At 49.1% G+C, this 70,369-nt stretch overlaps 2 protein-coding genes and 2 long non-coding RNA genes across 18 annotated transcripts in view; 1 reads left to right on the forward strand and 3 right to left on the reverse strand.

Annotated features, from left to right (window-relative positions):
• Positions 1 to 14,929: 14,929 nt before the first annotated feature.
• Positions 14,930 to 19,034, reverse strand: LOC146759941 (uncharacterized). The gene is made up of 4 exons (XR_014948500.1): positions 18,851 to 19,034; positions 18,052 to 18,220; positions 16,471 to 17,178; positions 14,930 to 15,560 (listed from the first exon to the last, which is right to left on the reverse strand). It is a non-coding gene; the product is annotated as an uncharacterized LOC146759941 (long non-coding RNA).
• A 2,514-nt stretch (positions 19,035 to 21,548) lies between these two features.
• Positions 21,549 to 38,990, reverse strand: LOC107315687 (protein FAM13A-like). 6 transcript variants are annotated; one of them, XM_032445486.2, is made up of 6 exons: positions 38,817 to 38,990; positions 30,553 to 30,727; positions 30,141 to 30,350; positions 28,620 to 28,803; positions 23,470 to 23,605; positions 21,549 to 22,588 (listed from the first exon to the last, which is right to left on the reverse strand). In XM_032445486.2, exons 1-6 carry the CDS (start codon positions 38,853 to 38,855, stop codon positions 22,553 to 22,555), a joined length of 780 nt encoding a protein of 259 aa, XP_032301377.2. In that variant the 5' UTR covers positions 38,856 to 38,990; the 3' UTR covers positions 21,549 to 22,552. The 6 variants fall into 6 exon arrangements, with proteins under 6 accessions (XP_032301377.2, XP_032301378.2, XP_032301380.2 ...); XM_032445487.2 differs by lacking the exon at positions 38,817 to 38,990 and adding an exon at positions 35,121 to 35,230; XM_032445489.2 differs by lacking the exon at positions 38,817 to 38,990 and adding an exon at positions 34,854 to 34,979.
• Positions 38,991 to 44,636: 5,646 nt separating this feature from the next.
• On the reverse strand, positions 44,637 to 64,928 carry SLC16A9 (solute carrier family 16 member 9). 10 transcript variants are annotated; one of them, XM_015866242.3, is made up of 8 exons: positions 64,820 to 64,928; positions 58,550 to 58,609; positions 58,023 to 58,140; positions 57,120 to 57,348; positions 49,312 to 49,455; positions 48,354 to 48,449; positions 45,837 to 46,745; positions 44,637 to 45,538 (listed from the first exon to the last, which is right to left on the reverse strand). In XM_015866242.3, the coding sequence occupies exons 4-8, from the start codon at positions 57,313 to 57,315 to the stop codon at positions 45,360 to 45,362; spliced, it is 1,524 nt and encodes a 507-aa protein (XP_015721728.1). In that variant the 5' UTR covers positions 57,316 to 57,348; positions 58,023 to 58,140; positions 58,550 to 58,609; positions 64,820 to 64,928; the 3' UTR covers positions 44,637 to 45,359. The 10 variants fall into 10 exon arrangements, with proteins under 10 accessions (XP_015721728.1, XP_015721726.1, XP_085410109.1 ...); XM_015866240.2 differs by lacking the exon at positions 64,820 to 64,928 and adding an exon at positions 62,706 to 62,788; XM_085553983.1 differs by lacking the exon at positions 64,820 to 64,928 and adding an exon at positions 62,636 to 62,788.
• A 3,470-nt stretch (positions 64,929 to 68,398) lies between these two features.
• LOC107315674 (uncharacterized) overlaps positions 68,399 to 70,369 on the forward strand; it is a 3,609-nt gene continuing 1,638 nt past the window's right edge. The window contains exon 1 of the long non-coding RNA XR_001556010.3: positions 68,399 to 68,488. This is a non-coding gene — a long non-coding RNA (uncharacterized LOC107315674). The remainder of the gene's footprint in view (positions 68,489 to 70,369) is intronic.

Genomic DNA, 70,369 nt, shown 5'->3' on the forward strand with positions numbered 1-70,369 from the left:
AGGGGGGAGAGGGGGCTGCCCGACGCACGCTGGGGGGGGGCGGCGGCGGCGGGGGCTCTCCCCGGGGTACCCCCTTCGCTCGTCCGACGAGGGGAGAGGGGGCTGCCCCGCGCACGCTGGGGGGGGGCGGCGGCGGCGGGGCTCTCCCCGGGGTACCCCCCTCTCGCTCGTCCGACGAGGGGGGGAGAGGGGGCTGCCCGACGCACGCTGGGGGGGGCGGCGGCGGCGGGGCTCTCCCCGGGGTACCCCCCTCTCGCTCGTCCGACGAGGGGGAGAGGGGGCTGCCCCGACGCACGCTGGGGGGGGGGGCGGCGGCGGCGGGGCTCTCCCCGGGGTACCCCCTCTCGCTCGTCCGACGAGGGGGGAGAGGGGGCTGCCCCGACGCACGCTGGGGGGGGCGGCGGCGGCGGGGCTCTCCCCGGGGTACCCCCCTCTCGCTCGTCCGACGAGGGGGGAGAGGGGGCTGCCCGACGCACGCTGGGGGGGGGCGGCGGCGGCGGGGCTCTCCCCGGGGTACCCCCCTCTCGCTCGTCGACGAGGGGGGAGAGGGGGCTGCCCCGACGCACGCTGGGGGGGGGCGGCGGCGGCGGGGCTCTCCCCGGGGTACCCCCCTCTCGCTCGTCCGACGAGGGGGAGAGGGGGCTGCCCCGACGCACGCTGGGGGGGGGCGGCGGCGGCGGGGCTCTCCCCGGGGTACCCCCCTCTCGCTCGTCCGACGAGGGGGGAGAGGGGGCTGCCCCGACGCACGCTGGGGGGGGGCGGCGGCGGCGGGGCTCTCCCCGGGGTACCCCCCTCTCGCTCGTCCGACGAGGGGGGAGAGGGGGCTGCCCCGACGCACGCTGGGGGGGGCGGCGGCGGCGGGGGCTCTCCCCGGGGTACCCCCCTCTCGCTCGTCCGACGAGGGGGGAGAGGGGGCTGCCCCGACGCACGCTGGGGGGGGGCGGCGGCGGCGGGGCTCTCCCCGGGGTACCCCCCTCTCGCTCGTCCGACGAGGGGGAGAGGGGGCTGCCCCGACGCACGCTGGGGGGGGGCGGCGGCGGCGGGGCTCTCCCCGGGGTACCCCCCTCTCGCTCGTCCGACGAGGGGGGAGAGGGGGCTGCCCCGACGCACGCTGGGGGGGGGCGGCGGCGGCGGGGCTCTCCCCGGGGTACCCCCCTCTCGCTCGTCCGACGAGGGGGGAGAGGGGGCTGCCCCGACGCACGCTGGGGGGGGCGGCGGCGGCGGGGCTCTCCCCGGGGTACCCCCCTCTCGCTCGTCCGACGAGGGGGGAGAGGGGGCTGCCCCGACGCACGCTGGGGGGGGGCGGCGGCGGCGGGGCTCTCCCCGGGGTACCCCCCTCTCGCTCGTCCGACGAGGGGGGAGAGGGGGCTGCCCCGACGCACGCTGGGGGGGGCGGCGGCGGCGGGGCTCTCCCCGGGGTACCCCCCTCTCGCTCGTCCGACGAGGGGGGAGAGGGGGCTGCCCCGACGCACGCTGGGGGGGGGCGGCGGCGGCGGGGCTCTCCCCGGGGTAGCGCGGGCTGGGGCTCTCCCCGGGGTACCCCCTCTCGCTCGTCCGACGAGGGGGGAGAGGGGGCTGCCCCGACGCACGCTGGGGGGGGCGGCGGCGGCGGCGGGCTCTCCCCGGGGTACCCCCCTCTCGCTCGTCCGACGAGGGGGGAGAGGGGGCTGCCCCGACGCACGCTTGGGGGGGGCGGCGGCGGCGGGGCTCTCCCCGGGGTACCCCCCTCTCGCTCGTCCGACGAGGGGGGAGAGGGGGCTGCCCCGACGCACGCTGGGGGGGGCGGCGGCGGCGGGCTCTCCCCGGGGTACCCCCCTCTCGCTCGTCCGACGAGGGGGAGAGGGGGCTGCCCCGACGCACGCTGGGGGGGGCGGCGGCGGCGGGGCTCTCCCCGGGGTACCCCCCTCTCGCTCGTCCGACGAGGGGGGAGAGGGGGCTGCCCCGACGCACGCTGGGGGGGGGGCGGCGGCGGCGGGGCTCTCCCCGGGGTACCCCCCTCTCGCTCGTCCGACGAGGGGGGAGAGGGGGCTGCCCCGACGCACGCTGGGGGGGGGCGGCGGCGGCGGGGCTCTCCCCGGGGTACCCCCCTCTCGCTCGTCCGACGAGGGGGGAGAGGGGGCTGCCCCGACGCACGCTGGGGGGGGGCGGCGGCGGCGGGGCTCTCCCCGGGGTACCCCCTCTCGCTCGTCCGACGAGGGGGGAGAGGGGGCTGCCCCGACGCACGCTGGGGGGGGGCGGCGGCGGCGGGGCTCTCCCCGGGGTACCCCCCTCTCGCTCGTCCGACGAGGGGGGAGAGGGGGCTGCCCCGACGCACGCTGGGGGGGGGCGGCGGCGGCGGGGCTCTCCCCGGGGTACCCCCCTCTCGCTCGTCCGACGAGGGGGGAGAGGGGGCTGCCCCGACGCACGCTGGGGGGGGGCGGCGGCGGCGGGGCTCTCCCCGGGGTACCCCCCTCTCGCTCGTCCGACGAGGGGGGAGAGGGGGCTGCCCCGACGCACGCTGGGGGGGGCGGCGGCGGCGGGGCTCTCCCCGGGTACCCCCCTCTCGCTCGTCCGACGAGGGGGGAGAGGGGGCTGCCCCGACGCACGCTGGGGGGGGGCGGCGGCGGCGGGGCTCTCCCCGGGGTACCCCCCTCTCGCTCGTCCGACGAGGGGGGAGAGGGGGCTGCCCCGACGCACGCTGGGGGGGGGCGGCGGCGGCGGGGCTCTCCCCGGGGTACCCCCTCTCGCTCGTCCGACGAGGGGGGAGAGGGGGCTGCCCCGACGCACGCTGGGGGGGGGCGGCGGCGGCGGGGCTCTCCCCGGGGTACCCCCCTCTCGCTCGTCCGACGAGGGGGGAGAGGGGGCTGCCCCGACGCACGCTGGGGGGGGGCGGCGGCGGCGGGGCTCTCCCCGGGGTACCCCCCTCTCGCTCGTCCGACGAGGGGGGAGAGGGGGCTGCCCCGACGCACGCTGGGGGGGGGCGGCGGCGGCGGGGCTCTCCCCGGGGTACCCCCCTCTCGCTCGTCCGACGAGGGGGGAGAGGGGGCTGCCCCGACGCACGCTGGGGGGGGGCGGCGGCGGCGGGGCTCTCCCCGGGGTACCCCCCTCTCGCTCGTCCGACGAGGGGGGAGAGGGGGCTGCCCCGACGCACGCTGGGGGGGGGCGGCGGCGGCGGGGCTCTCCCCGGGGTACCCCCCTCTCGCTCGTCCGACGAGGGGGGAGAGGGGGCTGCCCCGACGCACGCTGGGGGGGGGCGGCGGCGGCGGGGCTCTCCCCGGGGTACCCCCCTCTCGCTCGTCCGACGAGGGGGGAGAGGGGGCTGCCCCGACGCACGCTGGGGGGGGGCGGCGGCGGCGGGGCTCTCCCCGGGGTACCCCCCTCTCGCTCGTCCGACGAGGGGGGAGAGGGGGCTGCCCCGACGCACGCTGGGGGGGGGCGGCGGCGGCGGGGCTCTCCCCGGGGTACCCCCCTCTCGCTCGTCCGACGAGGGGGGAGAGGGGGCTGCCCCGACGCACGCTGGGGGGGGGCGGCGGCGGCGGGGCTCTCCCCGGGGTACCCCCCTCTCGCTCGTCCGACGAGGGGGGAGAGGGGGCTGCCCCGACGCACGCTGGGGGGGGCGGCGGCGGCGGGGCTCTCCCCGGGGTACCCCCCTCTCGCTCGTCCGACGAGGGGGAGAGGGGGCTGCCCCGACGCACGCTGGGGGGGGCGGCGGCGGCGGGGCTCTCCCCGGGGTACCCCCCTCTCGCTCGTCCGACGAGGGGGGAGAGGGGGCTGCCCCGACGCACGCTGGGGGGGGCGGCGGCGGCGGGGCTCTCCCCGGGGTACCCCCCTCTCGCTCGTCCGACGAGGGGGGAGAGGGGGCTGCCCCGACGCACGCTGGGGGGGGGCGGCGGCGGCGGGGCTCTCCCCGGGGTACCCCCCTCTCGCTCGTCCGACGAGGGGGGAGAGGGGGCTGCCCCGACGCACGCTGGGGGGGGGCGGCGGCGGCGGGGCTCTCCCCGGGGTACCCCCCTCTCGCTCGTCCGACGAGGGGGGAGAGGGGGCTGCCCCGACGCACGCTGGGGGGGGGGCGGCGGCGGCGGGGCTCTCCCCGGGGTACCCCCCTCTCGCTCGTCCGACGAGGGGGGAGAGGGGGCTGCCCCGACGCACGCTGGGGGGGGGGCGGCGGCGGCGGGGCTCTCCCCGGGGTACCCCCCTCTCGCTCGTCCGACGAGGGGGGAGAGGGGGCTGCCCCGACGCACGCTGGGGGGGGCGGCGGCGGCGGGGCTCTCCCCGGGGTACCCCCCTCTCGCTCGTCCGACGAGGGGGGAGAGGGGGCTGCCCCGACGCACGCTGGGGGGGGGCGGCGGCGGCGGGGCTCTCCCCGGGGTACCCCCCTCTCGCTCGTCCGACGAGGGGGGAGAGGGGGCTGCCCCGACGCACGCTGGGGGGGGCGGCGGCGGCGGGGCTCTCCCCGGGGTACCCCCCTCTCGCTCGTCCGACGAGGGGGGAGAGGGGGCTGCCCCGACGCACGCTGGGGGGGGGCGGCGGCGGCGGGGCTCTCCCCGGGGTACCCCCCTCTCGCTCGTCCGACGAGGGGGGAGAGGGGCTGCCCCGACGCACGCTGGGGGGGGCGGCGGCGGCGGGGCTCTCCCCGGGGTACCCCCCTCTCGCTCGTCCGACGAGGGGGGAGAGGGGGCTGCCCCGACGCACGCTGGGGGGGGGCGGCGGCGGCGGGGCTCTCCCCGGGGTACCCCCCTCTCGCTCGTCCGACGAGGGGGGAGAGGGGGCTGCCCCGACGCACGCTGGGGGGGGGCGGCGGCGGCGGGGCTCTCCCCGGGGTACCCCCCTCTCGCTCGTCCGACGAGGGGGAGAGGGGGCTGCCCCGACGCACGCTGGGGGGGGGCGGCGGCGGCGGGGCTCTCCCCGGGGTACCCCCCTCTCGCTCGTCCGACGAGGGGGGAGAGGGGGCTGCCCCGACGCACGCTGGGGGGGGGCGGCGGCGGCGGGGCTCTCCCCGGGGTACCCCCCTCTCGCTCGTCCGACGAGGGGGGAGAGGGGGCTGCCCCGACGCACGCTGGGGGGGGGCGGCGGCGGCGGGGCTCTCCCCGGGGTACCCCCCTCTCGCTCGTCCGACGAGGGGGGAGAGGGGGCTGCCCCGACGCACGCTGGGGGGGGGCGGCGGCGGCGGGGCTCTCCCCGGGGTACCCCCCTCTCGCTCGTCCGACGAGGGGGGAGAGGGGGCTGCCCCGACGCACGCTGGGGGGGGGCGGCGGCGGCGGGGCTCTCCCCGGGGTACCCCCTCTCGCTCGTCCGACGAGGGGGGAGAGGGGGCTGCCCCGACGCACGCTGGGGGGGGGCGGCGGCGGCGGGGCTCTCCCCGGGGTACCCCCCTCTCGCTCGTCCGACGAGGGGGGAGAGGGGGCTGCCCCGACGCACGCTGGGGGGGGGCGGCGGCGGCGGGGCTCTCCCCGGGGTACCCCCCTCTCGCTCGTCCGACGAGGGGGGAGAGGGGGCTGCCCCGACGCACGCTGGGGGGGGGCGGCGGCGGCGGGGCTCTCCCCGGGGTACCCCCCTCTCGCTCGTCCGACGAGGGGGGAGAGGGGGCTGCCCCGACGCACGCTGGGGGGGGGCGGCGGCGGCGGGGCTCTCCCCGGGGTACCCCCCTCTCGCTCGTCCGACGAGGGGGGAGAGGGGGCTGCCCCGACGCACGCTGGGGGGGGGCGGCGGCGGCGGGGCTCTCCCCGGGGTACCCCCCTCTCGCTCGTCCGACGAGGGGGGAGAGGGGGCTGCCCCGACGCACGCTGGGGGGGGGCGGCGGCGGCGGGGCTCTCCCCGGGGTACCCCCCTCTCGCTCGTCCGACGAGGGGGGAGAGGGGGCTGCCCCGACGCACGCTGGGGGGGGGCGGCGGCGGCGGGGCTCTCCCCGGGGTACCCCCTCTCGCTCGTCCGACGAGGGGGGAGAGGGGGCTGCCCCGACGCACGCTGGGGGGGGGCGGCGGCGGCGGGGCTCTCCCCGGGGTACCCCCCTCTCGCTCGTCCGACGAGGGGGGAGAGGGGGCTGCCCCGACGCACGCTGGGGGGGGCGGCGGCGGCGGGGCTCTCCCCGGGGTACCCCCCTCTCGCTCGTCCGACGAGGGGGGAGAGGGGGCTGCCCCGACGCACGCTGGGGGGGGGCGGCGGCGGCGGGGCTCTCCCCGGGGTACCCCCCTCTCGCTCGTCCGACGAGGGGGGAGAGGGGGCTGCCCCGACGCACGCTGGGGGGGGGCGGCGGCGGCGGGGCTCTCCCCGGGGTACCCCCCTCTCGCTCGTCCGACGAGGGGGGAGAGGGGGCTGCCCCGACGCACGCTGGGGGGGGGCGGCGGCGGCGGGGCTCTCCCCGGGGTACCCCCCTCTCGCTCGTCCGACGAGGGGGGAGAGGGGGCTGCCCCGACGCACGCTGGGGGGGGGCGGCGGCGGCGGGGCTCTCCCCGGGGTACCCCCCTCTCGCTCGTCCGACGAGGGGGGAGAGGGGGCTGCCCCCGACGCACGCTGGGGGGGGGCGGCGGCGGCGGGGCTCTCCCCGGGGTACCCCCTCTCGCTCGTCCGACGAGGGGGGAGAGGGGGCTGCCCCGACGCACGCTGGGGGGGGCGGCGGCGCGGGGCTCTCCCCGGGGTACCCCCCTCTCGCTCGTCCGACGAGGGGGGAGAGGGGGCTGCCCCGACGCACGCTGGGGGGGGCGGCGGCGGCGGGGCTCTCCCCGGGGTACCCCCCTCTCGCTCGTCCGACGAGGGGGGAGAGGGGGGCTGCCCCGACGCACGCTGGGGGGGGGCGGCGGCGGCGGGGCTCTCCCCGGGGTACCCCCTCTCGCTCGTCCGACGAGGGGGGAGAGGGGGCTGCCCCGACGCACGCTGGGGGGGGGGGCGGCGGCGGCGGGGCTCTCCCCGGGGTCACCCCCCTCTCGCTCGTCCGACGAGGGGGAGAGGGGGCTGCCCCGACGCACGCTGGGGGGGGGCGGCGGCGGCGGGGCTCTCCCCGGGGTCACCCCCCTCTCGCTCGTCCGAGGAGGGGGGAGAGGGGGGTGCCCCCGACGCACGGCTGGGGGGGGGCGGCGGCGGCGGGGCTCTCCCCGGGGTACCCCCCTCTCGCTCGTCCGACGAGGGGGGAGAGGGGGCTGCCCCGACGCACGCTGGGGGGGGGCGGCGGCGGCGAGGGCTCTCCCCGGGGTACCCCCCTCTCGCTCGTCCGACGAGGGGGGAGAGGGGGCTGCCCCGACGCACGCTGGGGGGGGGCGGCGGCGGCGGGGCTCTCCCCGGGGTACCCCCCTCTCGCTCGTCCGACGAGGGGGGAGAGGGGGCTGCCCCGACGCACGCTGGGGGGGGGCGGCGGCGGCGGGGCTCTCCCCGGGGTACCCCCCTCTCGCTCGTCCGACGAGGGGGGAGAGGGGGCTGCCCCGACGCACGCTGGGGGGGGGCGGCGGCGGCGGGGCTCTCCCCGGGGCACCCCCCTCTCGCTCGTCCGAGGAGGGGGAGAGGGGGTGCCCCCACGCACGGCGGGGGGGCGGCGGCGGCGGGGCTTCCCCGGGGCACCCCCCTCTCGCTCGTCCGAGAGGGGGGAGAGGGGGGTGCCCCCACGCACGCGGGGGGGGGCGGCGGCGGGGGGGCTCTCCCCGGGGCACCCCCCTCTCGCTCGTCCGAGGAGGGGGGAGAGGGGGGTGCCCCCACGCACGGGGGGGGGGGGCGGCGGCGGCGGGGGCTCTCCCCGGGGCACCCCCCTCTCGCTCGTCCGAGGAGGGGGGAGAGGGGGGTGCCCCCACGCACGGCGGGGGGGGGCGGCGGCGGAGGGGCTCTCCCCGGGGCACCCCCCTCTCGCTCGTCCGAGGAGGGGGGAGAGGGGGTGCCCCCACGCACGGCGGGGGGGGGCGGCGGCGGCGGGGGCTCTCCCCGGGGCACCCCCCTCTCGCTCGTCCGAGGAGGGGGAGAGGGGGGTGCCCCACGCACGGCGGGGGGGGGCGGCGGCGGAGGGGCTCTCCCCGGGGCACCCCCCTCTCGCTCGTCCGAGGAGGGGGGAGAGGGGGGTGCCCCCACGCACGGCGGGGGGGGGCGGCGGCGGAGGGGCCTCTCCCCGGGGCACCCCCCTCTCGCTCGTCCGAGGAGGGGGGAGAGGGGGGTGCCCCCACGCACGGCGGGGGGGGGCGGCGGCGGAGGGGCTCTCCCCGGGGCACCCCCCTCTCGCTCGTCCGAGGAGGGGGGAGAGGGGGGTGCCCCCACGCACGGCGGGGGGGGCGGCGGCGGAGGGGCTCTCCCCGGGGCACCCCCTCTCGCTCGTCCGAGGAGGGGGGAGAGGGGGGTGCCCCCACGCACGGCGGGGGGGGGCGGCGGCGGAGGGGCTCTCCCCGGGGCACCCCCCTCTCGCTCGTCCGAGGAGGGGGGAGAGGGGGGTGCCCCCACGCACGGCGGGGGGGGCGGCGGCGGAGGGGCTCTCCCCGGGGCACCCCCCTCTCGCTCGTCCGAGGAGGGGGGAGAGGGGGGTGCCCCCACGCACGGCGGGGGGGGGCGGCGGCGGAGGGGCTCTCCCCGGGGCACCCCCCTCTCGCTCGTCCGAGGAGGGGGGAGAGGGGGGTGCCCCCACGCACGGCGGGGGGGGGCGGCGGCGGAGGGGCTCTCCCCGGGGCACCCCCCTCTCGCTCGTCCGAGGAGGGGGGAGAGGGGGGTGCCCCCACGCACGGCGGGGGGGGGCGGCGGCGGAGGGGCTCTCCCCGGGGCACCCCCCTCTCGCTCGTCCGAGGAGGGGGGAGAGGGGGGTGCCCCCACGCACGGCGGGGGGGGGCGGCGGCGGAGGGGCTCTCCCCGGGGCACCCCCTCTCGCTCGTCCGAGGAGGGGGGAGAGGGGGGTGCCCCCACGCACGGCGGGGGGGGGCGGCGGCGGAGGGGCTCTCCCCGGGGCACCCCCCTCTCGCTCGTCCGAGGAGGGGGGAGAGGGGGGTGCCCCCACGCACGGCGGGGGGGGGCGGCGGCGGAGGGGCTCTCCCCGGGGCACCCCCCTCTCGCTCGTCCGAGGAGGGGGGAGAGGGGGGTGCCCCCACGCACGGCGGGGGGGGCGGCGGCGGAGGGGCTCTCCCCGGGGCACCCCCCTCTCGCTCGTCCGAGGAGGGGGGAGAGGGGGGTGCCCCCACGCACGGCGGGGGGGGGCGGCGGCGGAGGGGCTCTCCCCGGGGCACCCCCCTCTCGCTCGTCCGAGGGAGGGGGGAGAGGGGGGTGCCCCCACGCACGGCGGGGGGGGGCGGCGGCGGAGGGGGCTCTCCCGGGGCACCCCCCTCTCGCTCGTCCGAGGAGGGGGGAGAGGGGGGTGCCCCCACGCACGGCGGGGGGGGGCGGCGGCGGAGGGGCTCTCCCCGGGGCACCCCCCTCTCGCTCGTCCGAGGAGGGGGGGAGAGGGGGGTGCCCCCACGCACGGCGGGGGGGGGCGGCGGCGGAGGGGCTCTCCCCGGGGCACCCCCCTCTCGCTCGTCCGAGGAGGGGGGAGAGGGGGGTGCCCCCACGCACGGCGGGGGGGGGCGGCGGCGGAGGGGCTCTCCCCGGGGCACCCCCCTCTCGCTCGTCCGAGGAGGGGGGAGAGGGGGGTGCCCCCACGCACGGCGGGGGGGGGCGGCGGCGGAGGGGCTCTCCCCGGGGCACCCCCCTCTCGCTCGTCCGAGGAGGGGGGAGAGGGGGGTGCCCCCACGCACGGCGGGGGGGGGGCGGCGGCGGAGGGGCTCTCCCCGGGGCACCCCCTCTCGCTCGTCCGAGGAGGGGGGAGAGGGGGGTGCCCCCACGCACGGCGGGGGGGGCGGCGGCGGAGGGGCTCTCCCCGGGGCACCCCCCTCTCGCTCGTCCGAGGAGGGGGGAGAGGGGGGTGCCCCCACGCACGGCGGGGGGGGCGGCGGCGGAGGGGCTCTCCCCGGGGCACCCCCCTCTCGCTCGTCCGAGGAGGGGGGAGAGGGGGGTGCCCCCACGCACGGCGGGGGGGGGCGGCGGCGGAGGGGCTCTGCCGCGGGAGGGCAGATCCCCCTCTCGCTGTCGAGGAGGGGGAGAGGGGGGTGCCCCACGCACGGCGGGGGGGGGCGGCGGCGGAGGGGCTCTCCCCGGGGCACCCCCCTCTCGGCTGTCCGAGGAGGGGGAGAGGGTGGGTGCCCCCACGCACGGCGGGGGGGGGCGGCGGCGGAGGGGCCTCCCCGGGCACCCCCCTCTCGCTCGTCCGAGGAGGGGGGAGAGGGGGGTGCCCCCACGCACGGCGGGGGGGGGGCGGCGGCGGAGGGGCTCTCCCTGGCACCCCTCTCGCTCGTCCGAGGAGGGGGGAGAGGGGGGTGCCCCACGCACGGCGGGGGGGGCGGCGGCGGCGGAGGGGCTCTCCCCGGGGCACCCCCCTCTCGCTCGTCCGAGGAGGGGGGAGAGGGGGTGCCCCACGCACGGCGGGGGGGGGGCGGCGGCGGAGGGGCTCTCCCCGGGGCACCCCCCTCTCGCTCGTCCGAGGAGGGGGAGAGGGGGGTGCCCCCACGCACGGCGGGGGGGGCGGCGGCGGAGGGGCTCTCCCCGGGGCACCCCCCTCTCGCTCGTCCGAGGAGGGGGGAGAGGGGGTGCCCCACGCACGGCGGGGGGGGCGGCGGCGGAGGGCTCTCCCCGGGGCACCCCCTCTCGCTCGTCCGAGGAGGGGGGAGAGGGGGGTGCCCCCACGCACGGCGGGGGGGGGCGGCGGCGGAGGGGCTCTCCCCGGGGCACCCCCCTCTCGCTCGTCCGAGGAGGGGGGAGAGGGGGGTGCCCCCACGCACGGCGGGGGGGGGCGGCGGCGGAGGGGCTCTCCCCGGGGCACCCCCCTCTCGCTCGTCCGAGGAGGGGGGAGAGGGGGGTGCCCCCACGCACGGCGGGGGGGGCGGCGGCGGAGGGGCTCTCCCCGGGGCACCCCCCTCTCGCTCGTCCGAGGAGGGGGGAGAGGGGGGTGCCCCCACGCACGGCGGGGGGGGGCGGCGGCGGAGGGGCTCTCCCCGGGGCACCCCCCTCTCGCTCGTCCGAGGAGGGGGGAGAGGGGGGTGCCCCCACGCACGGCGGGGGGGGGCGGCGGCGGAGGGGCTCTCCCCGGGGCACCCCCCTCTCGCTCGTCCGAGGAGGGGGGAGAGGGGGGTGCCCCCACGCACGGCGGGGGGGGGCGGCGGCGGAGGGGCTCTCCCCGGGGCACCCCCCTCTCGCTCGTCCGAGGAGGGGGGAGAGGGGGGTGCCCCCACGCACGGCGGGGGGGGGCGGCGGCGGAGGGGCTCTCCCCGGGGCACCCCCCTCTCGCTCGTCCGAGGAGGGGGGAGAGGGGGGTGCCCCCACGCACGGCGGGGGGGGGCGGCGGCGGAGGGGCTCTCCCCGGGGCACCCCCCTCTCGCTCGTCCGAGGAGGGGGGAGAGGGGGGTGCCCCCACGCACGGCGGGGGGGGGCGGCGGCGGAGGGGCTCTCCCCGGGGCACCCCCCTCTCGCTCGTCCGAGGAGGGGGGAGAGGGGGGTGCCCCCACGCACGGCGGGGGGGGGCGGCGGCGGAGGGGCTCTCCCCGGGGCACCCCCCTCTCGCTCGTCCGAGGAGGGGGGAGAGGGGGGTGCCCCCACGCACGGCGGGGGGGGGCGGCGGCGGAGGGGCTCTCCCCGGGGCACCCCCCTCTCGCTCGTCCGAGGAGGGGGGAGAGGGGGGTGCCCCCACGCACGGCGGGGGGGGGCGGCGGCGGAGGGGCTCTCCCCGGGGCACCCCCCTCTCGCTCGTCCGAGGAGGGGGGAGAGGGGGGTGCCCCCACGCACGGCGGGGGGGGGCGGCGGCGGAGGGGCTCTCCCCGGGGCACCCCCCTCTCGCTCGTCCGAGGAGGGGGGAGAGGGGGGTGCCCCCACGCACGGCGGGGGGGGGCGGCGGCGGAGGGGCTCTCCCCGGGGCACCCCCCTCTCGCTCGTCCGAGGAGGGGGGAGAGGGGGGTGCCCCCACGCACGGCGGGGGGGGGCGGCGGCGGAGGGGCTCTCCCCGGGGCACCCCCCTCTCGCTCGTCCGAGGAGGGGGGAGAGGGGGGTGCCCCCACGCACGGCGGGGGGGGGCGGCGGCGGAGGGGCTCTCCCCGGGGCACCCCCCTCTCGCTCGTCCGAGGAGGGGGGAGAGGGGGGTGCCCCCACGCACGGCGGGGGGGGGCGGCGGCGGAGGGGCTCTCCCCGGGGCACCCCCCTCTCGCTCGTCCGAGGAGGGGGGAGAGGGGGGTGCCCCCACGCACGGCGGGGGGGGGCGGCGGCGGAGGGGCTCTCCCCGGGGCACCCCCCTCTCGCTCGTCCGAGGAGGGGGGAGAGGGGGGTGCCCCGTTCAAATTCAGTGCTGTGTACATTGGAATTCTCTCCTCTTATCACACACTTCCAATTGCAGGAGCATTACGGAGTTTTAGAAGAAGGCCATACATATTCGTCAAATTTCCAATAAAACATTCACATATTCTTTGTTTTTTCCTGGAACTCATTTACATACTGTCCCTCCTACTGATGCGTGCACAGTCCGTTGTTGGGGTCTCACTCTGGTGGTCGTTGGGATGAAGTTAGAAGTCTTCCTCAGGTTGCTTTGACCCAGCTCCTCCAATCATTCATTCCAAGCCAGTTTCTTTGGCTACCTTTACCTTATGTATACCTAGCTGTATTGTCTTAACTCTAGACTCAGCTTCATTGTAATTCTAGCAGTGTCTATATGTCCCAGTCAAAATTGGGAAGCCAATCAATTAACTTTCCAGCAACTCTGTTAAACCACGGGAAGCATCGTCTACAGAAACCTGATGGAGCACTTTAGTACGTTCCCACGTAGCCTGCAAATCAATCTCTACTCTTTGCATCTCACCTATATAAGCACAGCAGGTCAGATTTATGATTACACAGACTCCCCCTTCCTTTGCTGTTATTAAGTCCAGCACCATCCTATTCTGCTATACTACCTTACTTAATGTTGAAACTTCTATTTGTAGTACTCAAATTGCACCTATTGCCCAGAGTTGTAACTCAGACTTGGGTCCCTTTATTTCTGAAGTTACATTCTCATTCATATACTTACGTCTACCTCCTGCTGCTTTCCACAATGTCCAATTGGTGGATGGAATCCCATATTGAGGAAGTTTCATTCCTCCAACCCTTGGCAAGGCCATTCATACCCAGAAATCTGAAATTCTCAACATTGAGAACATTCTCAAGTCAGCTAGGAATACCAAGCAAATTGGAAAAGAACCCCCAGTTCTTATCCTTCATTAAGCGGAACGTTGAGTCGGCTATGTTCTTCATTTCCCAGTGGATTTTGTCTATGGCCAAAGCTGCATTCACACTGAAGTCAAGACAGCAGAATCCTTTTAGGCCTAGCTGTTACTCCCTCTCAGCGCAACCTAGGACAGGCCCACTCCCAGCAGCAGGAACAGAAGTAGAGGCAGCAGCAGCTGGCAACCACAGCCAGACCAGACAGGCAAGAATTCAGCGGGTTCTGGCTCTTGTGGAAATACAAGCATACCCTCGACCCCATCCGAGAAGATCCGTGGTCGTCATTTAGAAGATCTAAGCATCCAACACCAGACCCCAGGAAGTTACACAAAAGCTGCTGGCTAGTTAAGCACTGCCAGCACCTAATGCAATATCGTAGTCACATCACCCTTGTCTCCCCCTCCTTTAACCACGTTAGCTGTAATTTCAGTGTCTGATTAGTGTGGTCAATGATCACTTGGTCGGTACTGTTGTGCAGGATACCAAGCATAGACCAAGCATATGGTGTACCCCTTAACTCCTATAATAGCAGAATTAGGGTTTAATAACGGTAACACCATTTCTGGTATCCACTAGGCCTAATAACTGTCAACCATCTACTAAGCATGGTAATAATGTTTTTTTGTTGTTGTTGGTAGGGTTTTTTTTTGTCATGTCCTAAATCCACCAAATTGGTCCTTGATGCCAGTCAAAGAATGAAATGGAATTAATCATTTGCCCTGTAGAAATAAAGCAGAGGGTGAGGGTATCCATGCCATTATGTTAAGCACCCCAGCACGGTCAGCATCTGCAAGTCCTGGAAAAAACAAAATTTTTATCCGTGTAACAGAAGAATATCCTAATAAGAAAGCGCTATGCCTGTCCCCAGGGGGGCCCATGATACCTGTTGGAATAAGAGTCAGTGTTGTCAGTCTGCAGCACTGATTGGATGGTGGCCAGATCCACTCCTGCACTGCCGACAGTGGCTGCTCTGAGTGAGCTGGCCAGGCAGTGGCCGACCGATTCTGGACTTACTTGCTGTCATAGCGTGCGGTCACACACTTCTGTTCTCATTTCCTGGCAGATCACAGGGCTGTGCAGCACCAAAGAGTTTGGATCAGCATTCTCTCGCCCCGTGCAACCTCCTCCTGCATTGTGACAGGGTCAATGTGGAATAGTACGAGCAGTTTTATTTGCTTGCTCAGGCTTTTTCCAGTCCCTCTGTACATGACAAGGCTCCGCACAGTTGTAGCATTTCATTCTTTGAGCTGTTCCTGCATCGAGTCAAGAAATGGCCAAGAAATTTAACGTAGGGCTTGGCAGCCTGGAAATAAATCTCTAAGGGGGCCAGCTGTACTGTAACTATAGCAATGTCAACACGTCCCACTAGTCCTTTTCTTCTGACATTCCCCAAAGCCTAAGATACTTAATCATCATGAAAGGCCCCTATTTACCTGTTTCCTACTATCAGGGGGAGCCCCCATGAGGTGGCAGGAGGGGCTCTCCCCTTCACTCCCCCCTCTCAGGCCCTCCCAGAGCCACACTCCAGGGCAAAAAATTCACTACAGATGTGGGGGGGGGGGAAACAACAACAAAACTAATCTGCACCGCAGTGACTTTCAGAAGCTGGCCTACTCACGCAGAACCTTCAGACTGCTTAACATGTCCCAGTAGTTCTGAACTATGTGATTTCACTGGCCTTAGGGGAACTATACTGTAAAAGAAATAGTATAATTAGCACATAATGAAATCATAGTATACATTGTATATAACAACTGCATTATAGCATGTAGTATTTCCATTGGTACTTTGTTCTCCAGAACTATTCAAGCAATAGCATTCTCAAGCAATACGTTATTAATACAAACATAATACAAAAACCTTATATGCTACCAATGGAAGAAAAACAGAATGAAAATAAACACAGCACTTACAGCTTCTAAGAACAAACAAAAAAACCTCAATGTAAATAGTTTAGCAAATCACAGAAACATAATCCACCAAAAACTAGAAACCACTAAATGGATGTGGTTTTGTGATTTCAGAGAAACAGAATTGTTACAGTACAAGAGGCTTTGAATAGATTCTAGAGCACATCACTTAAGTCCAGCTCCTTTTCAAGCTTGCAGTCGGTACTCAGTGTTATCAGAACTGAAGCAAGATAGGCCCGTAGTGAAGAAGGAGCTTAAGTATTAGTGCTCTTCAGCAACGGCATTTCTGAAGACCAGGCAGCGGATGTGAGCACAGAGAGGCGGTGGGTGCTGCGTTTCAGCAGTGGCGGCAGTGGGTCACATCCACTGGTGCAGATTTGTAGGCGTATGGCATGCAGGCTCTTGTTCGTAGCTGGTGGAAATGCATAGCTTCTGATTGAGCTGAAAAAGAGTGTTTTGCAGTTGACAATCTTCTGTCTCAAACAACGTTAATGTGCTCTTTGTATCTGTTGTAATTTCCACTGAGATAAATAGGAGGTGCAACTTTCAGAGTAACCTGTGTTTATATAAGGATCATGTAGCAGTTTCCAGAACTATTATTTTGCTATGAATGGAAGAGCTGCAGAAGGGTGAGCTGAGGACACAACTCCCGACTTCATTTAAATGATTAATGAGTTGATACCAAAGAAGGAAGTAATTCTTCTCTTTCCCACTACAGTTTTTTTTCTTCCTCTCAACTAATATAAGAGCCATACTGAGGACCACACAGGGACAGCAGCAGCCCTTCAACTCCAAAGTTAACTTTGAATAAAAATAGAAATCCCGTGCTATGTAAGGATTTCAAAGAGGGGATGATACATATTGTACAATCTGTCAAGTAGGAAGAAGTTGAACTGAAGAGAACCATAATTTCCCCTCGGTATTTTTAAGAGCTGACCTGTCTGTTCATCGAAATTACCATATCCCATTTGGAAGAGTTTCTTTCCTTTTCCAGAGTGCCTGTAGAAATGCCAAGCTTCCCAAAAGAGACAGCTTCATAACAATACAAAAAATAATCTAGACTTAGATTTCATCTGCTTATGCCCTCCCTGGTTAGAAGTCACAGTGACATTGCTACCAAATCCGTATAAGGAATAAGCAACAAGGGAAAAAAGAAGTCAGCAGTGCTGCTGCCGGTTACTCACTGCACACATATCCAGACAGAAATTTTCTTTAAGCCTGCAAACCCTGCAACCGCAAATTTGCATTTTTATTCTACACCTTACAAGAATAGAAGACTGTTTTCTCTGTAACACCCAAATTACTCAGGGCAGACAAAAAGAAAGGAACACAGAGCTCACCAATTACATACCAGCTTGTTGTTCCATCAGCAGCAGCTTTCACGAGTTGCTCAACTTCTTACACAGTCTGTGCCTATTGATTGCAAAAGATAATGATGCACATACAGCTTGTCTGCATTGTTCTATAGCCCATTTAATATTAATCCCAAACACAGTTTTATCTTTCTCTTCCCCTCTTGTCCACCCCAGACACCATTCTGTTTAAGCATAGAAAGAGTTATGGAATATGGTTAGTAAAATAGCTAAGAATTTGCTTAGATGAAACTTCAAAGACATGAAAGGAAGAGCTGAAAGAAAAGTAAAGCAGCCAAGAAAATGCTTTGTTCATCCATCCATAATACCTTACAATTAAGTGGTAGATTGCTTGCTATACTCTCTTAGTGAAAATATGCAGAAGGCAAACATTTTTAGAAGCATATCTAGGATATCGTTTGTTCTCCTCTACTTGTACCCCCAGTACTTAACTTGCATAGCTCAGCTCTGTCACAGTTCATCCTGGCTTGGCCTGGTTCCATGACGAAGGAGCAAAACCATGACAAGCTCCCAGAAGGTGGATGCTGGCAGAGGGCTCTCCAAAAGCAATTGAAATCTGAGCTGCTAACTCTGCTTCTGTGTACAGCCAGCCACAGCAGCAACTCCCAGGTGAAGCTCCAGTCACGTACAGGAAGCAATGCTGCCTTGTGCTGCAGCAGCCCCTCATCAAGTATTTCCTTGGTCTCCTACAGTTTACCAAAAACATGCATTACTGAGCAGCACCCTTTAACACAGTCATCCCACAGCACAGTCTTGCCACTTGTGAGAACAGCGTAAGGCATACAGTATTAAGGACTCTATCCAGTAAGGAAAGGTATGCTTAACTGAAGCCCCATAGGAACAGAGCTACATCAAATTTAAGGGGATGGAAGGTGAAAATTCACAGGTCAGAAAAAAGCTTGTTGACAGAACCTTGGTTTCAAGTATCTAAACTGCCATTGCCATGCAAGCCAACTCACATGGGCAAAGGCAAACTGCAGTAATGTTTGTTTAAATTTAAAAAGGCCTCAGAAATGACTAGAAATTCATCTAACAAAATAGCATGTAAGGAGGTAATGTGTTTGTTCTTACCATAACTTTCTGAAACGTTCATTTTTATCTAACATTCGTACAGCTAGTCCCCACCTTTTTTTCTTTTCCTTTCACCTTTTTCCATACATCTTTTCCATTTTTTCTCCAAGAAAATGAAGATCTATCAGTGAATCCAGTCAACTCAAACTGAATTTTTCTAGCCTCAACCCCTGAGAAACAGCACATATCTGAGCCAAACATTTCACCTGTGTTTTTATATTTTAAGCTCAGCTGCATTTGTGTCTTCTTTATAAGCACATTTCACCATTTCACCCCTTTTCTTTTTCATAGCAAAATAAAAAGGTCCCCAGTATTCGGTTTGATAGCTCTGGAAACTATTTAACAGCAATGCTGACTCATGAATACACATTTCCTTTTTCACTTGATGCAAAGAAATTAAATACCGCAGAGACTGCTCTACAGCAAAAATCCAAATAAGCCCGGAGAGAGTGAAACTGCACCAGGCTATAATACACTAATATACTTGCAAGATTCAGCCAAGCTTTTCTTCTTGCAACCGTGATAAGTGCTGGCATATTTTTCTGGCAAACTGATGTGAAGTACTACAGCATGTCTGCATACTTGCTGGGGTAGACGAAGAACTCATTACAGAAGAAAACAGTGGTCTAAAAATTCAGGGCGGATGGGAGGGAGCCACTGCAATCAGAAAACACTTATTAAATTCACTGCTGCATAGCAGAAAGCCCAATTTCCCTATGAAAACTACAGAAAAATGAAAAACAGGACCTTTTTCCTTCTTTCCTAACAGCGAATATTTTAAGGTTTTTATTCTATATTTCTTGCCTGCTTTTCTGAAACCCTAAACTAATATACACTGAAAAGCCATGAAGAGTATTAAAGAAATGTCAGTGGCTATAATAATAGAAGAAAAAAAAGAAAGACAAGTAAAAGAGTGAAATGTTTTGATGCTTGCATATCACAAGTCTTTCAATAAGAATACTTTTAATTTCCCAAGGGAGGAGTTTCCTATCAAAGACTTCACTCTGGATGTTTTCCCAAAGCACCCCAATCATCAGCCTATATGGAACAAATCAAGTTGCTCGTGTTCACCAAAGAAAATGATCACAAAAGCAATAACAGACTTAACGGTGGTATTGCTGAGTTAAAGAAGGCGATGTGAACATAAAATGAAAAAGGGTTGTGTTTCACAGTGGTTTGGAGGTGAGTTCATACCCTTCCTTCATGCTTCTCTAACATTGGTAATTATCTGAGGAAAGAACAGGATGGTCTGCTGATATGTTCTAAAAATAGAAATTTAATACTTACTTTTAAGATAGGTGCTCAGAACATGTTAGAGGGTTATGTTCAAATCAAATACAGCTCAGGAGCCAGGGAGAACAATGCTGACACCAAGTGGAAGAGAATGTTGCTGCAAACTTGAGACGGATCTCAGAGCCACGAGTCTTCCACTTAGGTGTAAAAAACGTCAGAAGAAAGCCACGTAGATCCTCTGAAGGTAGAACTTGGTGTTATCCTAACATGCACACTAGATTAATTATGTCTCTCTCCCCTCTGTTGTAGCTGGCCTTAATAAGCAACACAACCACCTGCCACTCTATACACATCAGATATTTCTCCCCTTTGTGAATTGCAAATAACACTCCTCAATCTGTAATCAACATAAGGCCTGTGAGTCTGGCTGTGGTAGGAGCTTTCAAGCTGCTCTATTCACAGCAAAACTGAAAACAGGCATTCACAGACTGAGAAGTAACAAAGGTGAGTCTCCATTACTGCTTAGTTTGTTTCTGTACAGAGTATCACCTCACAGTGCTTTTCCAATCTGGTAAAGGCATCCATCAGCAATCAGTTTTAGAAAGATTTTCCCCACTCACATTTTTTATGCCATCACTGAATGGCTGATGTTGATCAGCATCGTCAGCTTGTGCAATCACTTAAGCACTATTTCTGAATTATTCATCACATTAAAGAATCGTAGGACATCAATTTAACCAGGTTCCCTCTTCATGTTCAAGTCACTTTGTGAAGTAAAACACAGCTGAGAGCGTGCTTCAAAACTTACAGAACACTCTTCCTGCCGCCCCTATTCTCTCCAAGCACAACTTTCACCAGCCAAAGGAAAATAAAAGTAACATTGTCTAGATGTCACAGGGAGCAAGGAGGTAGTGGCAAAATCCACAGAGTCATAGAAAGGATTTAAGTGTGACAGCACTCATAGAGTAAGACAGGAGAAAATCCTAACAGTGCTGGAGCAAACATTAAATGTATCACATTCACTGGATCAGTGGATCTTGTCATTTGCTAAAAACAGAGACTGGGCACAATTGTCATTTCAGAGTTACAGACCTCCAGCATAAAGGCAGGCCTGCTGAAGACCTCAGGTACAGCTCAGAAACAACATTACACATCACCACACCATATCCCCTCTGCTCTTCACCCATCAATGGAAAGGCTTTGCTTTTGAAGACCTAGAATGAGTAACAAATATTCTAGCCACCTCCAGTTTATTAGGCTTTTTAAGTCACAACTGCCTAATACTGTGCTCTTTATCAAATCCTTATGCCTGCAATCAGTAAAATATTCTTCTCTGTTTATCCAGAAGAAGAAGAAAAAAAATACATTTTCACAATACATTACCCATAATCTTTGTGGAGGTCCAAGTCCAGCTCTGATTCTCAATGTGCAGCATTTTTAATCCAATCTTCTGGTTTGGATGGCTCCCAAACACAAACTTAGAACTTACTGTTTAATGAGCCCATGCTTTTACAGAATTTACAAAGGTCAGGAAAAAATAGGGGTTTTTTTTGTTTTTTTGTTGTTTTTTTTTGTGTGTGTGTGTGTGTGTGTGTGTGTGTAATGGGAAGTAATACAAAGAAACAAAGAAACCTTTCCATAACATAACAGCAAAGCCTACAGAAGCACCGACAAATCCCTTGGCAGTTCAAATGCTACACGCAGGACTCACTATGCTCACATCTAAACTCAACTAAAATTTATCTTTGCAAAGCAAAGGTATGTGAAAGAAAATAATCAGGGTCTGTACCAATCTAAAGTTAGGAAAAAATGCTAAACCCACAAATATGAATCAGAACTATGAGAGTCTATCCATGAAACATTACACTGACTGGACCCTTTAGTCTAACCTGGAAGCCTGAGTTTACTGTATCATAAGATCACGTTTGCTTCTTTTTTGAAAGGTTTCAACTAATTTCAAAAGCATTATCATGAGATTAGCAAAGGAAAACATCATTTACATCAGCTGTCCATGAAATTGAGAACAGTCCATTCATCAGACTGCAAATCCTTTTTTATGGCAACTTCAAATGAAAATGAAGCACCAGTTATTTCTTTCTTTCTTTTTTAAACAAATCGGTTGATGTGAAAACATTCACTCCCCTCTTTGAAGAATGCTGAAATTCTGATACTAACAAAACTCCCTAAGCTACAAAGAGCCATCTCAATAAAACCATAATTCAAATAGATGAAGTCTCCATAAAATATTTAGGTGCAGTAGGCCAACCAACTCAAACCACACTGTACAGTTTCAGAAATCCATTCTGAGGTGTCTGTGGTCTTTCTGAAGGGCTGGAATAGTGTTTAGCTCCCCTCTCCCAGCCACTGGCTCTGCAGTCCCTTTCCCTTTTCAGTAGGGCTTCACTATTGCAGAGAATAACTACAGAGTCTCTGCAGCCTTGCTGATAAAAAGAGAAGCATATGTAAAGGGCATGGGAAGAAGAGAAAACAAGAAATGAGAGTTATTTCCTCAGGGCGTTAGATTTTCTTCTAACTGACTGAAGGAAAGGATGCACTGGTATGCACACACCCCAAAAGTTGTGCTTCTGTTTGCTTAGTTCAGGAAGGATTTATCTATCATGCTTCAGTACAGAGATATGAAAAAGCACTCTAGAACTTGATGAAAAATAAAATAAAAGTCCAGTCATTTCTTAATCCAGAACATAAGATTTGGAAACGATGACGACAAAGAGCATGACAAATCACTACTAGCAAGGTTTGATTTATAATTTAATTAGCTTCTATGGTGTAATCTTCTACAAAAAGCACACTCCAGCAACAATAAAAAGATCCCTCACATCAAATAGCTGAAAATGCAAACACCAGTGTAATTCCTTCAAGTTACTTCAAGAGAAACAGCCAATAAAAGCAAGTTTCATTTCCAGGAAGCAACAAGGGATCTGAGCCACATTTGCCATTTCACTTTTTGCTTGCTTTGCTGGAACTGGTTCATGCACGTTGAATATGTTTACTTTGTAAACCTAACTTTGATGTTTCTCGTTTAGTGGACTTTCAGCAATTGTTATATTATGAAAGATGGAGGGTACCTATCCAATATGCTGGATTTCCTGCCAGAAATTACAAAAACAAGATCAACCACAGAATTCTGAATTCCCTCCTCACCACAGATGGGATTTCTTTCATAAGCTTACCTCAGAGCAGGAGTACCTCACGGCTATGCTTCATCTGGCCTTTTATTAAAGAACTTGAAAGGATTTTTCCAGAAAAATTCTTTCCCACATCACCACAAGCCCAGACAGACTGTGACATTTTGCAGAAATACAGGGAGTGAAGTTCCTTCTAAAACAAAGTCACTGAAATAGAATGCCAAGTCTCTTGGCTTTTCCAATACCTTTCCAATTTCCTCTTGCTACTGTAAGAATACATAGTTACTGTGAGCAGAAGCAGATACAGTTGGATGGTCTTGCACACTCATCTGAGTACGTGTTTCAGGGATTCTCAAAGGAGAGTTCACATAGGAGAGTACAATGAAAAGTAGAAGTGTGTGCTTTGATGCTGTCTGCGTGAATTGACTGGAGTTTTAGATTTGGAATCATTTCATAAACATCCTTACATTGGTGTCTTCTGTTCTCTGTACTTATGATTATACAGAATTTTTCAGGGTTTTTTTTTGTTTTTAAATATGGAGAGGTTTTCCATGAAGAACAACAGTCCCAGTATTCTCCTTGCAGATATAGAACATGCTCTGCATATGAATCATGACTTAGCATTATAGAAGTCTGCCGATTTTTCCTTAACACAATTAAGAAAGAAGCCAAAAAGAAAGGAGTCAAAAACATGAGAGTCATGAGCTTCAATTACATACAATTTAAATCTATTCAGTAATGCTCAACACGATCTGTTATCCTGCTAATCATCTAGGCGTGACCTGCAAGGATGAGTGGTAACTTCATGATGTAGTCTGAGACTGCGGGCCTTACTACCACATGCCCCTCAAGTCATTTCCTAATAAAAAACAATTTCTAATTAAGCAGCAATGATACATGACATCACAAACTGAAAACAAAACTTATATTGACCTTCCCCCTAAAGCAACATTAGTCTATCAAGGTTCTTCGACCAGGAGATTTTTGATCAATGAAGCTAACAAGAAATCCAAGTGCATTCTTTTAAAGAAGAACATGTCACCCAAAGAGAATCTGAGACAAATTCAGCAACATATGGAAAGATGAAAGGGCTTTCACCCTTCTGTATTTGCTCCCCTGAATCACCAACATACAGCAACACAATATAAAGTGTTTCAGTAAAGAAAAAAAATCAGTGGCTTTGATCTAATGAAGTTCTGCATTGAGATATTTAACATGGAAAAAGTTAGAACTCTATTCTTGACTCTGTTCTTATACTATTACAACTGCATTTTTGTTCAAAAATCAGAATTTTAACTTCTATTTCCCCTCTATCGTATGCATATGCTGAACACTTATAGTACCGGCAAGTAGCTGTGGTCAGTACTTAAACTACATATAAATAATATGTATATATTTTTGTATATATATGTATATATATATAATATGTATATATAATATAATAAAGTAATTTATTTCCACTTGTAGCTTACAACTCAGTGAAGCACTTCTGATTCCTTGCTGAATCAGTTCATGTAACTTTCTTACCTGGAGGCCATCTGCTTGTCTTGCTGAGAAACAAGGGTTTCCATCGACAAAAAGCATCTCATAGTGCTGAAGCAAATACAGCAGGAGGCCATTGTAAAGCCTTTGTTCTTCACAAGCCAACGGACTGACAGGAATCCTAAGGGAAGAACAGATAGATAAAGTTTCAGAGCTCTGAGATCAGGGTCTAATGATAAGTCACGCAGGGAGCACCCCTAATACCCCGAACAATTCAGAACGCAGCCTGTTTGATAACTGGATAAAACAAGTGTTCCAGACCCCTCCCTAATAGCATGATTGTTGGGACAGGAGTCATCTTCATCTGGTGGGGGTCACAAAGTTCACAGTGATGGAGTCTCAGTGTGCTACAGCTACTCACATCACATCAAATCTTTGACGCAGCACAGTGAGATAGCTAGAGCCTGACAGTTTCTCAGCTGTGAAGTTCATAAAATCAAGGATGAAGAGGACAAAAAAAGAAGCCACAAAAATCTGCCACTACTCAAAGGCACAAGGGCTGAAAGAGCTGTTTTGCTGTTTCAGCTTCTGAAGGTGAATTTTAATGGCTGAAATATTAAAAGAACAGCCTGTGTGTGGGGGAGGGAGGGGAGGGAAATAATAAAAATTCTAACATAGTGTTTCGATAGAATAAATTGTAATTTCATAGACTTTGGTCACATGTAGCAGAATTTCCAGGTGCTCCCAATAACAGATTGTCCATACAGATTTTTAGTTATTATTAAATAAGCAGTAGTTTAACTTGTTCTATCCATGAAAGTAAACTAAACTGGAATCATTTAATTTAAATCTGGGGATTCATTATGTGGCACTGTAATCTCATTCCCTTAAGGGGCTGCGTATTCCCATAGTGAGCTATCTGGAGGCCTGGGGGACATTTACATATAAATTTGTTGCCCAATCCAACTTCCCTATTTATGCTGCATCAACTCAGTTCTACACATCATGATATTAATACTTAAACAAGATATGCATAAACTATGGAGACTAAAGAAGAGAAATACACACACCAGTCTTCCCAGATTAGTACCTTTGTTATTCATTCGCAATTTTGAAGTACAAATATACGCACAGGGTCCAGTTCAAGCATTTTCATTCACGTTTTCTTTTTGTAAACCTACAGTTGTTTCTGTAAGAGCTTGGGCTCCTTTTAAAGGAAAATGTATTAAGCAGAGTTACAGGCAGGTATAACTTAGATGTACTGGACAAACTGCCTCATCATCACTTCTTTCTTCAGGACTGGCTAACAATTCTCCCTCTTGAATTCCTCTTTTTCTCAAAACTTGTCCATTTCTCACATGACAAAGCAAAACAAAAAGAAAAGTCTTTTTAAGACTGGTTAGCAGAGCACACAGGAGCCCCAGCCAAACTCTTTTCTCCATTAGCATGGAATACACAAGCCATCCAAAGACAAACAGCTCTCTCCATATTTAGTGGGGCTCACGTTCACATAGTACTTCTGAGTGCTCCATTCTCAAGTCAGCATCAGACAAACCAAAGCTATACTCAGAATGTGACACTACAGCTGACTCCAAATATCAGACATCTGCAGATATTCACAGGTGGCAACACACGAGGATTCCAAATATAGAAAGAACATTTTTAGTTTTCTCTGCAGCCACATTCCACATTCAGTTTCAATTAGTTCTGCAAAACAAGCACTTCCTGCCTCTTCAGACACTTCTGCTTCTAGCAGAAACCAATCATCAGGCTGACAATAAAGAAGCTGCATTCACACCACACTGGCCAGGAATATGCTCCTAGGAAGGGCATAGCTACTGAAGTACATTCTGCACTTCGCCTCAAAAACTCTTTTGTAGTACAGATCAAACACACAAAAAAACCACTAAAAATAAGAAATAGAACTTGATCGTCAGGAATCAACTAATGTTTTCCTTGAGAAAACCTAAGCCTTTCAAAGTTGCTTTGCCACAAAGCACAAGCTAGAAAATACATACACGCTTTGCCTTGGTTTTGTTCAGGAGACCTGCCAAGGTTCCTTGCTGGCAGAAGCTTATATGTAAGACCTGCTGTAAATTTACAGAAAGAATGAGTCAAAGTGAGTAGATGCAAACAGATAGTTGGCTAGCACCCTTACACATGCATCCAAGGACTGCTAACTGCAGTTAGCAGAAATCTCTTTACCAAGACAAGGCATAGCAAAGTGCACACAAAAATCTAAGCAACATAGGTCAAATCTCTGATAAAAGAAAAGCAGTGTTCTCTCAGCACTTGTGCAGGCAAACAGGGTGTGAAACAGCTCACAACAAGCATGAATAGCAATAGAAATGAATAGTTCAGAGTATGAGCAATAAGAATTCTCCAGTGGGTCCCAGCAAAGAAAATATACGTGCCACTAATATAGTAACAGAATAATTCCAGTATGAAGATATTTTCAGTCAAATATTCAAAATAAGCAGGTTTAAGGTAAAGGGTTGCAACAGATTAAAAACAGAGAAGTGACATTTAATACCCGTTTTTCATATGGTGATTTTTTTTAGCATTTAAAATTGAAGGTAATAAGTTCTCTGCGATCCTGTAACTAGTCTTCTGATGTAACGCCTGTGCTAAGGCATATAATTTCTATGTCGAGATTAACATACTTAATAACTGTTCAGTATACACAGTTTAGGTTAGTAAGGCATAATTAGCAACAAGGTTTATGTTCTAATTTTGTGTCCCAACGTCCACAACTGCTCCATGGTCCAACTACTGAAATACCAAACTCTGTCACCTTAGCGAAGCATATTATATCTGTTGAGTCCTGGCCTGAAACACTGATTGAGTACTTAGGGAAAGGAGTCAGTCTACCCTGAGAGCACAGGTAAAGGTAATTCAGTTGCATTACTGGAATGGGAGGAGCCTGGCTGCACCTCTCTTAGACTTCATATAAGGTCTGACTGTCAGTGGGGAAGGGTTTGCTCCTGAAGATCCCTCCTCGGTGAGCTTTCCCCTGCAGATCTGGACTCTTCTGATAGGGGTAAACAATTGTTTTCCCTTTCCTTATAGCACTTTTCTATCATACTAGTCCCCCTATCATACCGATCTGTCCAATTGCTACAGTGATCAATGGATGCGACAGGTCTCCACAATAAAATTGTCAACATATTGAGACCAATAATAATCATAGATTGAATTTATGTTTGAATATCAACAGAATAAAAATTAAAGCAGAATGGTTTAATAAACAATCCAAAGTAAAAGCAGGAAGACGTAATTGTACCAGAAATGCAGAGTACCAATATGTGTGAAGAACAGTTAACACATGAAACGAATTAATGTCAAAACTGTAGTTAACATTCATGCAGAAAGTTATTTCCAACAATAGCATGGGGTATACATTTCTGTAGATTAGATTTAAAATTGTATTTTCTATGACCCGTTATGTTCTGAAGCAAAACTATATTCAGACTATGGCAAGGAGTACCCAATGTGTCTTGCTTTCCTGTTAATCCTGGGTGCCAAATGTTTAAAGATGTTGCAGCTAATTGTGCAAAGTCTTGCTCTGAGAGACATAATGGAAATGTATGGCTTTATTCCCTGTACCACGCTTGACTACCTAGAAATTCATCTTGTACAGGGAAACACAGCAGTTTATTCTGAATCTTGGAGGCCTCGGGCCACTCAGTGGGAAGCAGTACAGCAATCTTACTGAAGGAAAATGCCAGTTGCAAGACTCTCCTCCCCACCCAATTACCAGAAAGGTAATTTTTCATAATTCTAGAAGGCAGTTTTCAAGGACAGCACCAGTTACACACTTCACAAAAAAGAAAATGACCTACTGGTTTCCCTCTCCCAGAGCTGGTGAGATCAGAATGACTATAAAAAGCATTAACATTCACATCCATTCGGCAGATATACTTCTATTTACAGTAGCTGTGCTGTCTTGACAAATCACCCTGGCAGGAAAGCTAGAAGCTGATCATTTCTAAGGCTTCTCACACAGATCACTGCCACAAACATTTAGTTTAGCACTAAGTGAACTTTAAAAAAACCAAACATACTTGGAACCAGCTTGAGGAACTCCCAGAACAGACTAGGATGCTTAGAAACTGGATGAGCTCATCAGTTAAAAAGAGAACCTGCTTGCTTCTTCTGCAGAGATACAGAAATCTGTGGGCATACATCCAAAGAATTTGGGAAAAGAGTAATAAGCCATTATTGTGTGTACATGCACATAAGCTCAATGGGATGGTAAAGATGCCTTAAAACACAAGTGTGACAGTCAGTCACTCCCTTGCTGAGTTAGCATGGGAGTGAGGTCTGGATTTTTGATGAAGGTTTTTTAGCATCAACCTTGTTTTACCTATTATAAGTGTCATGCAACTAACCCAGACACTGGGAGCAAATCTCATTTGCCTACGCTTATTAACTATTTTCAGTACACAGGTCTTAAGGGGTTTTGTTGTACAGCTGCTTTGTTCCACAGTTGAATATCCTCCATGGTGAAGCCTACTCTCATAAGAGTGAATACTATAAGCCCTGTCAAAGTGCACTCTACTAGCTAAATCTCTCCACCTGTTTTTTAAAAGTTCCTTTTATTAATGTCACCTTCAAGGGCTATAAACTGTTACACAGTTCATAAGCTCACAGAGCAGAGAAACAGACACTGATCCACTGAAACAAAGGTGTACAAACTTTGAGACAAGTATAAACACTTCATCACTTTTCTTCATCAACGTGAAGGATGGGATGAAGTGCTGAGATTTCCATTTCTCTGGAAAACCCAGCACTGCCAGACCATTCCAGGCTGCTGCTTCTCACCACCTTGACTGGCCTGACATATGCTCTCCTACCCTTCTTTTTTAGCATCCAATTAAGTGTCTGGCCTCTACCATTCCAAACGCAGCTTCAGCGCCTACTGCTTGCAAGCAGAGCTGCCTGCTGTTCAGGTATCAAGGTGAATTTTAGTGGCACCAATATATCCCTCTCCACAAAGGATACAACGAATGACTGTTGCATCTTGGAGAGGCTCCCTTTGCTGATGTTACGCTAGCCCATAATATTCTGCATAGATGTTTAACTTTCAAAGTGCTACACTTACTATTAGAGATAAGATTAATACAAAAAGCTTCATTTTCTAGTGTGATCACGTAGCACTGTTTAAAATGGGTGAATAGACACAGAGTACTCACTTGAAAAGAGCAGGTCCAAACACAATGGCCAAATTTTCCAGAGTCATGCAATTCACTGCGCTGTACGTTGCTACCTTTAACAGGAAGGCAGACAGGAACTGGAGAAGGTTTTGATGTGCTTTGGGAAGGCAGCTAATTAACTGTCTCAGATTCTTTATGCATTCTGTTGTGTCAATTCTGTGCTCTGTATTAAAAAAAGAAATTATTACAGAGATATTCCTGGTAACAACAACCTCATCGGAGACACTGAAATATATATTTGCTGGTAACAGGCAGTAATCACATATGTGAACCCTTAAGGCTACCTTTAAGGACAGTATAAGATTATTGGCCGTGATTTTTCCTCAGAGATCTTACACATCTGCCTCTCATTAAGAGGTGTAAGAAACTGTACCCCCTCAGCCCCAAATCAGCTGAGTTTCCTGACTAATTTGTAGCTCTCCATCTCAAAACATTTTTGCTCTATAAAAACACAACTGCAGTTACACAAGAGATGCTAAAAAAACTAAGTTGTGGATGCTTAGCGTTTCTTTGATTCTCATTCTTCAAAGCAGTGTTACAAGGCAAAATCATCTCTGTTTGATCAGCAGTTCAGAATTAGTGTGATAAAGTCTCCTGGTTATTAGAACTGAAATGGTGATGCTGCTCAGTAACTTGTAGCTGATGCTCAAATTTGCCACAGATCTCCAGGATGCATCTGTGTAGCTTTAATATTGTGAACAGCAAATCACATTCTTTAGGGAAACTCTAACCCTAGAAAACACGTTCCATAAAGATTAAGACCAATGTTGCCCAGCACATTAATGAAAAGAGGTTGGAATGGAGGAGGAGCAAAGAAAGAACAGCAAGATTATTCACGCTAGTCAAAGCAAGGTGACTGCAAGAATTTGTAGAAATCAAAGGTCTTTCAGCACAGCCTTTTAGAGTCGATGAAAGTGATTTTCTGTGTTCTTTTTTTTGTCATCATTGTTAGTTGGGTTCTTGTTTGTTTTCTTTTCTATAAGCATTTACATAACTTGGAATTCAGCAGATGAAGTTTGAACAAGAGCAACCTGCAGTAAAACCCACAAAACCCACTTATTTATATGCAAACACTTGAATTAGTTGTCACTGGGAAGCACTTGCTGTAATTGCCTGAAAGCATTAGCTACCATCCATGGTGGAGTTGTATTTGATTGTACACTATTAAGAACTATCAATGTGAAAAGGGAACTAGATAGCACTGCTGTAAGCAACTCCTTCTGGCTTTGCAATTGAAATACTTCACACCATTCTGTGCCACTCGCTGCTGCTAGGAAGACAGTAAGAAAACTGGTAAAAAATACTAAATCAGAATGTGGAATAAAAGGCTGCTGCTCAAGGAAACGTGAAATAAAGAAGATTTGGCTTTGGAAAGAGAGATGCAAGGCAGTAGAAATATAAATGTAATGTTATGGTGATTAGATTTAAAAATGGCATCTCATCAAGTAGTAATGCACTGAGCTTTTCAGAGAAGGAAGTTTAGAAGTGACTGCTCTGTACCTTGGAAAGTTTTTAGCATGCCAGTACAGATGTTGTCTGGAAGAACAGCCACTGGCAGCTCATTTAGAAACAGTTTCAGAAGGCTGGCCACAGAATCAACATCTCCATGATTAATGAGGTCTACTTTTTCTCCCTGATTGTACTTCTGCTTCAGCTCCTTGATTTTATTCACTGAGCCACTGATTCGAAATATACCAACACGCTGCAGACCTGCTCAAGAAGAAATATGAAGCAGTATGCAATAGTTGTATATCATACCTGTGTGGTGTGTTCTGCACCTTAAAAAGTTCTTCTAAAAAAGCACAATAATAAAAACAGATGGCAAAAATGCTGAGCATTTACAGCTTAAATGTACAGTTTATAGAAAAAACAACAGTTTTCAGAGAGCAGAGAAAGCAAAATGTGAACTTACCAAATACTTCCAGATACTCCACCATCTGTGTGACAAGAAAGGGGACTCCACACTGTGTTGCATTCTTTGTGAGAACTTCTAGAGGAACACCAAATGTTCTTCTTTCTCTGCTGAACTGTGGATCTGGTGAGACTTTACTTGTCATGTGCCTGACTTGAATAGAAGATAATGATCTCTGGGGAATAAAAACAGGCAAGATAGAAGTAGTAGTTGATTTTCACCAATTTAAGGTTGAAGAGTCTAACATTTTAGTTACATTCATTTTGCTCATTAGAATCATAAAATATCCAGAGCTGGAAGGGACCCACAAGGCTCATTGAGTCCAACTCTGGGGCCCCAAAAAGGACCATCTGAAATCAAGCTCCATTTCTGAGGGCATCATCCAAAAGTCCCTTGATCTCTGATGATCACTGGCAGCCTGGGACCCTGATCACGTCTGGAATCCTTTCCCATGCACACCACCCTCTTATGTAAAACTTCTCCCTGATACTCAACCTTCCTCTCTTCTGACCCAGCTCCATGCCATTCCCTCACCTCAGGTCTTGTTGCTGTCACAAGGGGGAAGAGTTCAGTGCTACCTCTCTGCTCCCTTTGAGGAACAGCAGCTGCCATGATTTCTTCCCTCAGCTCCTATTCCCTGGGCTGAACAAAATGACAGACTGAGTTGCTTGTTGTGAAGACACATCTTGCCTTACAGATCCTTAATCTTCACAGCCCTCCTTTGGAGGCTTTCTAATAGTCTCATATCCCTCTGACACTGCAGCACACAGTGCTCAAGGTGACACTGCACCAGCTCACAGTAGAGGCTCTTTGCACAAGTTTTACCTCCACTGCACATTCCTAACATTCTAGATTGTTAATATCTTCCTTCTTTAGAGCTGAGATGGGTCCTGTCCAGCTCATATCCAAAAGTCAGACATTAACAGCCTCCCAGACCTTCAGAACACAAGGTGTGTGATTACAAAGCCTGGCCTTTCACTTGGCACAGTCTCAGCCCCGTCACCTTGAACTTGTGGTTTTTTTTCCCTTTTCTCTGTGTTTAGGACAGGGAGGTGCTGCTGAACCAGTTCCTCAGGAAGCCCTTGCAGCAAGGAAGAAGGCTGAGAAGTTCAGGGCACAGCTTTATCAGCTCACCCAGCTGATTCATCAAGATGGAAGTGGGGAGGGAATAAAAATACAAATCATGGGAATTAAAGCAGCAGCCACAGCACCACCCAGGTAAAGGGTTCCCACTGCTACATGCCAGTTTGTTCACTTTCCTTTCTTTACACTGCTAGCTGCAATATAAAAAACGACTGGGAGGTCCCAGGAGGTTCCGGTGGCCCTGCCCACAGGGCACAGCTGAGCCACCCAGCAGCACTGGTGGAACCACAGGGTAACAGACCCCAGGTGTTTGAAAACAGTTTTATCTACCTAAAGGCCTATTTTATAGCTCACAAAAGTAGCCTGCTCTCACAGCAGCTCACAGCTTGAAGACTTTGTTAATTTGATGGGGGTTTTTAATTAGCTCTCGTGTTTTCAAATGCAGGTAACAGATCTACTATTTCCAAAACTGGACCATCTTACCTCTGGCAGAGCTTCCCATAAACACTTTAACCATAAAAATCCAGATACAGATGGTGTTTGAGGAGCCCTGGAGAGCAGCAGCATGGAGCTGCTCAGCCCCATGGAGCCAGACGTTCAGCTAATGCTTGCTGTGGTTTTCACACCAAGACATGCCTATAACCACACATAGACACAACCTAACGCTACAGCTCAGCAAGAGGTCCAGCCAAGGAGGCTTAAAACACAGAGGGCTATGAGCAGTAGCTATGGGTCTCCTGGGAGGTCCTAGCAGCAGGGCCTTCACCACAACCAGCTGATAAGAAGAGCTGCATGGCACAGCAGCAGCTGTTCTGAGCTCCACGAGCCTCCCATCGCTTCTGTATTCAAATCCAGGTGGCCACAAGTCACAAGCTTAACCTGAAGCCCTGAAGGTGACACATGTTATTTATGTCAGCTGTTTCATGAGAACACTCCTGAGCATTGCCATGACCACACCAGCTTCCCTGGCAATCAAATCTTCTGCTTTGGAAACTGGGTTCCTGTGTAATGCAGACGCAGCATTACCTCAGCTACCAAAACACACAAAGCCAGGAGCCTCAAGCACCAGCTGTTCCACTCCCTCCTGTTCTCTTGCTCCTAAGCAATGCAAACTTAACCCCTATATTCAGTATATCAAATCCAAACATGCAACTTTGCAGAAACTCTAGCTAATGGAAACCCATATTCTCAGCACACATGCTAACACACTCTCAGCCACACACACCTGAGGAGAAAGCACACGGTTTTTGTGGCAGTACCCAACCAAACCCACAGTTCACCACAGACACCTGCTGTCTGCACAATTCTCTGTCTGCAGTCTGATCTCTGAATTTCACAGAACAAATACAAGCAGGAATGAACCAGTATCAGCCCTAGTAAAGGGGAAAATGCCCCCACTCCCTTACTCTCCTTCCCTCCTCATTCCCACCTCCCTGCATTTTGCCTTATGAAGTACATAGAGGTGTTCAAGGCCAGGTTGGATGGGGACCTGGGCAGCCTGGTCTAGTATTAAATGTGGAGGTCGGTGGTCCTGCCTGTGATGGGGGGGTTGGAACTTGATGATCCTTGGCAGGATGTGACATTATCCACTAAGCTGCATCTTGCTCTCATTTTTCTGTCATACGGGCTATGCTTAATCACACAGGAAAGGACTCATTTATTCAATGTTTTACACAGCACAGTGAAAGCAGAATTCTAGACCCAAAACATCTAGACTTACATGCTGGTATCAGTTCTGCATCAGGAAGATTCAAACAAGCACCCACATTTCATTTTAAAGGGGGGTCTACTTTTTTTAATAGTGCCGTCCCAGCACCTTCTTAAATGTTCTTATTACTATGTTGACAAAAGGAAAAAGGAAAGACTGAATTGCTACAGAAAAAGCAGCTTATAAAATGCACACCTTCAAGTTCTGGCTTGTGGCACTGTTGACTTGGCTCTGTTCAGCTCTGTTGCCATGGCAAATGCACACAAACGCTGCAAAAACTAAACCTTATTCTGCTCTTTCAGTACATAATAAGCAAGGTTAGAACATGATATTAATGCTAAAGAGTTAATGATTACTACAAAAATAATGAGATGAAAAAGAATAGGCAAATTAACATACTTTACACTTTTTTTTTCTGTATAAGGTGTGAGGTGTTAAAGTCTATATTTTAAAAATATTGATGATATTTTACTCCAAATTCCTCCCTCTTTGGATACAACAGCTGGGTTGAGAAAAGAAGAGCATCTTTTTCAGAAAACAAGAAAAGACATGAGAGAGACTCACAAAACCAGATGTAAGTTCACTTACACAAACTGAAAGGGAGGCACTTGCTCCCATATTAGCCAGCAGGAGAATAGCAGTATTTCAGCTGTGCTGCTCAGAAGATACCATCGCCTTTCTTCCCATTATAAATCTGTGCTGTGCAGCCAAGACAAGCTTCATCCATTGGGCTGTTCCTCTGTAATCAACTTATCACAGCATAATTGCTAAGTATCATCTTCATCAGCAGTTTCGCCCCGAGTGTGTCCTAGGTAGAAGTTAACTCCTAGCAGAGGAGAATTCTTTGTGGCCAACACTTCCCTCCAGGCTCATATTGCAAAAGTTCACCGGTGTATTACCATCAAGAGATGTCTCCATGGCACCTAACACACAATGGCACAGCTTCCTGAAAGCCCATACACCATGCATTTGATATTTAGTTTTCAGCAGCTTTTCCAAAGCAAATTTGCAAATATTCATATTGCCTGCTGTCCTCTCTGTCTGCCAGCAGCAGTAAAACATTCTGAGGTGGCCCACAGCATATGCATATTATAGATATACATTTATACAACACCTGCACAAACATTTTGGTAAGCATATGAGCAAGGATCCATCCAAACTTTGAAATAAAGATGAAACAGATGCTGTTAAGACCAACACACTCTATTGTAACTCCTTCAGATATAAATTCAGTCCTATGAAATAAGCCGAAACAAAGCAGGTAATGTTGCAATTAAAAATAACTGGGATAGATTCTTCACACAAATTTCATCAATTCGGTTATCAGGTACACAGAAAACAAACAATAGAACACACAAAATGATAGATAAAGGAACTTCCTTTGTAGGGTGCTACAGAAAGGAATTACTCCATCAGCACACCAGATTAGTGGTTTAGCACAGAAGGAAAGTCCCTCTTCTTCAGTAGAGGGAATATAACTTTAAAATCATACAGATTTTAGTCCACTTACACAAGGTCCAGCGTTGCTCTCTGGAAATGCTTCAAATTAAGGCTTTCTTGCCCTATGATAAGAGGTTTTCCAGCCCAGCTGGAGTGAAACAACAGGGCACACAGGTGAGGACCCTGCTTTCACATTAGGGCATATCCACTACCACTGTTATACTTAGGTGCAGAAAGGACAAAGCCAGATCTGTAGGTAGCAGGGTTCATATTCTCACTGCTGTCTCAGCATGCTCCAAATCTGGGTTTTTCAGCATTTGGAGAATCAGACATTTACCTTGCTTTGTAACAGGAGAGGCTAGCAGATTTAGTCACCCCAACGGGCATTTCATCTCTTTGCTCCACGGTGCACATGCTATTCCAAAGTCCATTTGGTGTCAGTGTCCCAGTTCTGGACAGAACTTTCACAAGTGTGAAAGGGCAACTGAGATGGGAGAGACTGCAGCTCTACAATCAGAAGTAGCAGCGAGGGTTCACTCCCATCCTCACAGACTGCATCGATGCCCTGTCCGGATGAACTGCACAGATACAGTACTGGCTGCGAGAGCAGATGGCCCTGGAGCAGGGCAAACAAATACAGCACGTGGATGTTTACCTTCAAGAAAAGGAATCACACAAAAAGACTGATTAAAAAAAGACAACAAAATGCGTTGGTCCTGCAATACCCTATGGTGCGACTACTCGTATCTGTCACAGCAATGTGGCTGTCCAGTGCTTCTATCTGAGAGATTACGGTGGTATTTTGGTGCCCTGCATCTCCCTTGGGACAGACAAAAGCACAAAGCAGTCAGAGCCAGCAGCTCCTCAGCTAACAGTGCCTGCAGGCTGGTAGATGTTTGCTGTCCACAGAGAAACAAAAAACCTGAGCCCCAAACCCCTAATCGGTTGCTCCCTTCCACACAGAGCATTTCTAACCCCTCATATCTCTATATTTCATATGATGTGTCACAGCTGACGTATTGCTCCCCCCTGCTTCAGCTGAACACGCAAACTCTAAGCACATACCTTTTAAAGCAACAAATTCCCTGCCTAAGCAGCAAGCACAAGCTTTTTTGTATTGGATCATCACAGCAGTAGCAGTGAAGACAAGGCAGCAGTGACTGCAATCAGCCACTTGCCCTATACTGCACCTTTAACTGCAATTGTCCAAGAATTTGTTTTCAAAACCTGCCTGCTGGCTCCAAATCCAAAATGCAGCAAGCGAGGTTTATGTAAAACTGAGATATTTCAGCTCTCCAGACAGGCTGCAGCAGCTAGAGGGCACACGAGGCATGCTGCAGAGGTGGTCCTGAAACCCTCACTGCAGACACAGTAAGGAAACCTAAGGCCTGGATAGAATGTTCCTTTCACACAAAGTAACACAGTTCAAAGGGATGATTTCTTGTTCTGCTGTTGTTGTATGAAGAGCAGAAGGCCACAGACACAGCAAATGAAACTTATTTTAATCCAGACCCTTGTTCTGATCAAAGTGAATTCCTGTAAGGCTTTTGCTGTCTGAGTGCAATGCACTCTGAGCAGCCACCCTGACTTCAAGGGCTGCATGTCAATTAAAACCAAAACTTCTGGTTTCCTAACACCCCACTGACCCTGGGATGGCTTGTGAGGAAAGACAGCGCCTTGGCCTGGGTGGTGCAAGGAGGCTGGGGGAGCACTAGGGGTTGTCTTTGTACTCTTTTCACGTGACCTCCAGGTCCAGAAGGGCTGCTTCTGAGGTCTGCTGATGTCTTGAAAAGAGAGGAAAAGCGTACAACAAGAAACATGAAAGGGAAGTTAGAAAAACTTCATCTTCTTCCTTAGAAAACTTTGTTTTTAAATAGAAGCATTAGAAACAACAGTATCCCTGTGGGAGAGGGCAGAGGTAGCTGTGGTAAGCACACTGTCAGCAGCAGTGGAAAAAACACAAACGAACAATAGCAGCAAGAAAAATGATTAACTGAGACTTTATGGTTCAGTTAGAGTTTTCCTGCAAAACTACAAACAGCCTGTTCTGCTGATCCAGTAAGCTCATTTTCATGAGTCTCATAGCATGCAGTCAGATGGGAAAGAAAGCCCTGCCATATGTAGCAGGCTATGTTATTCACAAGGATAGCTGCAGTGAAGAAGACACATTTCAGTGTGCGAGAAGGTCAGAGAGCAGCCTAAGTGCAAATTAAGCAGCTCTTGAAAACAGCACAAATTTTATTCCATCTGTACTAAACACTCCAGACCCTCCATGGCTGCTCTGCTGGAGACACAATATTATGTTGTTGCTACAGGAAGATTATAAACTGTGTAATCCCCAGAACAGTGGACATTTACAATTTCACATAATCAACCTCAAAGTCATTTCAGCTGCTTTAACAATCTTTTCATTTCCATATCTCAAAATAAATGCCAGTTGGAAAAGCCCATTTGGCAGCATCTCAGAGGGTCTCACAGTGAAAGGTGCTGCTTTTTGCCAGCAGGCCAGTCAGCACATACACCCAAGCAGTATCCTGCTGTGAGACCCACGGTAACACTGCCTCTTGCCCATCCCAGTGCTGAGCCCTTGTAGCAGTGCAGCATAAAAAGAGCCGGGCAGACCACTTGGGAGCTGAGGGAGGCAGGGAAGGCACGGTGAGATGAGACAGCATAAGAAGCTGATGGTGTAAACAGGACATACAGGACTCCAACACACTGTTCTGCTGTAGTCAGAACCATTTTGAAAGGCACAGTTTGTTTTGGGTGGGGAGCTTAGGGAAAAGTCACTTGCATAAGCAGGGATGCAGTTGCACTGACTTTGTAATTCATATAGCTTTCTAAAGATAGGATAAAACACCATGACAGGCACACAAACCCATGCCAGCACCCATCAGAGCATGCTGACCTCTTACAGCTGACAGCTTCAGAAAGTAAAACTGGAAACACTGCTAGGCCCCCTGATCTGTCTGAACAGAAGGAAAACACAGACAGAATTCTGTTATCCATTCCCTGGCTCAAAAGCTTCAAAACTGTCCAGTTCAGGAATGTTATTTCTTTTCCCCTCTCTACGGAATCTTTCAGGAACAGCGTGATCCCTTGCTAAATGCACTATGATGCAACAGTTGCACCATCTGGGGCTTGACAATTCTTGTGTGCTTACCCCATATAAAAGTATCCTTGAATTACCACAGAAAACATTCAGGGCCAGATACATACAGAGAAGTTTCCAGCAGATGAACCCATCTTACTGGCTCCCACAGCAGGTTTCATTGACACCACAGACGCACAGCAGTCGTCTGTTTTATTCCAATTAATTATAAACCACTTGAAGCTGAAAAATGAGTAAGTTATTAAAAAAATCTTGCATTTTAAGGGCAAGTAGATGGAGCTGATGGTGAAAACTCTACCAGACCTTTCTAATAGGAATTTGAGTGACAGTCAGTACTGATGTGCAGAAGGAGAAAAATGCATTTTGTAATGACTGGCTGGAAATGAGGTATGAAAAAAATATGGTATTTCCATTTTAATCACTACTGTATAAAGGTATGATACTTTTCTCCATAATTTAGCTGCCAAAAGTCATAGTACAGACTTAAAAGGACGGTTGCTACACATCCCCCATCACAATATTTTGACTACCAGGCATGCCTACTCACCAAACTCAATGATCAGAAAGGAATTGTTGCTGTCCTGACAAGAAAGAAGCTCTCTCCTGTTGCACTGCTTTTAATTTAATTGTGGAGAGAGTATGTAGGCCACAATCCCTCTTAGCAGACAAGTTCAACAGCTGCCAGCAATGTTCCCCCACCACCACAGTTTTATTTCTGCTCACAGCTGACCAGATGGTCCCCTTGGGACATGGATGCCCGGGGGACAAAGGCAACTATATTTTCATGGCCTGGCCAGACACGTGCAAGACACTTTCTCCATCAGCCAGACACGTACCAGACCAGTGCTGTGCCTGAGCAAATATCTCCTGAGTCACAGTAAGGCTATTATTTATTACTGTAGACGCAGCACTACATTAACCCACCTGGCAAGTCCGCAGTTGCTTTCCTCTATCTGCACCCATCTCTGGCAGAGAATGTGTCGGTGCCCTGCAGTGGCTCAGCAGAGTCTGTTTCCAGGCAGCTGAATTACAGGCATGTGGAGAACTGTCCAACAAAGCAGCAGGAGGCACGCGTTAGGAATGCTTGATCGCTTACCCCAGCTCCCCTGCACCCTCTTCCCCTGTTTAAACTCTCCAGCATGTTTTCTTTTAAAGGCTTTAGAAAATCATCAGCTGTAGAAAACAACATACTTGCTTGGCAGTTCTGCAGAACTACAAGTACCATGTGGCAGGTCAAATGCTGTCAGTGACCTTCTCCACTTGGGGAGAAATGGTATGAAGGTGGGTTGGAGCCTGCCTCTCTCTCCTTCCTGTTTTCAATTGCATTTTCTTCCTCTAATCTCCACCTGGCACTCAAGCCTCTTACATTTCTTAATGCTGTTCCAGGGAAAACAAGTCAGAATTCAAAATTCAGTATTTCTTCATTATCTAAAGGCACCGCCTTGCTCTTGCTGCTAAAGAGCACAAGCATCAGGAAAACCAGCTGTGGGTGATGGAGGAAGAAGTGCTCTTTTCAAGGCTTACAAATTATTTAAAACTCTTCTAAGTTCAAAATGAATATGAATAAGGCTGATAACTGAGCTCCATATCCAGGGAATTAATTGGGTGAAAGTAAATCTCAAACTTTGACACAGATGAGGAAGCTGGGGGTAATGTTTCTTACCAGTAAAGGTTCTGTGCAGTAAAAATTGAGCACAGAAGTGATGGCTTTTCTGCACCAAGACACTTACCACTGCTCCCTATTATACTTCATATGTCAGTATATGCAGCATCTCTTACTGGAAAAGACACAAAGAAATACTCAATGGGAAAGAAAACCATCCTCTCCCCCCAGGCAAATACTCAACCTGCTTATTGGTACAGTCCACACACATAAAAAAAAAGAAGTGATGGGAATAGGGGCTTAGTATGGAAGAATGTGTTTGTAAATGAGGACAACCTTCTCTTCTTTCCAAACAGATTTCTCTGCCATTTTCTTTCCACTCTGAATTTCCTAAGCTGTCTTTTTCACTTCAAAGCGAGTGTTAGCTTACAGCACTAGAAGTTAGTATTCTGCACCCGAGTACAGAAAGCGTCTCAATAACATTTGGCCTCTGCTGCAGCTATGGTATTTTCCTGAGCAGTTAAGGGCACCTGGGGATATTCTGCTAAGGCACTACAGCAGTATTTGAATGAAGCTGACTGACAGGCAATTACTGATCATGCATTCAAATGTAATCAGAAAATGATAACTAAGGAGAATTTCCATTCAGTTTGCCTGATCCCAGGTTTGCTTTGCCAGGAAATAAAAATCTGAAAAATGAAACTTGAAGCAAAACAAAATACTCATAATTAAGGCTTTTTCCCTATCTGTTCATTTTCATATCATATTTGAATCGCTGGACTAGATTTAGCTGGAGCTGTTAAGGACCAGCCCAGTTCCTGCAGGAACTGCTGGAAGAAACATCTGCACAGACCAACTGGTGAGGCTCAATCTAGAACCTGGTCACCACTTTCTGATGGCTTTCCATGGCTGATAAGAAACGTGATGCCCACCTTCAGCTCATGGACTATGAACATCTATCTGGACTAATCATCTCTGGTATGATATGCTGCCATTTTACATAAATAATAGTTCAAGAACAATATTATCTCTTTGAAGAAATCTTTGAAGAGCTGCAAAGAAAGAAAACAGTCCTTGCCTGCTCTCTGCATCTAACTTGAACAACATCTGAAGTGAGAACTGAAAAAAAACAGCAGGAATGTGGTAAGAGGAGACTTCAGCATCTTCCTGCACCATGAGTGTCACCCAAACACACGTGGAAGCCAAGCAGAGGCTGGTTCTTACCTGCATTTCTCCAGTAGCATATTGATACCTTTGGTCTTTACTGATCCAGTATAATTTCAAATGAATTCACCTGTACACTCAATCTGTCTTCCACAGCCCAGTGATTCTTGTTCTTGAGCAACATTAGAAAGAATTCAGAAAAGGTGGAAGACCCTCTAAGATGATGTCTTCCCTCTATGAAACTCACATGGCAGCAGCAGCTCCACTAGCCCAGTTCCAGGCAATTGCTGAAAACAGTTTCTTCATCTTGAGCCCATCATATGCAAATTAAAACCTCCAATTCCCAAAGCAATAATGTACACGGTGTGTTCAGTGAGAATTCCCACTTCCCTATCTCTCTCTCCCCATTTTCAGTAGTCAAAAGAGCCATCCATACACCACAGTGACTGTTTAATTCTATTTTCTACAATAACAGTGCCTAAGGAGGCACCAGACAGTCAAGCCTACTCTTGTAAATTTTGTGTCCCTTATTCTGTGACAACACATAATCTGTTTTATTTGGAGCAAATATGAAAGAAATCATACAGGCTTGTTATGATTATTATTTTTAAGGAACACTTGCCCTCATACGTGGTACTTACTGTAAATTCAGAACACATCAGATGATTTCAGTTACTCTAGTTTGCAAGGACAGCTTCCTAAGTTACTGAAAGCAGAGAGGCAGCTACTGTAACCCAGGGACATTTTAACTAAACAGCAAAGTCATTTAATTCCAGCAGCAGGCAGCACGGCCCAATGCAACTTGATATGCACGTCATGTTATCAAATTTTAAAGTCATAACCACAAAAAAAAAAAAAAAAAAAAAAGCACAAAATGTAGATACAATCTCTAAATATAGAGTTGGTTTAAGCACCAGCCATTTACAAGACAGGTGGGTAGTCATTGCTGTTATTCACAGAAGACATGTTTACTTTTCAATATGAACTATGACACCAAGGAAAGTGGAAAGAGTTTAGTCAGGTGATTTTCAGCTTGTAATGAGAAAGATGGTGGGGGAAAAAAAAACAACACATTGATTTGAATTATAAGAAAACATCTTGGTAAGTTTAACTATGACAATGTAAGACTCAGCTTAGAGTCCAAGACAGCTGGACATGACGTATGCTACACAACCAGAACAGTTTCCAAAGGACTTACTCCAAGCTCAGTCCAACCCCCACGCTGGCATGCCATTGTGTACCAAGCCAGCAGTTATGCACGAACCCATACTTTAAAAACAACTAGCTAATCTCAGGTACAGAAAGAAACATTTCCAAGGGGTTTCTGAATGGGTTCACCCATGACAATGCACTGAAGAGGCGCAATAGCTCAGAAAGCAAAGCATGCAAGGGTGCTTCCTTGAAGACTGGAGTGAGTAGACCGGAGGAACAAGTGCTAAGTCTTATGCACCAAGCATGCTGTTTTTCTGTCTCTCACCTTATGCTAGTTCACATACAGGTCTCATTCAACACAGGAGATCCAAATGAAATGATCCGTGGTGAGACCCTAAAGCCAAATCACTAGTTCTGCCTTTACTAGTCTACATTAAACATGTTCAAGATCTTCATTTGTTCATTAAATGAGGTCCTGAGCATCTGTAGGCAGAAAAGTTGGGAGACTGTATTCATGCCAGTCATATTTGGTTTTAGTTCTGTAGCAGACAGCCTTCTGCTAAGAATGCTGACAGGCCTTTAACTTGGCTCTTAAGCATAATTCCTTTAGTCTACAGCAAAACATCAAGGAAAGAGTCCTTGAATTTAAGAAATTCTGTTTCATACCATACAGGAGCTTTTGCCTGTCCCTTTGAGATATCAGTCTGATTTCTGTATCACTTATGCTTCGCCAATTTTAATCCGATCAGCATCAGACTCAGCCCAACATATTCACCAGATTTGCCCTTCCAAAGGGCCTTATGTGAAATATCTTACAAGAGAAAATACTGCAATGTCAGTATAATACTAAACAACATATCTCAGCCAATTTTCATAGCGTATGATCTGTAGGCCTTACTCAGCACATTGTTCAGTGGCAGTATGCAATACTGGAATCCAGTATCAGCAAGATGTAGACAAATTAACAGCTACAAAAGGAATGCAATCATTTTTTGCAGCTAACCATAAAAGCTATCAATTAAGCAAGGCACACAATAGACTATAAATCTAACAAAACTTAGCTGTTTCATTTGCCTTGGGTTTTAGTAACTACAATACGTTTTCTTAAGATCTGCAAATAAGGAGATAAATATTCTATTTGTGACTGATGCCACAGTAATTAATTTAGGCAATAAGCAATAAATTTATTTTACAACAAAGAATAATTATCAAAGCATTGAAATTTTTCTGTCCCACATCTGTTTGTCAAAAATGGTAAGATTCAAGAAGATGCAGAAATTAATCCTGCATGGCAGAACTGTATGTTTGCCTACCTCTAAGAGCCTGACATCAGCACTGAAGACCAAGCAATCAAACAAGGGAGGCAAAGACAATCATCTTGTACCTCTCCTGAAACCTTCAAAGACAAACAATCAAAACAACAGCAAATAAACCCACTTCATTTGAGCCTATTGCTCAATGTGAACGAAGCCTTCCAGGCAGAAGTAAACGCTTTCAGACAAAACTCAAGCATCCCTGAAAAATTTCCATGAAAAGAACCTACCCCTCCCCCATTCAAAACTAGAGAAGTAAAAGTGAAAGCTGAAACATTAAGTCCTTGCTCTTGTTTATCAGTTAGTATGGACACAGTGCTCAACCATCTGGTTAGGATTAGCAGTCCTAACACACTGACTGTGGTGGCAATATAAGGTCATTCCACAGCCTGGGTTCTTTCCTCATGCACTGGTAGGGTTATATCAGGAAACTGTCACAGATCACCAGCCAGATTTCCAAACACATCAAGCTGCCTAATTATAGACACTATTTCCACTGCAGAAGAGTACTACATGTTGCCCAACCATTAACGTTAATTGTAGCTGGCTTTTTCCAAAAATTGATAAACGATAAATGATATGTGACTATGTAATTAGCTCTGAAAAAAACAGTAACTGTTCATAGTACTTCGACAACAAAGGCTGCTCATTACATGCATTTCTTTTTATCTTAAGGATTATTTGTATGCCAGAATCACAGAGCACATCTGAAGAACATAATATGGCAGAGAATTGCATACGCATCTGCAGAGAGCAGAACATAAATCAGGAAAGACTAAAAATATCCAGTCCATTCAAGGCTTCTCAACATGTTCCAATAAACTTCAAACCTACAACAAGAAGCCAAAGCACGCTGGATGTGTCACTGGTGGACAGGAGATTGCTGTGACTATGATGTAAGAACAATGAGACAAGTCTGTAGTGTGGAAGAAGCAACAGAAGCTGCTGCATAAGGCACTGAAAACTGAGCAGGCCCAGCTGAGCCTTCCTGCCTTGCTCAGGAAAAGCCTCCAACTCACACAGCAACCCCCAAGTCACACCAACCTTGGGTTAAGCAAAACGCAACACAGGCAATACAGAGCTGGACTGCAGTGAGTGAGCTTCAGGGCAGAGGTTCCATGAGCTCATTCAGGACCTGCCTGGCATTCCAGTGTTGCAATTCTCACCCCTGTATCTCTTCTATTATCCCTCCCACACATATTTTATTGATTCCTTTTACTTGCTTCTCTCCTTGCCATATCCATTCAGAAAATAACAGCAAAAACGACATTGATACCACATTTTTTCCTTTTCCAGGCCAAATCTGCTTTGTTGGAAGCTCTCTGACTCACCACAGGCTCTCTTCAGCAGACCCAACCAACTAAAGTGCAGTTGTGCAACAAGAGATGCTCCTGGTACCGCCAGACTGCAGTAACTTGCTTAGAAACACTCACCTGCGGGCTTCTATGAACGGATATCCGCCTTCAACCTGAAGACTTTCAACTTGCATAACCAAGTCAGCATTGCTTTACATGGTTTCAAAAATCATCTTTTATTCCTTGGTTTAAAAGATTTTGGTACAACAATATTATAAACAAACTTCACTGAAAGTGCAGTAATTATAAACATAGTCCTCAGTCGCAGTGGTAGTAAGAATCTTTACTTTCATCACAAAGTTCATTAATGCAACAGAAGGATGGTTTTGTTCTTCCTCCTTCATTGGCACTTCATTGTATTTCAATAATCTAAACATGATGTTACAAGCACCTTGTCGTAGCATTATATTCTCATAAGGCAAATTTTTGTTTCATGAAGTCTGATTGTGCAACTCGGAGACCTATAAAAGGTGACAGAAATGCCTGTCTTCTCCCATAAGAAATAGGCCTTCATTTTTGCTTCAATGTCTTCAACCCTCCACACTCTCTATCCCTTAAAAGAAACCAAAACGAACAACAACAACAAAAACAAACAGTACAGCCAATAATACAGCACAATATATCCATTACAGGCTGCAAGGAAGTTACAGTAGACAAAGGCAGAAAACACAGTGCACAGTAGACAAAATAAGACTGGTCTTAAAAAGGGGGGGGGGAAATGGATAAAAAAAGGACAAGGAAAAAAAAAAGCTGAACATAAACCAGCAACAGAATTTTTCTAGTGGATAAGGATTTTTGGACTTCATAAATAAGTGAAAAATTACTAAAATCCTTTGCTACATAATATATAAAAAAAGGCATAGTGTTTTCCAGTCGTCACCTAAGCACTAGATGCAACTTTGTAGGAGTAAGTATTTGGAGGCAGCTTTGAGCTCGGATTGGTACAGGCATTCCAGCAGGGTAACGCTGCCAACAGCAGAAGAAATCCTCCCAGTAAGACACAAAAGCCACTGAAATAGAATGCAGTGTCATACTCCTGCGTCCAGTCATAAAACCAACCTGAGGGTGAAAATAAAAGAGTGTCAGTGAGGAGACAAACAGAACACAGCACAGTAAGTCCAAGGAAAATCACGGGGATAAAACAAAAGGTTAAATCTAATGCACGCTATGGCCAATTAGGCATGAAACGTACTTTTAAGCAAAGCCAAAAACAGAACAAAATCTGGAGAGACGGGCTTTAACTTTTATGATTTTTGTATCATCTTTCTATTGTTTTTAGGATGAAGCAGAACTATCCACATGCAAATGGGGTTTTGATAATCTCATGTTAATCTTAAAATATCTAACTTGATCTTACCTACAATTGGTGGTCCGAGGCTGTTTCCAAGTCCAGCAAAGAACATCAGTATCCCATAAGCATGAGTCAGTTTCTCAATTCCCACAGTCTTTGTTGTTACATATGGAAAAATTGACCAGTTCCCAGTCAGAAAACCCAGAATCCCAGAAAGCACTGCTAATGTAAAGTAACTTCTGGCAAACGGAATCGCAAGCAAGGCTGCTCCCATCATTAGTAAGGTAAGTACGTACAGATATAATGTGTTAACCCACTTAAAATCTGCCAGTATTCCTAAAATAAGTTTGCCAATAGCAGTCATAATGCCTATAATGGAAACAAGGGGCATATGATAGTCCTCTTCACTGATGTTTGCACTTCTTGCTATATCTTCCATGAGGAGAGAAGGGGGAAATCCGCCAATATCGAAGAGCAAGATGGCAAAAAAGAGAGCTGAAAATACTCTGTTCTTAAAAAGAACCACAGTTTCCTCCCAGTAGTTCAAGTAGAGCTGCCATTTTCTTTTGGCTAGTTGCTTGCAGAAGTTTGTCTGTTCCACAACTTTCTTTTTATAAGTGTCTTTCTCATTTACATTCGTTGAGCTTAATACATTCTTATTTAAACTGTGATCTTGTTTGCAGTCAGGCAGATTGTTTGTGCATTTCTCATCAATGTAGCCCTTTTCAAGGATGCTTATATTTTCTTCAACAGTCTTTTCTTTTTCATGGTAAACATAGTATTGATCTGGGACTTTGTCTATATGTGCTTTTTCAGGTGAAGGGCATTCAGATGACTCCAGTGGTCTCATTAGGCTGCCACATGCTAATATATTTAGAGATAGTGCACCAACTATTAGCAGGCAACCATCCAGTCCATACAGCTCAATAAGCTCTCTTTGCAATGCTGCATATACAAAGAGTCCAACGCTTGAGCCTATAAAACAAGAATAACATAGCTAAGAACTTTGTTCACCAATAAAAAACTTAACATTCCGGTGACAGCGTATTTTGTAGCTGTTGAAATGAAAAACTCATTTAAGCTCCTTTACTCTCAATCTAACAAACTGGTGAGTTATCTTCCCTGTTTAACTCAGTTTCTTGATCAAATACGCACAAAATGTTTTTCAGAACACCAGAGAATTTATGATGATTAACACCAGCAGACACTTTTAGAAACAACTTGACTCCACACAGTATCTGATGAAAAACATAATATCCTTCTGCCATGCACACGCATACACATATCCCTTTAGGTACCATGTTCGCTAACACTTGGAATCAGTTCTGTAAGTATTTCACACATGATCATTCTCTCCTTTCTCCTCGCTGCTGCCACCTGCCTCCTCTAAGGCAGGATGAGACCAGCAGTTCACCAAGAGCCTTTCTACAAACACCAAGCAGGCCGTCTGGTGTTTAAACAGAGTAGCCCAGAGTCTACAGGTAAATTTACTCCAAAGGCAATTCTAAGGCCCTGCAGGTCTGAACATGTATGCAGTCCTACCAGAGTGAAGTATACACTCATGGCTAAAGTAAGCATAGATCCATTGTATAATCAATGAATATGTACTCACAAATACAGAGCACTGATTTTTCAAGTCGATTTAAAGACAAACATTAAAATGATTTTCTGAAGAATCACTAAGTTTTATAAAAGAAATCCATATACTCCAGTGCATTAGCTAACCAATATCAATATTCAGTAAGATCAAGTCCCACAGCCAACTGCCTGCAAACCCAATAAAAGCCACTAAATGCAGTAGTGGGTCCCCTTTATTACATTAGTATAAGTCAACTGTATATAACCTGCAATACTAATGGCACTGACCATGCCCCTTTTAACTAACCACTGCTTGAGAAAAAGGATCAAAGGAAAGACAGAATACAACACAGAAAGGCAGGTGTGGAACAGTCCGCTTCTTCAATTATTTCTACTTGGTTCATTAAGTTAATTTCTCTTAGCGCAAAATACAACAACACACAACCTAAAGACTGAGAAGGGCTGCTCAGCAGCCTTCAAAAGGATTTCCCTTTTATTACCAGAGGTTCATTCTTCTCAGATCCCTTTCACATGCATTGATAAAAGTTGGGATGAGCTTTTGGAATCTGTCAGACATTCATCTTCCTTTTATAATGAAAAGCAAAAAAAAAAAACAAAAACCAAAGCCCAAACTTTAACTCTAGTTGTCAGGAAATAGTTGATGTGAGATTATGTTAATCCAGTATTTCTATTATGCATTTCCAGTCTCTTTTACCCGTAACCTTGTGTAAATACAAAGAGAGAGAAGAGAGCTGTGCAGAAAATTTCCCCTGGTATTACTCATGGCACACAGCCCAAGCTACTCATAATCTACTTTTATTTTGGTGCATCTCCTTTTCTCATCTATATAGACAATCTACACCATACAACTGCAGATGTAGTTACTGATGCTTTGACTTCAGGAAGAAACTGAGATAAATATAACACTCTGTTTTTCTACTGCCAGAATAATGTTGGCTGTGTTAGCACCAAAAAGTTAAAGCGAATGACGATTTAATATCATACCTGTTGAAATCAGACCCAGTGCAAGGCCTCTGCGCTTGTCAAAATACTGGCAAGTGATGGTAACTGTTGCAGTATACAAAAGGCCACATCCAAGCCCTGCAAAGAAAGAGTAATAAGGCATACAATGTATTCAGGGAAATGCATACCCCAGACACAGCGATACCTTTAAGCCCGGCTCAGCACCCATCACACTGACAGTGGCATTAGGCTGCCTGCACTGTCATAACCTTTTCTCCCTACAGCAGTTCCCAGTTCCCAAATAGGCATGAAGCTGGCTCAGTTTTTGCAGTTTACCAGCTCACATTTTATGCTATGTGAAAGCAGTTAAATGGCTGGCCTGAGCCAACAGTACAGCTTTGTCTGCATGGCACTGTACCATAGCCACGACACCCTACTGGGTCCAGCTGGCCAGTAAGGCGTCTAGATTCTTGACACAGTTAATTGGCAATTTGATAACCACCCACAGCAGCCCTCCACAGCAAAAAGACAGCACCCCCCTGCCAGGAGAACAGCACTTTCATGCCTTTAGCAGAGCACCTTAGGTTCAATCCAGTTATGTGGAGAATTACACTGCTCCTTAATGATCTCTAATTTAGCAAGTTAGAATGAGTACACGACAAAATTCCTGAAGGGATTTTATTCTTTTAAGATCAGTGCTTCCTGCCCACAGAAGACCCTCTTGAATATACCCCTCCCTCAGGATAAATAAGTCTTTCCATCTCTAGTAACTGTGTTAACAGAGAACAAACTGCTTTTAAATCTTGAAGAACATATGCGTTGCCTTTGTCTTCCACTGCATGGTAAGAGGCTGCCTGGTAGCCCACCCCAAAGTAAGGTAATCCATGATAACTCAAGTCCCACACTACAGCTGCCTCTGTGAATCAGTTACTTCTTTCAGATTACTAAACCAAGACTTAATAAGTGCTAAGTCTCTATATGAAAGAGAGATTTTTCTTACCAACAACAATCCCATATGAAAGATAGAGAAAGTATATGTTAGGCGCAAAACTGCTCATCATGAGGCCACCAGCCACCATAAAGCCACTGAAGATTGCTACTGGCCTTGCTCCAAAGGATGATACGCATATGCTGCACACAGGACCTAGGTGAAAAGCAGGAGAAACAGTCTTGTGAATAGCAGCAACAGTTTTAATAGAAACAAACAACAGTGTTTCAGACAAGAGCATTGGCAGTCATCTTGCCATAAGACAAAAGGTATAAAACTGAAATGGAAAACATCTGATTACAATCACAGAAACAATGTCACCTGGTGCTTAGACAGAGGAAACATCTGCTGATGTAGCAGATAAAGGGCAGTGGTGCTCCTAATGATTTTCAAGGGAATATCTGCCAGTCAGTATTTTAATGAATAACTATTCATTGCCTATCCTGACTATTGTAACTGTGGAAAACAGAAGTCACTTATTGAGAATGTCCAGAGCAATGTTCACGGAGTTTGGAAGAGGTTTCTCTTCCTCTTTGCCCCCCAATATTTCCTGGTTGGTTGGTTTTTCAAAACAAGAAGAAAGTGCAGGCAACAGCCATACTCTGCCTCTACCGAATCAGTTCTTCCCTCACAGAAGTTGTAGAACAAGCACTTAATTTTCTGTTGTGTGGCCTTTTAACATGCAAGCTCGGTGTCCCGCGTAAATAAGTAACCAGCATGGGACTTGGTTCACAAAAAACAAATTTTCTTCTGAAATCCCCCCAGTTCCAAACATTCATAGACATATCTCAGACCCACGATGCTAAATTTGTCAGCCACGAAATTAGAAGTGCGATACACACTTGAATGACACTATTTAAAGAACAAAACAAAACAAACCCCCCTCGCCATCTTTGCATCATGTTCACATTGATACAAAAGCACTCCACCATCAATACAATCTGCGAAAGCAATAATTTCAGAGGCTGCTGTTTTTCAGGGTGGTTCTCTGACTCACACAGAACTACGATTCCCAGCAGATGGCAGCTCAGCCAAGACATGATATAAGGTGAACAACAACACTTGGAGCTGATGACGGTGCTTGCCTAGGTTTATAGACAGGAGCTAGCAGCTGGGAATGCAGACAAGGTGTTTGCGTGGTTACCAGCCATGGGACAAGGAGTTCTGGCAGGCAGGAGCACAGATTCGTTAGCAGGTGAAACAGCCCTCAGATGGAAAAGCAGGTCAGAACTTCTGCCCTGCGTGAGAGCTGTTTGTTTAGGGAACTTAAAGAGAACACAGTTTGAACTGAGGCTTAACTAGGAGATGAATAAGAGTTAAAGAAGAAAGGAGAAAAACTTCTGGGGAAGTTGGGTTTATGTGCATTCTGATAACGATGAAAAATGAAGATATAAGCACTTGCTGCTTCTAAAGAATCAGCACGCTGTGGGAATGAAAGCCAGCCAGAATAGCTTGGGCAGAGCAACTTGCCAAGAAGAAAAGCTCACAGTGCTAGATTGATGCTGATTCCTAGAATTACTTACGAGAACTGGCAAATTAAGATTGGCATGTTTCTTAAAACTGCAAGGGTTATAATAAATAAAGGATTGAATCTGCACCGCATTAAAAAAGAAAAAAAAACTTCCTCACTGACAGAAGGTTAGGCAGTGATAACATAACTCAATTAAGCAGAGGGTTTTGCACACTTTCTATTCTTTATTTCTTACTCACTGCCCTACTGAAACAATCTTTCCCATCCTCTCTATATTGTGACATGTTCTTCTTTCAGAAGCACTCTGCCCAGCCTGCAGCTCTGATATGGATTGCACTTGTTGCTAGCAAAGGATTCAAAGCAAAATGTGACCTTCTGGAGCCCAGCCAGAGGAAAAAGAGGGGTGGGGGGGTAGAGACAGAACTGAGGAACACATCTGCATACTGTGACAAGGGCACTCTTCTCTGGGACATCATCAGAAGCAGCTCTGACAGGGTCCAAGGAGATGTTCTTCCATCTTCTCCCCATGACAAAAAATAATCCCAAAGGAGAATAGAATGTACAAAGAGATCTTTTTGCTCTGACATGGAAAACAACCTGCACAAAACTAAATAACCCGTTCCAGTAAGTTCAGAATTAATATGTCGTCTCACACAGCAAGAGATCTGGCATCTCGGCAATGGCTCTGTTTATAAGAAGGAGCACCAGAATAACTATTAAAACAGTTATAGATCTCCAGGACGAGAAGAAAAACAGATCCATCTTCCCCTCCAAAAAAAGCCTTACTTTCTCACTCCCATTATTATACTGCTGGAAAATAAGTCACAAAAGAAAACAACCCCGAGAGCAGGCGTCTTTGTTTCATTTTCCTGCCTCTCCACAGTTCTTACCTCTGTTTCCCAAAGAACTTGCACTTTTTTCAATAGGCAAAGTACGTTTGGTTATTACCATGGTATTTGCACAGGAGTTTACTGTACACAAACATGTCATTCTCTACAAGTAATTCAAGCACAATAGGTTCAAAGCAGTTAAATCTGGTCAAGCATCCAACTTTCCCAGAGTGGGACTGAGATTTGCTCTGTGAACTCCTGCCCTGTGGATTTCGTTCAAAGTGGATGCTTGTATTCTCAAGAATGTAAGAGTCAATGTGCAATCACACAGCAAACAGCCCTACAAGCAGCATAAATGCGGTTGGACTTGATGATCTTTGAGGTCTTTTCCAACCTGAGTAATTCTATGATTCTAAAGGTTTTTATTTAGTCAAATGTTTTAGAAAGATCCTTCTACTGCTAATACATTTCCCACCACAAAGTGAACAACAGAAAATAGAGTCCCAGTGGCAATCCTCAATAGGAAGCACAGACAGTGTTTTGTAAGCCAGGATTTTCCTCAGTTTGCTAAGCAGCTCCAGGGGTTAGAACTAGTACTGGAATAATATTTGAAGACATGGCTCACAATATACCTCTTTTACAAATAAAACCTCAGAGCTTTCTTTAATTCCAAGGAAAGCCTATCACAAAGAAACCAGCCCACTTTACCAGAATAGCAGCTAACTCTAGGAAGGAAACTGAGTTGCTCTGAAAGGCTTTGAAGGCAGCACTGGGACTGCCACTGCTGTATTGCACGCAGCCTATCAATGATTGGCTGCCTGGTAATTGTTCTATATGCAGGAGAGTGGTCCAGATGCTCCCTAGAAAAAAACTGGAAGTAGTAGCAGAAAAGACAGGTGCTCTCCTGATGGAAAACGATCAAAGGGAGAGAACTCCTGAGAAGAATCAAGCATATATTGATGTTTTCATTAGAATTTTCTAAATAAATAAAAAGATTTTACCCTCAGTGAAACCTGGATATGACAGTGATTCCTTCATGAGATGTGAAAACAAGCCATCTGCTGCTAGCAAGATCTTCACAACTGCTGTGATCTTCCGACCTCTGTAGACACACTCCTTCCAAACAGATGCTTCCGTCTGCAGTTTCACTACAGAGCTGTTTTATGGCATCAAGAGCTAACACTCTCTTCCTCAATGTTCTCACACAGAGATAAAAAATGCTGCAAACAAACATGCTCTTCCTTCACCCTCTCATATCTACGGTCCTCCCTCCCTCACATCACAGCTACTAAACAAATACCGGACAACAGTTCTTTTTATTATCGCCTGCATTAATCTGACCTACCCTACCTGCTGGTATCTGCACTAGCTCGTTGAAAAAAGAAGTAGAAGCAATGCTCATAGACTGTAACTAAAATCCACCTGATGTAACACAAGAATAATTATTGCATATTACAAGCATTGCTAAAACCCAGTGAAAACAAACACAAACATGGGAGCTACCCGTGTGTAAGGTTTTTGTCTGAAAGTCTGTAGATGGTCTTGTACAGAGCTGTACAAATATTGCTTGACAGTACAAAAGCTCACAGTTTTTTTTAGGCATTTAACACTAAATAGCTCAGGCCAGAAGAAACACTCCATTAATTTATCAAGACATGCTTTTCAAGAAAATCTTCCTTTTGTTCTTAATCCATTAATAAAGGGGAGTGGGAATGGGAGACATATTGTTGGCTTAACATAAACAGCTGTGTTGCCAATTACGGGTGCCAAGGTCTTTGTCTGTTTTGCTTTTAACAAGTATAACATGGATCTAATTTAATTTCAGGCTCCAAATGGATGTAAAATTAAGAACACTTGGTGCAAGAGAAACAATCTTCAAGAACATTATACACATCTTCCTCTGGCCTGCTTTACCAAGCAAAACAGAAGTGATTTGAATTTCTTCCTATACAACAACCCCTACATCATCCCTGGAGCCATGATAGCCTACCAGTGTTATGATATCTCATGTTGTCAATGTCTCACCACTGCCCTGAACAATGACACGGATGTCTTTTTTTTTAACGCACACTTTGTTCATTACATGGAAAGGTCACTTCACAGAAAGTTCTAACTTGAGTCACCCCACAAGGAAGCAATCAGTCAGGTCCCTGTCCTACTTTCTGTTCTAGCTGATGAGCTCTTCAGCTCAGGGCTGGATGCTGGCCTTAGCCACACAGCCTGTGCTCCAAGGGGACAGAAACTGAACACCAGGGTACCAGGGAATTTATCTCAATAAACAAGGTGCTGTACTAGGTTTCTATGTCTCGGTCTAAGTTTAGCTCTCACATAAGCAGAGTAAACACTGTAGAAAGGATACCGACAAAGCAAATGTAACAGCACTCACCAGCATCCACTCCTTTAAAAGATGTTCAAAACTACATTTACAGACAGGACAGAAACTTGCCAGCTGTCTTTCACATAAGGGCACACTCCTGTTATCAGTTAAATTACAGTATCAACCTAGACATACCTCCCACTGTCACAGAAGTTAATCAATGTGTTTTTCAGTGCTGTTAATGAGAAAAAATAATAATAAAACAAGAAGCAACAGAAGACTGGTATCAGTGACAAAAAGGAGACTGCATCAAAGCATACAGGCTTAAAAGAAAAAAATAATTACATTGCAGTCTCCAAACACAAACCACACTTACTGTGGACACTTCAAATATACCATTTTTAAAGATAAACTTGCTAATCAGCTTAGAGTTAAAACTAAACAGCCTCTATGATAAGATTACATACTTTCAGGGAGGCAATTAGCTACTGAGAAAAGTTACAAGAGATGGAGAATGCACTAAACAAACACTTTCTGATAATTTAGGAAAAAATCAATTAGTCTGACCATCTTCTACACATAGGCTACATCACACAATGGTCCTGTACATCTGGCCTGTAATACCAGAACCTGCAATGGCAGAATTGATAATGCAGAAACAAGCTCACTTTTTCTATGCTTATGAAAAGGTTCCAATGCTGCCGTGTGTTATACCACTGCTTTTGCACTAAAACCACGTGTTCTTTGCACTAGTGACCAGGTCTTTTCTGCTATGAACAGCGCAGGAAAAACAGTTTCTGTAAGAGACTGAATGTTCCACAAACAAGAATGAAAATGCTCCTTGTACCAATCTAGAAGGCTAATCTACCAAAGCCCTTGGAATTTTAACATGATAAAAGATCAAGACATTACTACACATAAAAAAAGGATTATATAACGGTATATTTTTATGGTCTTTGTGTTGCAATTCCTGCTCTTAAATGAGCTGATCTTTAATCAAAACACATTTAGAGAATTACAGTCTTTAAGGTCACTTTTTACGCAACAGGAAAGCACTCTGGTGAGCTTTACAGTGACTGACACCAATGCATCTTTCTTACACTGCAAGGAAAGAGGAACAGATCTCCCACAGAGAGCAACAGAAGATATGATGGGTGCACAGACTCAAGAGCATCATCCATTTCACTGATTTAGTCCTCGTTAAACCTCCTTCATAAAGCCGTTATTTGTAATAAAGTCCTTTTATCATCAGCACCAGAAGTTACTCCATCAAGACAGAAGATTTCATATAAAAGAACAGTAGGATTTTTCCCCTATTTCCTGCTATGAAAGCCAAATCTACTAGACAACATCATCATTACTGTGTTTATATTAGTCCCACAGAGAAACTTTTAAATATTTGGATTTAAAGGGTATTGGGGGAATTTTCCAGAAGTACAGGAGAATCCCAGCACATCACAGAACTGTAAATTGTCAAAAGCATTCTAGCTTTCAGTAGAGGTTAAGATACTCACAGTGCCCTCCAATAAGTTTAAGTCAAGTAGAGTTACTATTAAGGTCAGATCCCAGCTTGACAAGACAGCAGGATCTTCCATTTAGAGTAGAGCAGGGAACATAACTTTTGTTTTCAGCCAACTCTGATAAATTCAATGCAATTAAAATATTTCTTTGTACTTTTCTTTGAGCTAAAAATTACAAATTACTACTAAGCTTTCAAATCCCAAACTGAAAGAATAAAATCATGCTGACAGGCTGTCAAAATTTCAAGCAATTTAATCATTCCGTATCAAAGCAGTTTATATCAGCACCTTCTTCCTGCACCATTCAGTCGCAGAAGTTTCTATTTGCCTAAAAGCACATTACTGACAACTGATCACAGAGGCAAGGCAGAGGGAACTAAGAAAGCTGGAAATTAGCACGGTGTTGCCATGTGAAGAAAGGGACTGAGGCTCTCATTAGAGGAGTGAGCCAAAGAGTTCTGGTCTCTAGAGGGCTTTTTCCTCCCTCCTCCTCCTCTTGCAATCCCCTTTTGCCTAGTTTTCCTCCAGTAACTATCTTGCTTAGCCTTATTTTCTCTAACTTCATTCTCTCGCTCAAGTTTATTTAGGCTTTAATCCCTTCATAATAAGAGTTAATGCCCTTAAAACAGAAAAATAAAAATCTATACTAGAAGAATAGACTCTATCATACACCCTGAGACTGAATACAGTTGTGTGGTGATCCATCTGCCTTCGCCTATTTCTGTTCTGCCTAGTGATACAAATCTCTAACACAAATGCAGCAACAGTATTCGGCCTTTTAGAGTTGTATAAAGCAGAGGCTTTCATTCAGTTCTGTATCATGATTTGAATGTCAGCCCTCTTTTCAGGAGAGATTTCCTCAGAATCCTGAACTAGATTACAGCCATTAAGTTACTTGAATGCTTTTGCGCATAGCAGTATTTCTGCTGATGGGCCACTCTTGTCCAGATTCAGCAAAAAGGTAACAGCTCCCTTGACAAATCTTTGAAAAGCAGAAGTTAGTGATGTTACCAGTGGAGTACCTATGGTACTAAATACTACTACAGTATTAAAGCAACAACAGCAAAATGGACTTCTGGTGCTTAATTTTCACAAAACCCCTCTGTTCTTCTTCAAGGCAGCATCTTACTAAATAAAAGCTTCCAGTGAAATTACTTAATGCTACTTTTACCCACAACTCTCCAACCTTCAAGAACAGTTTTTTTAACCTCAAACGAAAAGCAAGAGAGCCCAAAATGACTTGACTTGGTGAATTTATTTCTAGAGATGAAAAACAAGTAACCTGTTTATTAACTGACCTTTTTTTCTGAAGCACTTCAGAAATTTCAGACTAGCAGTTTGATTTCAAAGATACTAATGCAAATGTTAGCTCAAGTCCCAGCAACAAAATTACCATTCAGCTTTTCAAGTACATTCTGGTATTTCTTAATTATTCAAATACAGTCATTTTGAATTTTATGTGGTAAATACTTCTTTTGCTATTTTACCACTGTTTTGCTTTATTTCAAGTGGAACTATAAATGCAATGTTCTTACCTATCTTGACCTGAAACAAAAATACACTATCCCTCATGCTCTTTCATCGTTTATAGCTGTGTTTAATATAATTCTAGTAGCACATACAGATGAAAGCATCTGTTAGAAAGGAAATGTTTCCATTTAAGATACTGCAACTTCACTTACTGGCAAGCAATCCGATTCCATTTGCTAGTGATCCAACCCAAGCAGTCTTGCCTTTCCCTTCTCCAAAAGCATCCAGCCATTCTAAATACAGGACTCCCACCGCCAGCGGTGATCCATAACACAAGAACTGAGCAAAGAAGGAAACGATGACAATCACCCAGCCCCAGCCACCATCGGGTGGTTTCTGAAACACCATCTTGTCAGATGAGCATAGATGGACACGTAGACCCTGTGCAAACAAAAAACAAACAAACAAAAAGCAGAGAGACAAAGCAGAGCATTAGAAATTAGGCTTGTTAATATGTTGGCAGTGAGATACTGCCAACCAAACTTCAAGAAATATAATAAAAAGCAGCACACAGGCAATGAAGATGAGTTGCCATTTGGTAGTTCTAACCCTTCATAGTCATTTATTGTTCCTGTGGTACAGTGTGAGTTGTATGTTAGTATGTCACACATCCATCAGCACTGCATTGCAGAAATGGATCACATTTCATTTTCTGAGTGTTACAGAGGCTCTGTGAAGAGCTCAGGCACCAATATACGCACAGTGCAGCAAAAGAAACACTTGGCCACTAGCAGTTATGCCCTTGGTTATCCTAAGCAAGTACACAGGCCCAAAGGAATAGAAAGACTACAAGTATAAAATAACGCCAATAAATAATTTAGGCCTGAAAACAAAAAAATCACAAGCATAAAAGTATTAGTTCAAGGCACTGCAAAACCCACCATCTGTGCATCTCAACCTTAACTAAATAACCATCCTCACCTTCTTAAGACTAGTTTCTGAATGTAGAGACCGGTGCCTCTAACTTGCAGCAAAGGATTTGTAAGTTTCCAGGCTAAATTGCTTTGGAGTTTGTATGACTCCAATGATACGTGAGTTCCATGCATGCAACTAACCTGCCCTCCCTCTCTTTAGGGAGCAATCTGCTGAACTGATGATCACAAAACCCATGTCCTGTTCCTGGCTCTCTCACTAACCAGATGTGTGATTCTCAACCATTTTATTTTCTTTACCCTGTAAGACAGAGACAGATAAGATCTTACGCTGTTTCCTTCAGGGCATTTTCACACCACAGCTTAAGCATTAAGAGTGCTGCAGAAACGGTTCTGCTGTGGGAAATCCCAAGGCAGGGGGGAGAGGGGGGGGAAGGGGGGCAAAAGAACAAAATAAGCAGGTCTTGTTTGCTTGTGAAGAGGTGACTGCGTTATGAAAGTGAGGATCTAAATGAGTAGACAGTAACAGAAGTCCCATTAAAGCTACCCATACTCTTCATGATGGTTTTTAAGGATTCATATGGAAAACTCACAAAAAACAACCTGCAGTATAAAACTGCAAAGAATAAATACTAGAGACACACAAAGAGGTGGTTCTATCTAATTCAAAGACACAACACTTAGATGTTACATTGGGGGTAGATACTTACAGATGACAACACACAAGTCCTTCAGCCCCCTACAAATGTAGCTTCCCGTGGCAACTCTACCTGCAGAAAAACAGCAGCAAAGCAAGTTTTTAGCCCAAGTATCGCTGTAACAGTGGAAACTGTATCTTTACAGAGGAACATCAGAAGAATTCATATTACAGAGTTACCTCAGTGGAGAAATACTGATCCCCCTCCCCCAGTTAATCAACAGCTGACAGCAGCCTTGAGCATCAAGTAACAATAATATGACCTACTAACATAAAATAAGCTTTGACATTCGAGGTCTTTGGGAAAAGATTTGTGGTTTTTAACCACATAACAGTCCTTCATGATATAGCACTTCCAGTTACAATCACCATGAAGTTCTCTTTCAGTTACAAATCTAAATTCCAATTTACTCCTGCAAACATTTGGCAACTGCCCCTTGATCGCATTGGATGCCAGGGCAACAGTTGTCTGAAATCACAAGATACCTTAAGGTCTTGACACACTAAAAAGCTGCTTATAGGTATCCTCCAACAACAATAACCCTTACAGTTACACAACTGAGTATATCCTCTGTCTCCAAACAAAATATTTACACTACATATATAGAGTCATAAGAAGACTGGGTGTATGCACCTCTTCTTGTGCTAAAGAAGACTCAGATTTGCTATTCTTTGATATGATGGGGAGGAAGGAAGGGCAGGTGATGAAATTTTTCACAGCCTTAGGTCTCTGTCTTTTCTAATAGAAAGGTTAAAAGAAATTTGGACCCGCTCCTCATCTGCCTCTAGCCTGCGTGGCTTTATTATCTTTAACAGAGTTCTGCCACGTTAGGGCAGCAAAAGAGCTGACATTTGACATCCCAGAAGCCTCCTGTTTTGCACAGCAGTTTTCTCTCACATCTTTTTAGTTAAAAGACAGATTTTTAGACAGCAAAAGTATCTCTTGTCTAAACACTTCAGGCCATTTACAGTCTGCAACTGTCAAGCACAAAGTGAAAATCACCATCACTTCCCCCACAGAAATCATCCTTGAATCAATGGAAAGGATCTACCAAATCCCACAGATCGTTTTTACCAGCTACCCTGACCTGGCTTTTCTTTCCCTCTTTTGCGGGTCCCTTTAGGGACATTGCTGTGTGCCTATAATCTACAACAAGGCATATTTTCTTGGCATAAAGTTCTCCCATGGTGAGGGTGTTAGATAAGAACCCTGTACAAAGAGCCTGTCTCCTGGAGCTTTCTGCTATGGTATGTGGTTAAAGGTACCCCAGTAAACAAAGTCATAATCATGAATATCAAGGTACCTTTTATTGCTATGTTATTTAATACCTCCCTGCAAATGGAAAGATGGAATACAAAATTATTTAGCTCAGCCCTGCTGAAAAGGCCTTGGGGTACTGAAGGATGGTGAGCTGGTCATGAGCCAGCAAGGTGCCCTTGCAGCCCAGAAAGCCAATCATATCCTGGGCTGCATCCAAAGCAGTGTGGCCAGCAGTGTGAAGGAGGTGACACTGCTCCTCTGCTACATGTTGGTGAGACCTCAGTTAGAGCACTGCATCCAGATGTGGAGTCCTCAGTACAGGAGAGACACAGAGCTGTTGGAACACATCCAGAGGAGGGCCACAAACATGATCCAAGGGATAGAACGCATCCACTACAAGGACAGGCTGAGAGCTGGGGCTGTACAGCCTGGAGAAGACTCTGAGGAGACCTGATAGAGACCTTTCAGTATGTAAAGGGGGACTATAACAAAGTAGGGGGCAGGCTCTTTAGCAGGATTTGTCATGACAGGACAGAGGAAATGGGTTCAAACTAAAAGAGTGGAGACTTAGACTGGAGATAAGGAAGAAGTTTTTTACAATAAGGGTGGTGAGGTGCTAAACAAGTTGCCCAGAGAGGTGGTGGATACCCCATCTCTGGAAACATTCAACCTGAGCAACCTGATCTAGATGTAGATGCCTCTGTTCACCGCAGAGGAGTTGAATTAGATGACCTTTAAAGGTCACTTTCAACTCAAACGATTCTATGATTAAAATTCAGTAGGATGGCCAGGAGCTGACAGTAGGAGTTAAAGTGCTCTTACTCCCAACACTGCCTAGATGGGCATCCAATCTGTGCATCTGCCCGAGAGGGACCCAATGTGCCCCTTGCTGTTTTCTGCCTCTGGGCAGGAGGACACAGACTGTAGTACATCATTAAAAATAAAGCAGCAGATGCTCATAAAGAAGAGAGAGTAATGGACAACAAACACCTGTCAACACCAGAATTTAGGTGGGAACCATTCTGTAAATCTTAATGTTCAGAAGAACCAAGGATGTTGTTTTGGATCACAGGAAACTTAAGTCACTTCAAAAGGACAGAAATGGAGAAATAAAGCAAAAACAGTTAAACAGTAACTGGAAGTGTGGCTAGAAAAAGCTTTTCAATGAGTTGTAATCACAAAGAACAAGAATCGGAGGAAGAGCTTTCTGATAAAGGGCCTTCAACAATAGCAAGAAAAGAAAAATAAACCCTAGAGAACAAACTGAATAACAGTTAAAACACAGGATAATTGCGTCACACTGTAACTGCTTTACGTTGCATAGCTGGCTTCCTCACAACACCAAACTCTTTTTGTAGAGGTGTTAAAATTCAGCTTAAAGATGACAGGTGAGCACCGACATGTAAAAACATGATTTAGGCAGTATGATTCCTATTGAAACTCTGACCCTCGGCACAGAAACTCGTATCAATCCGTGGCAAAGGGAATCTTGAGAAAAAACAGTAGCAAAAGGATTGTTTTCACACTGTTATTTGTACAACTGGAAGCTCGTCAGTCGTGCTGCTTTTCCTGAGCAGAGTGTGGCTGTAAGGAAGGCTGAGGTCAGCAGAACCTGTGTGATTAACAGCTCTTCCAGTCTGGCAACGCACTGGTACAAACGAAGACAGAAGCAGGCAGAATGACAGCATCCCTCATTTGGAAGTGGATTCGATTTCAGGTAGATTTATGAGACTTTTTTTTTCCAGTCACAGATGCTACAGCAAGTACAGGCACAGCATTAAATGCACCAAAAAAGGCCTGTCTGTACTTCGACAATGTCAGACTTTAACTGACGTTTGAGCTGCAGTAGCTCCCCATGCTTTAATACTTGTCTGTAAGTACTTCCACCCTGAATACCTAAGGGTCCCTCTCAGTTCTCAGCATTCAGGTATACATATCTATCATACTCCGCTTTCCCTTTGGCAGCTCACACAGAAGGCTCCTTAACGTAAACATTTCCTTCCATTTCTGCCCGAGCAGGACCACGGGGCTTAAAACAAAACACCGGAACAAAACTTCCTGACAACGTAATAACGTTTTTCCCATTGCGCTCAGTAAGTTCACACAAAGAAGCGTCCATCAGGGCAGCACACGGCCCAGCCAGCTCTGTACAGATCAGTCAGCTCAGCACAACCAGTCCTACCTGTTCTCAGCCCCACCACCCCCAAAGGACACGGACCCTCCCCCCCCAGATGCAGTACAACCAGCTGTCAGAGCAGACGGAGGTAAAGCCAGCGCTGCCGCAAGCCACCAGCCAACCTCACTAGGAAGATGAACACGCCTCGCCGCACGCATCGCTACCTGCGAGGGCTGCCGTGCCGCCCGCTCCCTCGCCAGCCCGCGTCCCTCATCCGCCTCTGCGGGACGGACGCGCTTTTATGGTCCCTGCTCGCCTGGCCCCTTCCCACGCCCCCGGGCCAGCCCGCTCGCCGGGCTAAGGGCCAAGTTACGCGCGGTGCCTTCCGCCTGGGCCCGCACAACGGGAGAGGAGCGACAAGGAGGCATCCTGGGCGCGTTGCTCTCATGAGAGCAGGGAGACGAGCGCACGCCGAGGGCGCCCCGCGACAGGCACCGACAGCCCCGCCCGCCCGGGGGCACCTGCCGCGGACACCGCCGGGTGCACGCAGCGGGGCCGGCGGACACAAGCGAGGGACAGCGCGACCACGGGGCCGAAGAGCCGCGTGGAGCTGAGCGCTGCGGGGAGCCCCGCGCTGCCCCGTCCCAGCGGTGCGCGAAGCCGGACGCCCCACGCGAGGCCCCCACGCCCCCGCCCGGCTCCCCGCCGAGGCCCCGCCTCACCCCGGCCCGGCGGCACCGCCACGCGGGGCTCCCCGGCCCGGCCCAGACCCCGGGCGCCGTTCTCGGTTACCTGCACGGCGGGGGCAGGGGGCAGGAGCCGCCCCCGGGAGCGCCGGGGCAGCCCCGCATCCCCAGCGCGGCGGAGCGGGGCGCGGCCGGTGCCAGCCCGAACCGGTTGTAACTTGGTGGGGGGAGGAGCCGCCGGGGGCCGCCACCGCCTCCTCCCGCGGCCCCGGGACGGACGGGGGGGGGTTTCCCGGCCGCAGGCGCGGCCCCGGCCCCGCGGGCTCCGAGCGACCCCTTGGGGCGAGCCGCCCCGCTTTGCCCCCGCCGCGTTCCGGGCGGCCCCAGCCCCGCCGCCTCCTCCCGCCGGGGAGAGGCGGACCCCGGCCCCGCGGGCGGCGGTCGCGAGCGACAAATCTCGCCGCCTTCCCCATTTTTCCTGACGCGTCTATGGCGAAGCCCCGCAGGCACTACCGCTGCCTCTCTCGCTTTTAACGCCACCGGGCGCACACAGCAGCGTCCCCGCGGCAGAAGGGGATCGCGGCCGTGGCATTGGGTGACCGCAGGCGCAGCCTTGCGGCATCACGGGCGGCCCCGAGCTCCCCCAGTTCGACACGCTGCGGCTTTTCCCCCCCGCTGCAGAAGCTGCCCGACACCGCAGCCTGCGAGTCCCGTGTTATAGATGTGCCGTGCCGCTGCCCGTCCAGGCCGGCTCCGGCGCCCGCATCCGCATCAGCTGCAGCTGGGAATACAAATATTCCCACGGACGATTGGCTGCTGACATTCTGAAGCAATTTAAAACGTTTACAGCCTCTGCAGTAGTGACAGGCATGACGGAACTCCTCTTTGGTATCAGCAGTCCAGCCTGACTCCTCCATGCACTGTTTGTAAAGGTCTGTGAACTTAAACGGGCTTTTAAGATGCTTAAATCTACCGCAGAGTGAGAGAAAATAAGGAAACGCTGGCAGAAGGAGTGACAGATGTATGATATGAAGGCCAGCCTCACTTCTGAGACAGCGCTGTAGTGCAAAAGGCTCTGTGTGCTTCACACCAGAAAGAGCAGCCAAGTGGGCAAACAGGAATAAAACCACAACCCAATAACACAAGAAGAATAGGAACCATCAGAGCTCTAAAATACTAATCATGGAGGAAACCATATGGGGTTTAACCTAAAGAGAAGGCAGAGCAGAACGACACATAACATTCTTCCAGAACATGAAACAACTCACTGCAAAGAAAAAGGAACAAACTATTTTGCTGGCCATAACCAAGAGGTCAGTGGGCCTTGGCTCCATCAGTGCATTTTGCATGACATATTAGGAAAAGTAAGGTTAGTGGCAGAGGTTTCCCTGGGAGAGCGTGGCATTTCACAAACACACACTGGGTTGCCTAAGCGAGAAGTGACTGAAGACAGCTGCCCAGCCAGCACGGTCTCCATTTACTTTAGTCATTCCCTGGGCTCCATGGCAGCTGAAGTGGAAAGGCCACTCGAAATCTTACTGTAGCCACACGAGGAGCAGCTGGAAAATAACAATTCTGAAATGACCATTCAAGTCCTGCTGTTTCCTATACGTAACAGAAGACTAACAACTGTGAGGAAACTCATTTTTTCCATACAAGCGTACAGACGCCCCAGTTCCCATTTCCCATTACAGCACTCGACAGAAGTGTTTTGCTTTTTGATTTCTGCAGAAGCTTAGAAAACAATGTTGCAGGCTAAAATTAAACACAGAACATTTCACTCTACCAAAACTGGTTATAAGCATCAGGAAAAATAAAGGGTGAGGAAGAGTATTTGTGTGTTCTCAAGTAGATCTGCACAGTAGAAGCTAAGTGAGTTGTGGCTTATCTACACAGGAATATTCAATAGAGTTGTGTATCAGTCACTGTTTGGCTTCGTTCTCAAATCAGACATTAATCCCATTTCTTCACATCATAAACCCTTCCTAAATGGCCTTCAAAGGCAAGAAAATTGTAACAGTGCCACATCTTTCATAGTTAATGCTTTTGTCCCATACATCACCAGAATTCTCAATCTCCTATGCCAAAATAGAAAACAAAGGGTAGTACAAATAATGCCTACAGCAGCCCTCCCCAGCCTCTAGGGTTTAGGAATCCAAAGGGCAAAGATACTCGTGAAACATGGCCAGACATGAGACCAACACTTAGTTAAAAAATTACCTTATTTTGGTCTAGCATGATCTCAGGATGTGGAATTCTAGGTCACTTGCAGCTGCTTGGGTGTATAGACAGATGATCTGTTCTGCAGGTGGTGCAGCAATGGCAGCTCCTGAGGGCATAGAGAAGGTTACAATGCATCCATACTCCTTGGAAAGAGTAATTACCAGGTACTGAATGCAGCCTGTGAGCTGAATAACACAAAGGAATTACTTCCTCACTTTAAAGTGGTGGTTTTCTTTGTTGTTGTTTTATTATCAGAAGGTGCATATTCTGCTATAGAGGAAAACCTCAAAACACAGAATTATTCTACATAATACATCTACTGCTATCCTGTAACCTGTGGTCCAGACTGGGAAGCACCCTTTTGTACACTTGCAGTCTTTACAAGATCTGCGTAGAAGAGACTCTGGAACAACAGATTCAAACTAATAAGACCAAAGTTCATCATCTGCTTGGGCGTTTTAACTTACTTGTAGAAAACAAATTAATGATTGAAGGGAGAAAAGGTGAGGAAAGCAATCAGTAGTTTAATCTACGTGGGTGTATTAAACATCTGTGCAGTCACAGAGTCTAAAGGACAGTCGTATGTTATAATATAACCCTTCATGTGAGAGGCAGAAAAAACAAAGCTGTTGGAACACGTTAAGCAGGATTTTTAAACCTTCTTTAAGATTTCAGTGAAAGGGAGCAAGATGGCTTAAAGTGCCAAGAACTCTGATTCGCCCCCAGACGCCCAAAGGGTGCTGCAATAGCCCCTAATGCCATCGGGGCTGTGCTGACAGGGAACTCGGCACACAGTGCAAAGAGCCAGGTCCAGCAGCAGAACCACCTCATCTGCCTGCCTTGCCAACACGCACCGCAATGCACCCACACTTCGGTCTTCTGAAAGGTCCTGTAAGGTGGATCAGCCCTGAAACAGGTGTTCAGACACATCACCAAATATATATATATATATATATATCTTTCAACAAATTATCAATCCACCTTCATAGAAACCAGCATTCACAAGGAAATAAAACATATTTCCCATTTCTAAACATTGCACTTCTTCCTTATCTGTTGTACATACATGAATAGGGCATATGAATAGTTGACTTACCTATAAGAAGGTGGGCTGGCTTACACGGCATCTACTTTTTTGTTTTCCATCACAAATACCAGACCTCATCCACTGCTGAAGGTAAAAATGTGTTATACAGGAAATAAAAGAGAACCAGGTCTTTACTGTTTCTGAAAAGCAGCACTGACTTTACAAAGCAAGTACCAGAACATCCTATCTAGTGCCCTGCTACAAATCCAGGGCTTCAATAATCAGAGCTATGACAGAGGGCACAATGAGGTGACAAAAATGCATTAGAGAAGGTCCTTTAAGAAAACAATGACACCTTTGTTACACAGAACTATCTCCAGCATCTGCCTGTCAAGCACATGACATGGAGAGTGCTGTTACCATCACATTCCTGATGATTTCCCAGTGGGACTCAGTGTACAGTCTGTGTCAATTGATTGCTCTAGAAACACTCAGGTCCTCTCCAGGGGGTAGCTGTTAGTCATTGTTAAGACTATTTAGAATCTTAGAATGGCTTGGGTTGGACCAGACTTTGAAGATCATCCAGTTCCAGACCCATGGGCAGGGTTGCCACCTACCCAGTGAGGCTGCCCAGAGCTCCACCCTGGGCTTGAATGCCTGCAGGGATGGGGCATCCACAGCTTCTCTGGGCAGCCTGTGCCAGTGCCTCAGCACCCTCTGTAAAGAACTTCATCCTAACATCTGTCCCAGGTTTACCCTCTCACAGTTTAAAGGCATTCTTCCTTGTCCTGTCACAATTCAACCACACAAAAAAAATCAGCCCTCCTCCTGTTTATACGCTCCCTTCGAGTATTGGAAGGCCACAGTGAGGTCTCCATGGAGCCTTCTCTTCTCCAAGCTAAACAAGCCCAACTTCCTCAAACTTTATTCCTAAGAGGTGCTTCAGCCCATGCATCTTTGTGGCCCTCCTCTGGACCCACTCCAACAGCTCTACAGCTTTCTTGTGCTGAGGGCCCCAGGCCTAGAAGTAATACTCCAGATGCAGCCTCACGCAGGCAGAGTAGAGGAGGACAATCACCTCCCTTACTCTTCTTGTTAACCCTCTTTTGTTGCAGCCTCTGTCAGAACAGTTCAAGGAGATGACTTCAGCTCCAGATCAGAAATAGTGACCACCTCAGCATACTGCAAAGGAAGTATTTTTGTTAAGGTAGTCATAAGGCATGGCACGAATACTGGAGGTAGCCCCTTAGAAATAGCGTTTGCTTAATTCTTAATGAAAAGTCATCTACTTGCCACTAACACACACAGAGATTTCAAATTACACTGCATTTTAGAGGTCATGCTTACCCTTTGTTGCATAGCACGTTCTAAAGCAAGTCACAATTTATCCCTAAATACCTGTGAAGCGTTCCCAGAGGCCTGTGTATTGTAACTTCCTATCGCCAACATAAACTCAGTGGAAGGATGAACAGGAAAGGAAGATTCCACAATGGAGGAGGTTTATTTTAAGCCTACGTTAAGCTGCCACCAGGCTGGTCTAAATATAGATTTGTCTACAGTAAACACCCTTAGTCTGCACATTTAGTGCAGACACGCAGAGTTCCTCAGGAACAGCAAAGGAGGCTTTGCATTCACAGCCAGGCCCAAGATAACTCTCAATCACAAGTGACGTCCAATGGAAGTTTGTAAGCATGTTTTTGTATGTTGGGAGGAAAAATAACCAAGAAAAGCTTACCTCTACTGTTGGCTTTGTGCCTTTGTCAGCTGAGATTTGGGAAGTTCCATGAAGGCTCTCATGATGAGTAGCAGGACCACGAGGGGGCTTCATCTCTCAGGACCAGTTCTTCAAGTCAGCACAGTTTGCAAAGGACAGGTACGTGGGGTCTCTGCAGAAATGTTCCTTGAGCTTCTGCAGTGGTTTGCAAACCCCCAGGCAGGAGGCAGCTTGTGCTGGACATGTGTGGGTCCTGGCTCTGCCCAGTCAGAAATCCTGCCACCTCTGCCTGGGGTTCCTGCTAACTCCTGCCTCCTGTCCTCCACTTGCTAACACTTGCTTTAGCTCTGGCTTGCTAATCCTTGTATTCAGCTAAATATTTGACTATACTGAAATCATCTATATCAAGTACCAGCAAGCTACGCACATCTATAAGGAGCTTGGGCAATTTACTATCAACAAATTAGCTTAAAACTTATTTGCTCTGACAACTATGATGTAAACATAACTGGTTCCACCACAGTGGATACTCCAAGTTTGCATTAATTGTACAGCAGTGACAGTGAAGAGAATTGGAAACCTCTGCGTGTTTCCTTGATCAGAGCTGATCATTTTATTCATAAACAGCTCCCTTAGTAGAAAAGGTGCAAATGTGAACAAGGATACTTTCACTGAAACAGCCCAGAGACTCCTTTGTACTTGCTGTAAACCAGGCATAAATGTGTAACTATATTTATGATAAACTTCATTTGACTTTTCAGCTTTGCTACCAGACTTGATTTCCAGGCTGTAATTCAGCAGACTAGCAGATGTGCCAAGATCTGTGAGTACTGTGCTGTTGTGCTGACTCAGAGCCAGAGCTGTGCAGTGTCAGCACCTGGGATGGTTCCAGACCTCAAGTGTAATGCCAGCGTTCACCTCCGAGGTACATCACCTACCAATGAAATCATGTAACAAGATCTTTAAAACCTTCACAGTCTGGTTTAAGGCAGAATATTTTAACTTGTCCAGCAAGTAGTGAAACCAGACAAAGTAGAAAAGCAAACTGTCACTAGCACGTATGCATGTTATGTACTCATTTCTACCCTGAAAACAAGCTGAGGAAGGTTTTTGCTTTGCAGCAGCTACCAATGCAACATGTTCATTGAACAAGTTCTGACCAAACCTGAACAGTACTCCTCTCTCACAAATAATGTTCCTTATACAACATTACCTGGCCAGTACACCTGAAGTCTTATGGAGCATCTGCTGCTTCTGCAAATCAAGCAGCAAATGCAGCAAGAATCACATGGGAGTACCTCTATTACTTAAATTATCAGCTCTTCAGAATGCAGCAATGCTCAGCAACAGCCATTCATTTTGAGGGAGGAAAAAATTATTTATAGCACCTAAGTTTTCAAGTTGGTGTTAACTTTTACCCTTATCTCAAAAGGGATGATCCTATGACTTATTGGTAGCACAGGCCAAGAAGAGAGATGTGAGCGAGGCAAAAGAGAACAGCCCTTCTAACAATATAAAAGGCAGAGTGCATATACTGTGCTTTCATATCCTTTAAACTACAGAATTCCTGCACTCAGAGGAACAGAGGATGAAACAAGCTGTGGATTATGCACATCACCAAGGCAAAAGTAAATCAACCCGCAGTGCATTTCAGACTAGGCAATGTCAAAGCAGAAGCTTCCCACCCTTGAAAGTGAGATTAGGAGGGACAGGCTGAAAGACCAGCTCTCTAATGCCACTCTCAGAAAATCCATTGCCTTTATATATACATAAGGAGATCTCCAAGTGGCTGATTCAGATGGCATTCAGAACACAGAAGTGAAATACGCTCTAGTAAATATAAATGGATTTTGCCCTGGTAATTTCATTTTTGACATACAGCCTAAATTCATTTGGAGGGTTTCTGGCTTTGATCCTCTTATGACAGCAGTAAGATCTCAAAAGCTTTTGTCCAAAAAGTTACATGTCAGTCATGATCTGATTTTTAAGACCCAGAATGAATTCTCAACGTTTCAGTGAAATTTTGTTTTTCCCCAAAACAAGAGCACATATCTAACACACACACACACACACACACACAAAGACCACATTCAAAGGAAAGCTTCTTGAAAGGGTTGCACTGTGTCAAATACGCAACAAGAAACAGAGCCCCACCTGGAACTGCAGAACACATGCTTGTAACAATCAGGAGACCGAGGGCTAAGCCACGGTTCTGCAGGGACATGCAACTTAGGAATAAAACAAGCAGAATTCAAAGATTTCTAAAGCACGAAAAACCTCCATCTGCTCTTATCTGCTCCTCATCCTCAGAATATGAATCTCTCTAACTATACTTAGTCCATCCAGACCTTGCTGATCTGTGCTGTAAATTCTTTTTAAATTGCATTTTAATTAAAGATTACCAGTCAAACTGGTGTTTTGAATGAGCTTTGGTTAGAAGAAACAGAGCTCAGAGTGAACTCTTCAGCTTCTCTCTATTGGTGGGTCTCATTTCAGATTAAGGTTATTTCTCCATTGACTTATGTGGCTTATTTTTAGTTACTGAGAAGTTCCTCAGAAGACCCACAGTATCTACAAGGATATTAAAGTGATGTGAGAAGCACATAAAGGCTATTCTTATCTGGATGTAAAAATTTATGTATTTTGGAAATATCTGAGGCACCAAGGACAGTTTAATTCAAAAATCTCTCCACAGGCTTAGAATGTATTTTTAACACATCCCCACATAGTTAATGCTCATGAACTCACATACGTCAGTTCTTCCTCTTTCCTCTGCACTGGATAATCATTAAAAGAGGTATCTATG

Source organism: Coturnix japonica, chromosome 8 (genome assembly GCF_054131305.1).
Source record: "Coturnix japonica strain WE chromosome 8, WE-NBRP24, whole genome shotgun sequence".
NCBI lineage: Eukaryota > Metazoa > Chordata > Aves > Galliformes > Phasianidae > Coturnix > Coturnix japonica.

Bases quoted from the DNA above. Each gene is read 5' to 3' on its own strand.
- LOC107315687 (XM_032445486.2), bottom strand. From the start codon at position 38,855: ATGGGTGCAGATAGAGGAAAGCAACTGCGGACTTGCCAG. The intron at 28,804-30,140 runs GTACAGAGCAGT...TTTTTAATACAG, and splicing joins CATGCTAAAAACTTTCCAAG to AGCACAGAATTGACACAACA. The intron at 22,589-23,469 runs GTAAGAAAGTTA...AATTGTGTTAAG, and splicing joins GACAAGCAGATGGCCTCCAG to GAAAAATCGGCAGACTTCTA.
- SLC16A9 (XM_015866245.3), bottom strand. From the start codon at position 57,315: ATGGTGTTTCAGAAACCACCCGATGGTGGCTGGGGCTGGGTGATTGTC. The intron at 48,450-49,311 runs GTAAGAAAAATC...CTTTCTTTGCAG, and splicing joins TTCATATGGGATTGTTGTTG to GGCTTGGATGTGGCCTTTTG. The intron at 46,746-48,353 runs GTATGATATTAA...CTTGTTTTATAG, and splicing joins ACTGGGTCTGATTTCAACAG to GCTCAAGCGTTGGACTCTTT.